The following is a 60,948-nucleotide window of genomic DNA, read 5'->3' as shown; positions in this document are numbered from 1 at the left end:
AATTAATTGGTCTGGAAAATTGGGTCAGAATTACTCATAAAGCTCCTCATCCTTTCCCACAAGAAAATGTGATAGTATGTCTTTTATATGGAAATTTCTTTGTATATATGTATAAACTTGGTATGGCCTTAATGCTGCAGTTAAGGATCTGTTTGGCTACCACCTTAAGCAGCGTGTTAAGCAATTGCTTCCTTAATGTAACATTTTTACTTCTTACTGGACTCTTCACCTGAAGCAACCAATTCCCTTGTACCCCTTACTCTTCCCCCTCTTTTGCATGAAATCATAAAAGTTATGGCAGTTATTTTTTGGCTTATTAAAAAAAATCTATTTCCGCAGTTTGAAGATGTAATGTAAAATTTCTGTGATACATGTATATAAATATATATTTATTGAACCATCCATATACACATATCCATGCTGATTCCAATGGAAAAAAATTAAAGTTTTCTGAAATTTTCTCTGTGGTTAACTCATAGTTGTTACTGTTTAACCAACTCTGTATGTGAAAAGAACTTCTGAAGTACTGTGACTACCTCAGAGAAGAACCTACGTTTAATCTGGAAAACATCATTTCACTTAAGACAAGGCTTTATGTTGGTTCATTCAAGAAATATTTATTGATAGGTACTATGGGAGATACAAAGATGACTCCGACATAGATCCTGCCCATTAGGAGCTTACAGTCTAGTAGGGGAGATAGAACACATACATGGGATACATGGTCAGAGCTATGTTTCAGTAAGATGAATCTAATATTGTGTTTAAGGTAGGGTGGGGGTCAGAACAGGTAAAGGAAGTTGAGAGGCCGTTGAGATTATCTGAGTGAGGAGGAAAAAGACATGAAAGACTTGAGGTAGCACTGACAGGACTTAGCTGGAGTAAGGAAAAAAAAAAACAGCAGAGGACTTAGACTTGTGGCATGGTGATGACATGAACTGAGAGAACAGTGGACTTGGTTTGCGAAAAGAAAGTTGGCACATAAAATTCTTCTGCATGGAACAAAGTGTCTGGATATAATGGGCACAGAAAGAAATGGCCTATCACCCAGACCAAAGATGGAAGTACCTCGGAATGACCAGTGACTTCCTCCCTCCTCTGCCCACCCCTCCAAACTCCCCCCAACAAATCCCTCCACTACGAATTGTCATAGCACCTACCATTTATTAAGTCCTATCTCTAGACATGCCTCACTTGTGAGAACGAAAACAGAAATACATTTATTCAACCTAAAGAGTCATGTTTGAAGGACTCTTTCATGGAAGTCACTGTACCTTCTGGTGAAATAGAGGGATAATCCCCCAGTCCTTTTCCTCTAGGACCTTATGGTCTAATAAGGTAGTAAAACAGATACAGGTCATTCTAGTTGTAGGTTGAAGGGGTAAACGATGAGCTAGAAGAAGGTATAAGGTGCTCTATGAACACACACTTTAAAAAATGAAGGTTGGGACAGAATCTCAAACAGGAAGGGACAATGTAGAAGGGGAAGCAGACAAGAATGAATTTGCTCCCCACTTCAAATTCTGGCCAAATCAACCCCAAAAAGGGGGCTCTCCACTCCTGCTGCAAATCTTTTCTCTTAGGAAAAGAAAAATGCTCTTGAACTGGGTCTTGAAAAAAGTAACTTTGATGGCAAGAGATCTGGGGAAGGGGGGACATAGATGCAAGTCTATCTTCAGGGAAGAAAGAAGGCACTTGAAGCCACAAAAATCAGCAAAGCCAGGCTTATTAGAAAAACTCTAAGTAGTTTAGCATGGCTGGAGCATCACACCTCCATGAAGAATGGGAGAAATCACTGGGAAGGAAGACCAGGACCCTGGCGCAGACACGGGCGCCGCCAGGCACTGAGAGGTGCGCGCCTGAGACCAAACTGCCGCCCCTTAGGAGCTTACGGTTACGACAATACAGGTGGGGAAGCACCACAATGTACAGAATGCAAAATGCCGACGGATTTAGGAGAAAATTACAGCTGAGTTTCAGCTATTAACACATTAGGATACCCAATAGCTTTCGGACAGCTAGTAGTAAACCCATCCCTGAGGGGAGCACAACATCATGTCCTTAGACAAGAGGCCCTGGTGGAACTAGGCATTAAGATAGTTCTAAGAAAACAGAGAAAAACTGGGTATGAAAACTGAGCGATAGAAGCAACTGAATAAGCATATAAAATGTGGCTCCTTCCCTTTTCTCCCACATCCTGACCTGGCTTCCTACGGTGAACCTAGGGCAGAGTAGTGCCCCTGAAAGGTGCTTTATGTTACTTCTACAAGCCAATTTGGGACTCTGTGCTAATAAGCCATTCTCTGAGCCATCGATCTTTTGAAAAATGAAGGGCATGTACAAATTCTTTATTCCTTTCCAGCATTAACATTCTAGGATTCGAAGAATTCTAGGAGTCTCTCCTGCCTCTTATGGTTAATAATCAAAATGGGAAGAAAAACTTTAAATATCTGATGTTTCTCACTTAGAATTATGATTTTTTCCATATGAATCACAAACGATTATTCCCCCATCAGCTAGGTTCCTCCTCCACCCATTCTTCAAAATCAAACATCTACCTATATAAACTTATTTGTAACATGATGCGTTCTACATAATCTACTTAAGCATACACTGAATCTTTAAAGAATCTTCTCCCCTAACTGCTTTATGCCAGTTTTTTAGTATACTGTCTTCATTTAAGAGCCAAATCAGTGTAAACACACTTCATAAAAACATTTAAGAATTTATACCAAATCCAAAGTCCAACAGGTGACATCAAAGCTTGGGGGGAAAATCAGTAACTAAGGTAGTTAATTATAGCAATAGTTAAAACTGCCTACATCCAGAATGAGAGATATAATCATCTCTCTAATTACTACCAAAAATATAGGCAAACATCCCATAAGCAGGTTTCTGAAAAATAAATACTTATTAAAGTCAATAGTGAATTTTTGGTAAACATTCCTTAATTTGCTTTTTAAAAGATGAAGACACACTAGATGGCTATAAATCCCTTAGGAATCTGACACTGGCCATATTCTGGAGTACTCAACATGTACAGATTTCTGTAACTGGCCAGGTCACATGGTCTATGGAAGTGTAACTGTGAAACTGATTTCCCATACTACTTTCCTCTTGTAGAGAATTTAAAAACAAAACAAAACAAAACAAACAATAGACTACCAGGTTCAAGTGGAAACTGGAGAAGCAGAGACTGTCCAAGGTTTTCAAGGCAAGTCATATGATCAGAAAGTGGACAAGCTTAATTCTAAGCCAATATATAAATATAACCAAAACCAAAACCATGGGTTTTTTAGACCACTGCTAATCAACTTTTTACTCATTCAGGCCATAATGAGAGAGTTTCATAAAGCATGAGCAAATCAGACTAATTTCAGCATTAACCTGAGCTACATATTCACTAAGTAAGTTTTCTCTCATATGTGCTACCATTTCTTCTTTAATATAGTCTTGTAAGAGTTCATAAGCCTACCTATGGTCCCCAGAACCTCGACATCACAGTCAACAAATACAAATCCCAAAGGTATTACTACCTTAAAACCAGAAATCTTTACTGATCTAGTGCCACATGGCCTTTACTTGATCAGCAACTTCCCACACAAAATGTTGCTAAATTTCTAACACATTCTTTAAGATTTCTAAAACATTTGTGGAAAACTCTAATCGTCCACCACCCATCTGTGGTATATTATTAGGCAGTTATCTGGAATCCCATATTCAAATAAATGTTGAAGTTATTTTTTTTTACAAGGTTCAAAATTACGAAGTCATCTCATTTGTATGCAGTTCCTGCAGAAATTCTTTTAAGTAGCATGAACATGAAACTTCAAGTTATCTGTAGATCAGTAGATTTGACAAATGCAACTATTTACTTAAAAGGAATAAGCCACTCAGCATAAACAATGGTCTATAAATTTAAACCTCATAGAAAGATTATTTCCATATAGATTCTGTTTTCTATAAAGTGCCACGTTTCCCACTAAACTATTAAACTCTACAAGGGTTTTCAAATAAAGGGATGAAGAAAAGTATCAAGGATGGCAGTTATAAGAACAAAACACAACTGCTATAAATCCACCTGGATTAAGATATTATAAAAATATTGTTACCTTCTACATCCAGATTTCAAGGTTGTACTACACGTATTAAAACACAAGATGAGAAAATAACCTAAGAACAAGTCATTGTTACTGTGTTACCACCATCTATACAAATCAAAAGGAGCCCTGCAAAATCCGTTGTTTCCTTATCTTGTTTACCTTAAAGGAAATGGAGAAGAGTAATATTAACCTGCCTCTGAATGTTTTACAGCCTCCGGTCTCTGTACTGTATTAACTTATTATTATCGTGTCCTATTCTTCAGTATTATCACTCAAACGTAAATAGGTACACATTAGGGTTCTAGAGAAAAAGCATCAATTTTGGAGACCAATCTGCTCCTTGCTACATGGATCACTTCAAGGCCTAAAATTTAACTGTTCCGATGCAATTTCCTCACCTATTACTTTGGGGAAAAAAACAGCACCTAATCCACAGGGTAACTGTGAAAATTAGTTTTCCAACCTAAAACCAAAGTGCAGTTCAACCAATACTGTGGTAGTAACCTACCCACCACCCAAAGCCAATCAGTGATTTTTGGATTACCCATTTCACTGTTCCCAGCAATAGCTCTAAAGTTAAGAACACAGGAATACACAAGTAAAGCCCAACCTCACCACAAAAGGAAACAAATGTATTTTATTAAGGCCCAAGATCTTAAAAGATGAAGACGCATTGACCCAAACTAATCTTACTTAGCTAAAATACTCACGGGTGAAGGGTGTAAAGCTCAGCAGAAAATAACTGCACATTGGGTCATTCTTACAGACAAAAAGTTGTATTTTAAAACCCTGAAAAGGTTGAATGTGATGAGCTGATGCTGCCTATAAAAAATCTTGCCCTAACCTGTTTTCACTTTCTCCATGTGTGAATACACAGTATCTAGGGTATCATGTTTATTCTATCAGCAATAATGTAAACAATGATACTGGGATTCTTCACAGTGTTAACCATGATGCTAAATCTGACATATCAAGTCCAATGCTATTTAAAACTCCACAAGCATCCCATGCTGATGGCTTGAAATTACGTGAAGCAACCCTTTGTTTTCTAAGCTTAGGCAACAAGTTACAAGAAGCATCTAGCATATTGTTACTACCTCTTCAAATATTTCTTTAAAAACCACACATGGGTACAAATAAAGGAAAATGAGATTATCAATTCCCTGCGGATGTTACTTTAATTCCTGAAAGAGATTTCTATTTGCTAATTCATTTATCTGAGGCTATTTTTCATAGAATTGAGTCTTTACTCCAGTTGTCCCCATCCATCGCTCCATCCTCCATGTATTATAGGGAATGAGGAATATCCATGATCTTAATGGAGTTTGGTTTATTTTTGTGAAACATTTGGCATTGCCGGCCCCACCCACTAAAAGCCAGATGTAGGACTCCTCTTCCCTCCTCCCCAAATCTCACCCATTTCTGAGTGTCCTCTAGGATGTATTAACAGCCTGGGTTGAGAATCACTGCATCCAGTTGGTGTCTTTTAACTACTCAGTGGGAAAAAATGCCTAGTGAAATGTATGGATTAACACTTACTTGTGAAAAATGATTTCTAGGTTATCCATAATTTATGACCCTTACAGTTACTAAAACTTAGTATTTTTTTTCAAACACAACTCCAGCTAAGTTTTTTTTTTTTGTTTTTTTTTTTTTTTATTTCCACCACAGGCTTAATATAAGCTACAAAAGTACAAGCTGAATGTCTTCCAATTATCACTGGCCTGGGCCGAATGAAGTGGTTACCAAATAGTTATTTAAGCTGACCCAAAAACAGCCATGTGACTCAGTTATAGAAGTTTCTTTATGAAGGAGATGTTGCCAATTTTCAAATATTTTAGGTACTGAGGACTGATAATATCAAACTTCATTTTAGTTTAAGACTACACCCTTCAGCAAACCTAGAGTTTCCCAGTAACAGCAAAAACAAACATTCCTATTCCTACTCATATACTATCCTCAAACAGTCCTAATGATGAACACTGTTAAGAAACTGTTAAGAAAATAAATAAGTTAAATTTGACAACCTCGTTGTCCTTCAATTAGTATGACAAGTTATCACACAAAGGCTTGCTTCACAAATGTGTAAACAAAACCTTCACCCACCTCACACACAGCACTCAAGAAATTAACATACTATGTAAAACGAATATTAGTCTATATTGCCAGGTTAAATTTTCTTCCAGAAATATTTTAATAAAAATTGGCCATTTCCAAGAAACACCCACTGCATGCCCATCAATAAAAGATAACCACTAACAAAATAGAAAATTTACCATATGGCTATGATTTAAAGAAAAAAAACGGGCACTCAAGCACAAAGTCCAATATTAAAGTCATATTCCTTTTTATGGGCTATGATTAGAATTCTGAATAGATACCGAAATAAAACTTAATACAAATGGTGGACTATTTAGGCCAAAGGACCTCTATAGAAGCATATCTGTCCTTTAAAGGCATTCCAGTTTGAAACTCAATTTTAAAAATAAGGCATAACAAATGAACAGAACACATACCAGGTCAAAGAGGGATTCTTCAATCCCCAACATACTCTACACCTGATAAAACAAATCTAGACTTTTTTTTTAATTTTTCTTTAAACAACTGCCAAGGCTGGAATCAAAGATAAAGAGAAGGCACAACAGTTTGCTCTGTTTTGTGTTATTTGGATTTTGGGGTTTCTTTTTTGTTTTTTGGGTTTTTTTTTTTTTTTTTACAAATACAAATTAAACATGAAAAACACTCTACTTCAAAAGAAATCTAAATCAGTTGCATTCTAGACATTTAAAACCTATCCCACAATTTAAATGGTAAAAACAGTAGGCTTATCATTGTTTTGTGATCACATATCAAAAGAAAAAAAAAATTCTACTAACACCTTTTATTCAGTTTTTAACCATACCAGCAAGAATCAAAACTGTCAATTTTTCTAATGGCAATTTCTACACACCAGAAGGTAGTTGTGACTCTCAAAGAAGAAACAATTTGGATTTTTCCTGCCTTCAAAATGTTTATCAAAACCTGTGTTTCTCACAGGCTTTTGAAACACATAGAAAATAAGAACTATTCCGATGAATGAAACATACCAAATGTCAGTAATAAGCCAGACACATTCCTTTGGGGAAACGGCTGTTAAAAAAAAAAATCCAGTCTGTATATGCAAAGTAAAGCGAGGAAATTCAGTCTTTTTCTCTTCTTTAAAAATCTGTTTTTCCTAAAATATCATTCCACAAAATTGGAAGTGAAGGACTAAAAGGTGAGGAAGAGGGAAGGGCAGGAGAGGGAGCACACATCATTAACACAAAAAGTAAAATTGTACAAACTTAAGCAGTTTATAATAGACTTGGGTCAAACTCCAGGATACCAAACGCTGGTGTAGTAAGAAATTCACCATTCTGCAGGAGCTAGTAGAAGATTTGTACTGCTGCGTGAAGATCAATGAAGAGCAATTCACTGCCTTGGAGCAATTCCCCTTCCCACTCCAAATCCTGGTTTCTGCACCATGCCTCCGCGGGGAGGGCCTCTCATTCCACCACCCAGCCCACCTCGAGGGCCTCCAGGTCCCCGCAGGCGGTTATCTCGACGGTCCCCTTCCCGGGCAGCTCGGGTCTTCTTCTCCTCGACATTCAGACGGACCTCACCTCTGAACATGATGGGCTGTTGGAATCAAGGTAAGCAGACTTACACAGGGCTTATGGGCTACCAACTACCAAATATAAAAGAAACAAAGCTATTACAAAGAACCAGCAGCTTACAATTCAGCTACAGTCTCAGTTGTTTCTATTTCCAACTCAGAACAGGTAATATGCAAGCTAGTTCGAAAGAAGACAATTTACAACATGGCAGGACAAGTAAGTCTCATTGCACTTTTTAGAGCAAATCTTATTTTCCCACAGAATGACATAAACAGAGTAATATAAACAAGAACTGCCACCTTCCCCACGGATTTGAGGGCTCAGAATAATCTTCCATCATCACCTAAGGTGAAGACTGCTGTACATGATTTATGGGAAGTACATATCCATCTGGAAACATCATTAATTTCATCTAAACAGAACTGTAACAAAATGCTATTTGCGTTTACAAAATTTTGGGAAATACTGAAGATTAAATAAAGATAACAGAGCTTAGCGAAGGTAAAAAAGATAAATCCACACTACGTCTTGGGCCTTCCTTTTAGCCAACCAGATATAAAGTAGAAAACAAACAGTTACTCGAGATTCCAATGAACTCAATTTATGCTCCTCACTGGCATGCACTGGTTTTCTAAGTGACATCTTTAAAGTATCTAACACTGCTTACTCTGCAAAGAAGTGTTCTGTATAGTTCACACCTACTATCTCGTTTAACACTCACAACCATCTGAGGGCTATCATTACATCTACTTGAGAGATGAGAAAACTAAGGGCCAGCAAGGTTAAGGAACTAACCCACAGGTCACAACATCATGAGCGATGGAAGCTGAATGTAAATGAAGGCATCCTGAGAGGCAAGTATACACTTTACACCACAACGCTACACTACAGCCTGTCAAACACCATGGTCATCAGTCTTAGAGAAGCTATTTCTGTACAAATACAAAATTACTGAAGAGAGTATGGTAGGAGTGCCAACACAGTGAGAAGGAGAGGGAAAGGCACGCTTCACCTGAAGCTCCCAAAGGACAAAGGAGTGATATGAAAGTACACATGAAGAAACCTGCATAATGGGAGGGAGGAGGAAGCCTTTTTTTTTTTTTTTAAGATTTTATTTATTTATTTGTCAGAGAAAGATCACAAGCAGGGGGAGCGGCAGGCAGAGAGGAGGAGGCTCCCTGCTGAGCAGAGACCCTGGAATCACAACCTGAAATGAAGGCAGATGTTCAAATGAGCCACCCAGGCACCCCAAAAAGGCCTTTTTAGAACTCTAAAAGTAACACATTTAAAATTTTGATTAGGGGTGCCTGCGTGGCTCAGTTAAGCAACTGCCTTCAGGTCAGGTCATGATCCCAGATCAAGCTCCATGTCGGGCTCCCTGCTCAGCGGGGAGTCTGCTTCTCCCTATGCCTCTCCCCGTGCTCATGCCCTCTCTCACACTCTCTCAAATAAAATCTTTTTAAAAAAATAAAATTCTGATGTATTTGTACTTGTACATTTATAAATATGTTAATACTACAATATTAAAAATATTTATCTAACTTTTTAATATTCACACTACATAAATCTCTTCACATATTAATCTGAAGCCCTGTTCCAGGCAGTATTCTATATACAATGAAAAAATAAAACCATATTAAAGTCTGAAAGATAAGGGGAGAGAGGTTGGGGCTGGATATGTTTCAAAAGGTTGTAACTGAAGACATTTCTGAGGTGTTATCAAAAGGACAGAAGCAATCTGAATGAGAAAAATGTACCAAACAACTCCTTTCTGAGTAAATTTTATTTCAAAATATTCTCATGCACAAAGATGCACGGGCTTATCTGGGTGCATTAAATGAAACAGACCCCTTACCTTGGACAACTAAGAGGCCAGTTACCAAGTCTGACCTCTTTTGGCCCACTGAGAATAACAGATCCTCTAAGGATGAATTCAAGCGTGCACCAAAAAGACTGGCCACTGGATCTTTTTTGCATGCTGAATAATGGATTTACGCACAAAGCCTATGAGACGTCTCCAAGTTCAGTATTCTGTGGCTATGCTAAGATAAGCCACCATTCTCTACTCAGGAGATGCTTCATAAAAACAGTGGTTGAACAGTTTGAAAGATAAAATACACAGTCACAGATTAAGGCTCACATAATGTTAGAACTACCACATTAAACCATATACCATATATAACCATTAACACTGTGAAGAACATCAGATTCTGTGGAACCTCTGGGAAATAATGATCTACATGGTTAATAAAATGTGTAGTTTTAATCTGCAGAGACTGAAAGATTAGTTTTTGCCGAGGGCTGGGGAGAGAGGATATGGGAAAGGACTGCTTAATGAATAAAGAGTTTACTTCTTACGAAAATGTTTTCTAGCAAGACAGGTTGCACAACAACGTGTAAAATTAAAAGCCCTAATTTTACACTTTAAAATGGTTGATTTTATATGTGAATTTCACCTCATTTTTTAATTTTTTTTTATTTTTTTTTTTAAAGATTTTATTTATTTATTTGTCATAGAGAGAGAAGCGAGAGTGAGCACAGGCAGACAGAGTGGCAGGCAGAGGCAGAGGGAGAAGCAGGCTCGCTGCCAAGCAAGGAGCCCGATGTGGGACTCGATCCCAGGACGCTGGGATCATGACCTGAGCGGAAGGCAGCTGCTTAACCAACTGAGCCACCCAGGCGTCCCATCACCTCATTTTTTAAAAAGATTTTTTATTTACTTATTTGACAGAGAGATCACAAGTACGAAGAGAGGCAGGCAGAGAGTGAGAGGGAAACAGGCTCCCCGCTGAGCAGGAAGCCCGTTGCAGGGCTCGATCCCAGGACCCTGAGATCATGGCCTGAGCCGAAGGCAGAGGCTTTAACCCACTGAGCCACCCAGGCACCCCATCACCTCATTTTTAAAAAGTGAGATTTTTAAACTCTCACACACCCATCTCAGTAAATAAATATTTACACTTTTGTTCTTCTCTACTACTACTACTACGACTAATACTAAAAAGTGATTTTTTGCTAATGAAAGATGTGGGGGAAGGGAAGGGCTCCTTAAGAACTACACAGTAATAAGATTCCAATTCTACAAAATCCCTCTTATTATTAGAAAGTGACTGATAAGAAGAGATCTGTTAATAAAAGTGGTTCCAGGCAGGCTGACTCCAACCTAGACAAGTCAGAGAATAAAAGGAGAAGCTCCTCATAGTTAGGCCCAGAAAACAGTCATATATCAAAATTGCCCAGAGGAAGCTGGCTCCTAAGTTACTGTATTTCATCTCCAAAATCAGAAACGCACTCAAGGAAAGAGATCTGCATAAATTTCAGTGCACTGGTAACTAATAGTTATTTCAATCTTTTCATTCGATGGCTCCAAAATTAAGTTACTGTAGACAGAAGTTTTGTTAAACTTTCAGGCAAGTCTTTTAAGAGTTATGGCCAATCATTATGGAATTTATTACCCAAACATGTGGGAACTAACTGTACTTTACTCCTAAGACACAGTTTGAAGGATGAATACATTCAAAGATCCAAGATACTCTTGTCAAAATAAAGAAAAAAATCAAGAAGAAAAACTGCTTACCCTGTTGCTAAGGACCTTCTGAACAGGCTCAGAGTCATCAAACACAACAAAACCAAAATTGGGTAATTTCCCGCCACTGTTAATGCGTAGCTCCACCACATTCCCATAACCTGCAAGAGAAACACAGATTCTCAAATAACTGATTAGAACACAATTCCAAATTCCAAAATAAGAAGTGCCATTAAGTATAATACACACTGGACTTCAAAGACTTAATAAAGTCTTTTATTATATATATTATATTATAATCTCTCATTTTCACATGTTGAAATGTTTTAGATACATTGGGTTAAATAAAATATTTAAATTCTCCAGTTTCTTTCTACTTTTTAAAATACAACCACTAGGGCACCTGGGTGGCTCAGTTGGTTAAGCGACTGCCTTCAGCTCATGATCCTAGAGTTTTCGGGACTGAGTCCCCCATAGGGCTCCCAGCTCCATGGAGAGTCTGCTTCTCCCTCTGACCTTCTCCCCTCTCAAGCTCTCTCTCACTCTCTCAAATAAGTTTTTTTTAAAAATCTTAAAAAAAAATAAAAAAGTAAAATATGTCCACTAAAAAACTTAGTATTATGTATGTGTCTTATGTACTTCTATCGGACAACATTGCATTAGATGAATCAAGTGTTTAAAACTCAACCTACTTAGGGCATCTGGGTGGCTCTATCAGTTAAGCGTCTGCCTTCAGCTGGGGTCATGATCCCCAGGGTCCTGGGATGGAGTCCCAGGTTGGGCTCCCTGTTCTGCTTCTCCCTTTGCCCCTCCCCCGACTTGTTCTCGGTCTCTTGTTCTCTATTAACAAAATCTTAAAAAAAAGAAAAATGTGTAAATCAAAAATAAATAAATAAAACTCAACCTACTTTGAAAAAAATCTTTAAGCTCCGATTTGTCCACTTCATGTGGCAGATTGCCAATGAAAAGTTGGTGACTATCAGGGTGTCTCACAATTCTTCGGGGCTCAACATCACCTTGCTCACCAGCTTCACGGACTTAACAAAAACAGCAATGAAAGACAGAGAAAGACATTTTTCAGCGACTATTTCATTCAATAATCTTTTTCTCCACCCCTAAACCCAGGTAATTCCATTAACTCCAAAATTTTTTAAAGTAGAAAATATCAACCACCCCTAAGAAACAAGCTCTCACCTCGTATTGCCCCCACCTAGAGAAGTCACCCTTCTGAGCGCTTACTTGGTCTAGGTCCCCTCTGGGGAGGAATATTTATTCGTTGTTCTCGCACTCTCTGATCCCTCTGAGGTCTCTGCGGTGGAATCTGAGATTCAGGCTTAGACTCCGGACGAGGCTGAAAAATGTAGAAGTCAACTTCTGTGTAAAAACAAAGCAAGCTGACCTTTTTTCTTATAAAGTTTCTTAGCTGACAATAAGGTTTAAAAGAGAAAATGACAGGGGCGCCTGGGTAGCTGTCAGCTGAGCATCCGACTCTGGGTTTCCATTCAGGTCATGATCCCAGGGTCCCAGGATGCAGCCCAATGCGGTGCTCCGAACTCAGTGCAGAGTGGGCTTGCCTGTCCCTTCCCTCGTGCACAAATGTACACTCATGCTTTCTCTCTCAAATAAATAAATCTAAAGGAAAAAATGACAATTCTCTCACAAAGTTACTAAAAAACCACCTCTTCTCTACTCTGTGTACCAGTTCCAACTTTCTCTAAACCTACAATGAAACCTGATGACATGAAATACAGGCAAATGTGCCTAATATACAAGCTTAGAAACTCACCTGTGAAGCTGGTACTTTAACAACATGAGGTGGTATCCCAGTAACTGGAACAGCTCCACTGGGTGGAAGGTTCTTACTGGTCACAGATGCCCAAGAAAATGTCTAAAGGAACAAAAACAGTAGTTGATTACCCATATCAAAAGAATATAAAAGCTGTTAGTTCTTCATTTCTTATATATAGTAATCACATTTTCACAGGTAGAATAGAGTAAGGATCTCAAGATTCCTTTTCTCCTCCTACTTACAAAATTTAGTACTAAAATTCCCTAGGACTAGTCATCAAGTACAGCAAAAAATGAAAGGTTTAGCATCTTAAGAAGCTCCTTTTAGGGCGCCTGGATGGCTCAGTCGGTTAAGCGTCTGCCTTTGGCTTGGGTCGTGATCCCAGGGTCCTGGGATTGAGCCCCACATCCAGCTCCCTGCTCAGTGGGAAGCCTACTTCTCCCTCTCCCACTCCCCCTGCGTGTGTTCCCTCTCTCGCTGTGTCTGTGTCAAATAAATAAAATCTTAAAAAAAAAAAAAAAAGCTCTTTTAACTCAATTTCAGGTTTGTGAATCAAAGAAAATTCTTCCCTCCAAAACCAGTTCTTCCTCCCATGATTCCCCCAACTGATGGTACAAGCATCAATTCAATGACATCAACTTTCGAATTACCTTAACACCTTTTCAATCCATATCAAATTTACCAAATCTTCCTATTTACCTTGTATCTTCACTGCCACAACCTTAACCCGAGGTTATCAGTATTTCTCACCAGGACTACAACAGCACCTTCCCATTCCAGCCTACTTTTCTACCTGCAAGTTGAAGTCATTTCACATTTCTCTTCCCTACTCCCCTAATCACTGCCAGAGAGAGACCAAGAATACTATGTTTTACCAATAGTTCCCATACCTAGAATAATGCCTATCACAGAAGCACTTGAATTAACTGATAAATGGCATAAGAACCCTGATCCCACATATAAAGCATTAAAACATATTCCTTCATAGAGCATCAAATGTAAAGGTTCTGTGCTTCCAGTTATCATCACCCTGAGGAGACTCAGGACTAACTGCAAAGTTTCTAATTTTTGAAATCAAGTATTCTAATTAGAAGAATAGCTACATTTCACAGTTTGTTTCTACTTCTACTGTAAAGTTATCCTCAATTAGATTTCAGGAAAAAAGCAGGAATAAGTCTATTGTGCCATGGTATTTTTCAAAAAGATACACTATCACTTACTGGTTTTAAGAAACAAGTTACGGTTTGAAACAAAATATTTAAAAAATAAGAGGTTAAGGATATGGTGATAAAAGAGCATCTGAGATTTCTGCTCTAATATAAAGTATTCAAGTTGCCTTGGGAGGGGAGGAAAGTTACTTACATAAAATGATATGCAACTTACTTCTTATCTGAGGTGTGGCTCAATATGTAAGAAATTTCCCTGAACCATAAAATGTGCCTACAAAAGCCAATGTAACAATAATAAAGGTAAAGAAAGATCTTTAAAAATAAACCAGAAAGAGAGTAAGAATAAAGACACACTGCATACCCTCAAGTCTTCCTGTACTGTCTGAGTTATGTCTGTAGGTGCTGGGGAAGAACTCTTCTGTGCATCCTCAGGAGCAGTTTCTTCCAGTACTGGCTCAGACTTTTCCTCCTGGATTTCAGACACAGGTTCCTGTTCTTGTTCTGGTTCAGGATCTGGCTCTGGTTCAGCAACAGGTTCCTCTAAATGTTCTTCTAAGTCATTGCTTTCATAGGAAAATTTGAGAAATATCATTCTGCCTCTACTGATTTAGCAAGAAATTCCCAAGTATTTATTAACTATAGAGACCTGAACCAAAAAATAGCTCCCTCTCTCCAAAAAAAATCTAGGAATTCCATATCTGAATATTAAAACAAGACAACTTTTTAGTAGAGCACTCAATGACCAAATCTTAACTGTAATCAGTTTGCTAAATTCTGATAAGCAAATACATCAACATAAATCGAAATGAACCAAATTATGATTTCTGTTACAACACAAAAACTCTCACAATTTACCTACTACACATAACAAAAGATTAATAGGCTGTAGGAAAGGGGAAAAGAGTTTTCCAATGGGTATAGTTGTAGTTTTTCGAGATGAAAAGTTCTAGAGATCTGTTGCACAATTATATGCATATAAACATTATTACACAATTCACTTAAAAATGGTTAAGAAGGTAAATTTTATATTATGCAATTTTTACCATCAAAAAAGCCTCTCATTATAAAGAAATTTTAGTTACGATTCAGAATACTAGCTCTTAAATCACAAGCAATGTTAATGTTGCAGTTTTCCCCCCTGAAATTCTAATTTGGCATGTTTGTGGTGGGACAATAGATTATTTTCAACCAGCAACCCAGGTGAGTAATGTGGTTATAGTTCATCACCACACCTTGAGAAATACATAAAAATATCCTTTAATCATGAAATACTAACACCAACAGTTTCACATCACATGGAATCTAGTAGATACTCATTTCTATTCCTATCAAACAAATTTCTGTTCTGGATACAGAGGAAAAAACACAGCTTAAGACAGTCACACATTTAGTGTCTGAGTTAATTAATGAAACTAACTGCTATTTAATTCATGTCTGAATTTTTATCAATTTATGCCTGATCTTTAAGTCCTTGAACAAATTTATGCCCCCCAAAGCACTTAATGCAATGCCTTCATGTATTAAATACTTGATAAGAAATCCCAAAACCTATTTTTCACTTACTGCCAAGCAAGTTATAGCATTTTTCTCAGCTCAGATAATCAAAAGCAAAACCTTTTTTCTAAGAAATTACTGTTCTATTCTGACATAATTCTGAGAGAATATGACTCCCCTCTAACAAAGGGGAAGACAAGACAACCAACTTCTCATGCAGCTCCTGACAGATGAACAAAGTTTTTCTTACCTGACAGTCTGATCATAGAAAGTTCCAGAATCATCGGGTACCACCTCAGGTGTCTGCTGTCTTTCTTCAGGTTCCTCTACCTCTTCCTCAGATTCTATGTAAGAAAACAAAATTCAAGTAATTAATGCTTATTTCATTCTCAAATAGAGATGACCCTTGCACAAGAGGGTCTGAGCTGTGCGGGTCCACTTACATGCAGATTTTTCTGGACAAATATATACACTACAATACTATAAATGTATTTTCTCTTTCTTATAAAGGTTTTTTAATTTTACTTATTTTACAGAGAGAGACAGAGACAGCTAGAGAGTGTACACAAGCAGGGGGAGTAGAAAAGAGAGAAGCAGACTCCCTGCTGAGCAGGGAGCCCGACTCAGGGCTAGATCCAGGAACCTGGTATCATGACCTGAGCCAAAGACAGACGCTTAATGACTGAGGCACCCAGGCACTCCCCCTTATAAAGATTTTAACAGTACTTCCTTTTCTTTACCTTAAGAATACAGTATATAATACATATACAAAATATGTGTTTATTGACTATTTCTTATCAGTAAAGTTTCCAGTCAACAATGGGCTATTAGCAGTTTAATTTTTGTAGAGTGAAAAGTTACACTGGGATTTTCAATTGTGGGGGGGTGGGGGCGTGGAGTGCTCCTAACCCCCATGTTGTTCAAAAGTCAGCTTTGTATTTACTTTCACAATGCTCATCATTATCAAAAAAGTAATGAGGTGGGTGGAAGAATGGGTTAAATATGTGTTGGGGATTAAGAGGTGTATATGTAATGAGCAATAGGATTATATGGAAGTATGGAATCACTTATCTTACATACGAAACTAAAATAAAAAGAAGTAATGAAATAAATAAAAAAAAGCAAATGCTGCAATTTGGTGGTATCATGGCAAAGGCTCTAAGGACAGAATTAAGGCTATTACAGTGTTTGGGTTACGAACATGGGAGTCTGAGGTCATACTGCCCATAATCCAATGCAGGCTCCACCACCTAACTAGCTATACAGTATCAAGCAAATTACTTCTCGGCATCTCAGTGCCCTAATCCATTAAATGAGAACAGTACTTAAAGTACTTACTTATAAGCCTATTGTATTACACAATAAATATAAAGCACTTAGACTCTTTTCAGCCATATAGAAAACACTAATATACTGACAATTATTAGTGTTTAGAGACAATTCGTCATGGCTTTCTCATGTATCTGCACATCTTACAACTAGGGCAATGTAACCCTTTGTTACGAACTATCTTTTAAGAACATTTATACAGCAAACAGCCTCAGAAAAATAATGTCTCCCTCCAGAGCACAGGGCAGGTATGTGTACTGCCCATTATAAAGATTTTGATTCCTTAAACTTAAGGTTCCACTCCTATAATGAACCCCACCCCAATGCAGGTATCATCTGGACTTCACGGTGTCCTGTGGAAATTGTGGCAAAAATGCTTAACACTGTTGCAGTGAGTAATTACCTATTACTAAGGAGTTTTAGGTCTTCCATGAAAAAAGCTAACCTATTAGTTCCACATAGGTTCAAAAACTCAGACCCTTCCTCCATCTTGACAATTAGAAGTTATTAATGAGGGCGCCTGGGTGGCTCAGTGGGTTAAGCCGCTGCCTTCGGCTCAGGTCATGATCTCAGGGTCCTGGGATTGAGTCCCGCATCGGGCTCTCTGCTCAGCAGGGAGCCTGCTTCCCTTCCTCTCTCTCTCTGCCTGCCTCTCTGCCTACTTGTGATCTCTCTCTCTCTGTCAAATTAAAAAAAAAAAAAAATCTTTAAAAAAAGAAGTTATTAATGAAGAATATAGAGTGTAATAAAAACATTCAAGAAACCCATACTCTCTTCAAGTCAAACTCATGCCATCAAAAAAAAAAATAATTATTATTTAGACAATTAACTTACCCTCCTGAGGCTCAGTTACAAAGCCACCAAAGACCTCATCTTGGTATCTGAAGATATCATTGTGAACGTAGAATTTATTTGCAACAGAGCCCTGCAATGCCAACAAAAACTTTTCATTTATTCAGCAGACTTTCAAAAAGCCAAACCACTCTACACCAGTGATTCTCAGCTACGGAAAATATGCACCAACAGAAGACATTCTCGACAGTGTTTGGAGATATTTTAGTTTTCACATGGGGAGTGCGACTGAAGCTTGAGAAGAGAGCAAGGGTGCTGCTAAACATCGCACAATGCACAGAACAGCCAGCCACAAGGAAATTATTCGCCCAAAATGTTAATAACACCATGAAAAACCCTGCTCTACATTATAGCCATTAAAAACCACAGTCAAATATATTGCTTCCTTAAAATACCACCAGACGAATATCCAAACATTAGTAAAACTCTAAGTATATAAGATGCCACACACCTCAAATCATTTTTTGAACAATAAATACATACTACCAACCGCAGCAGGTATTTAAAATTCCCTTAATCTGTATCCAACAATATTGATATTAGCACTCAATGATGGTATAGCTGAAAGGTTTGCCCACGCTAGGCAGAAGACACATCAGAGTATAAATCCAACTATGTTATAACTAGTTACTCAGTGTCTAACACGGTCTCATTTGTTCAAAAAAAAAAAAAGATACCATCTTACAGCTTTGAGTATTAGTATTTGCTTTGAGACAGTTCATGTAACAATGCATCATACTAAGATAATGTTAGATTCTTCCTCTTTAACAGGAGAAGGAACTTTAACTGGAAATAATTGGTAATCATATCCCACATGATTCTTTGTATAGTTAGAAGTCCATCAAGTTTCACTCTACAGGTAATCTAAGCCATCCTCTAAAATTCATGACTAAAAACCTGTAATTTTTCAAAAAGATAGTAAGTATATTCTAACAGTAAAAAGACTGGAGCTTTAGATTCATCATTCCAGAGAGAAAATTATCTTAAGGATAATGCTAGAGAAAACATCTAATCACTACTGAGCCACTTCCACATGCTTATGGAGATAGGTACCCTGACTCTATTCAGTCTGCACCAGTCAGAAAGACAGTACAAATGTAAGTACTCAAATAAACGTGTGGCCCTTTCGTGACAAGCATGGTTAACTAAAAAGAACCAGGACTCCTTGAAGAAATAGCAGATGCCAAACAGGAGCTGGGGCTGGAGCAGGGAGAGTCCAAGATGAGACTGAAACATCTTGTTTCACAAAAGTTATGAAGTGGTCCCTTTGCCAAAACAAATAACAGAAGCCAGCTTGAAGGAGCTCAGACTTAATAGACCTGGGGTATTTTAGACATTAACTAGTGGTTCACAGACATTAATTAGTGGTTTAAATCCATGAAATAAACAAAGACTCCACAAATAACAGCAGACAGAAGACAGAGTACTGTAAAATGCCAACTAATTAATACCAAATGATAGAAATAGATAATCACCATTTATTACCATCAGAGTAGCAGCTGACTCCAGCAACAATGATGCTAAAACTAGCAAAGTCTGATGAAGAACAAGATAGTCTCAAAGACAGCAACCACAATTTACTAGTAAGAAAAATAAAAATGCTACCTTCACAGTGGCAAAACGTGGTGACCATCACCTTAACTTAGTCATTAATTATTAACATCACTGATAGGACTAAATGACATCCAGTGCCTTCCTAATGTGAGGCACTAAAAGACTAATGTGTGTATAACCTAAATCTAATCATAAAGAAATAGACAATTCAAAGTGAGGTAGTCTACAAAGTACTTTGCGCTCTTTAAAAATGTCAATGCCATAAAAAACAGAAAATTAAAGAATTATTGCACGTTAAAGGAGACTGAAGAGACATGACAGCCATATTATGTGTAATTTTGGATTGAATCTTGGACCAGGAAAAAAAAAAATACATTGGATATTCCTGGAACAAACACCAAAATTTAAATATGGGCTACAGAATCCTAATTGTATTAACATCAGTACTTCCTAAATTGGTAACTGTACTGTGGTTATGAAAGAGTATACCTTACACTTAGGAAATGCTCACTGAATTATCTAAGGATGACTAGGCTCGATGCCTCCAACCTATTTTCAAATGATTTTGAATTAAAATGACAGGTAAACAGAAAAAGAATTACAAACATATAGGCAAGTGCTGGCAGTGGTTCTAGGTAAGGAGTATGAATTATTATACTATTACTATAACTTTTCTCTAAGTTTGAAATTCAAAATGAATAGTTTCTTAAAAGATATGCACAAACTTTCATTGTCTCTTTTTTCATACCTCAGGAGCAAGGACAAAAGTCTGCATGAATCTCCTCAAAGCCTGGTTGTTATTAGAGAGCAACCCCATCACCTGGACCACTACACCATCATTCAGAGTGGCATGAGCATCAACATGGCGAATCTTAGTGTGGCAATTGGTAAAGTTTTGTGACATCACTTTCCTATGGATCTCCTAAGGAATCAAAGCAAGAGTTAATGACTTAGGTAACATTTACACAAATTTCCAACAAAGAACTTCCTGATACAACACAAGTAGAGTTAATTTGCATACTTAAATTACAAACTACACAGCCCATACTCTAAATTTGCCTTAGAACAGTTCATTCCCAGTGACCACCTTGAACTTTTTAAAACTGTTAAACTGAATTGACATACCTAAAAAATGTTTAAATGAATGATCCTCATGCTAAAATAAAATACCTAAACAAAAAACCTTCACACTACTGGATTCAAAATGAACAAATATGACACTCTAAGCTTTCCAATGGCTATATTTACCAAATCATTACGAATACCAAAATTTCTAAAAAAGAAATTTGGAAATTTGATCTTTAAGTATCAGTAAATCTACCAAATACTTATCTGCCTCAATTGTATGGGTTATTTTCTAGTTGCGTTAACAAGCTGCAGAAAGCCTGGGATGCTTACCTTCTGTCCATAGACAGCATCTGCTGGCTTTCCATTTGAATCCAATCCCCCATGGACATAAGAAGAGTTCTTTCCATAAAACCTGAAAAACAGAGAGACAATTTTCTCGTCAGTTTCAAGTAGCCAAAACTAGATACTTATTTTTTGTTTGGTACCCACTTGCCTCAATGGCAGACTCCTAAAAGCAAGATGTGTTTTCTTTTTCATCTCTGTATAGAATCATAGATCTACCCCCTTCCTTCATGTCACTCAAGATTTGCTGAACAGAAACAGATTTGGTCAATGAGGCAGAACACTTATTTTACAAGATGTAAGCTCCAGATTTCAGAGTAGGATGACTGTACTGGCAAAGATCTTTTAGTTCATATCAGGAAGGCTACTTACTTAGAATGAAACAGAAGTTTCTGTTTTCACTCTAGAAGCCAACAGGCAGTTTGGATACAGGTAAGGCCATCTATACCCTCTCATAGGCTTGGAGAGTCCAATCCTTCTATAGATCTGAGAATGTACGTGAGGGGTTTCCATGAAAAACCAGTTACTAGACAGCTGCGTGGCTCAGTCATTTAAGTGCAACTCTTGATCTCGGCTGAGACCTTGATCTCAGGGTTCTGAGAGTTCAAGCCCCACGTTGGGCTCCATGATGGGCACAGAGCCTACTTAATGTGAAATAAAATAAAAACCCAGTAACTCATGCAGTTGAGGTTTAAAAGTAATTTAACAATTCTGCTGATGCATTAAGAACTTCAAACTTTAAGTTCCCATAGCTTTAATTCATCTATATCCTCAACTGTTTTGTTTTCATTTTAATACTGGATCAGGAAAACCTGACACAGACATAACCAAAAGTGCCACAATGCAGAGATAACTGCTATTAGAATTTCTATAGCTACACTACAGGTATACAACTTTTCACAAATGAACCCATACATGTCATTCGACATCCTGATTCTGCCTGCCCTCCCAAAAAGAAAACAGATTTGGGCCCAGTTACCCCAAGTATACCCTGCAAATTTTAAAGTTATAAAAGTCTGTGAGTCAGCCAGTGAATCAGTTCACTGATGGCTAATCCACTTTTCCCTGTCAGAGAGGGCACACACAAGTAGGGGGAGAGACGGGCAGAGGGAGAGGCAGACCCCCTCCTGAGCAAGGAGCCCAACGCAAGACCTGATTCCAGGACCCTGGGACCATGACCTGAGCCGAAGGCAAACACCTAACCCACTGAGCCCCCTAGGCGTCCCTGGCTAATCCACTTTTCATTACAGGCATTATCTCACAGACATTTCAAATTCGGTTCCAGACCACAAGGAAGAGAATATTGCAATAAATAGAGTTGAAAAACTTTTTTGGTTTTCCAGTGCATACAGAGTTATGTCTACACTATAGTCTATCAAGTGTGCAACAGTAATTCTATAAAAACAGTGCACATACATTAAAAAACACTATATTGCTAAAAATTGCTAACCATCACCTGTGCTTTCAGTGAGTCCCAATCTTTTTGCTCGTGGACACTCTTACCTCAATGTGGATGGCTGCTGACTCATCAGGGTAGAACATGAAGAAGGCTGGGCGGCCATGCCAATTTCTTAAAGACAACAATGAAGTTTTCCCCATCAATTGACTCATCCTTTCACTAACAATTTCTCTACAGTGTGTGATGCTGTTTGAAGCATATTACTCACAGAACTTCTTTCAAAACTGGGAGTTAATCCTTTCAGTTAATCCTGACATTGCCTTAACAACTCAGTCTATGTAATAACCTATCATGTTGTCATTTCAACAATCTTCAGAGCGTCTTCACCGGTAGATCCCATTCAAGAAATCACTTTCTTTGCTCATCCATAAGCAGTTCCTCATCGGTTCAAGTCTTAAAAGTTACCGCAGCAATTCAGTTCCATCTTCAGGCTCCACTTCTCATTCTCATTCTCTTGCTATTTCCACCCCATCTGCAGTTACTTCCGCCACTAAAGTTGTGAACCCATGAAAATCATCTATGAGGGCTGGAATCAACTTCTTCACTCCTGTTCATCTTGATATTTTGACATCTTCCCATGAATCACTTCCAGTAATATAAGGCTGTTTCATCTACCCTGAAAATCTGTTGTGTGGTGTAGCCACCTTCATTAATTCCCTTAGCTAGATCTGAAGAACTCGCTGCGGCTTCCACGTCAGCACTTGCTGCTTCGCCTTGCACTTTCATTTTATGGAAAGAGCTTCTTCCCTTAAACCTCATGAACCAATCAATGCCTGCCAGCTTCAAACTCTACCGCAGCAGCTGTGTCATGGGTCCGCCTTCACAGAACTGAAGAGTAAGGGCCTTGCTCTGGATTAGGCTTTGGCTTAATTTCCATTAAGATAAATTTCCATTATGTTGTGGCTTGTTCAATCTTCAAACTACTCAAACTTTCTCCATATCCACAATAAGGCTGTTCTGCTTTCTTATTACTTGTGTGTTCATTCCAGTAGCACTTTTAATTTCAAAAACTTCTGCTCTGCACTCAGAACTTAGCTAACTGGCCCAAGAGGTCTAGCTTTTGGCCTGTCCTAGCTTTCAGCATCCCCTCCTCATTAAGCTTACTTGTAGCTTTTAAGGAAGAAACATGGGACTCTTCCTTTCACTTAACAGTAAAAAGCAATTGTAGTAAGGTTAAATAACTGGCCTAATTTCAATATTGTTGTGTCTCAGGGAATAGGGAGAGAGATGGGGTACAGCCATCGGTGGAGGAGTCAGAAGACACAAAACATTTATTGAACATTAAGTTCATGGTCTTATATGGATGGGCATGAACCCCAATATAACTATAATAATAACAAAGATCAGTGATCATAGATTACCATTAACAAATATAATAATGAAAAAATTTGAAAAATATTTGCAAAATATCTGCAAAGCACCATAAAGCAAAACACAATAAAATGAGATATGCCTGTGTATCTAAGCTGTACCTCAGAGATAAAATGTGAAAAAAGAGGTGCTGGCGTCAATATATATCAATATTGACAAGAAACATATTGACTCATTTAATTATCTTTCAACTCCTGCTTCTTTTCAAATTTCCAAACTTATCTAACCTGAGGGCACAGAATCAAATTCTGACATAAAACATAAAAAGAAAAAAGGAAAAAGCTTTAAAACCTGTTCAATCAGTTAACAGTCATGTCAACACCAGCAAATTTTTAACCCCTTACCATCTTTTTTTTTTTAACACTTGAACCAAAGGCAATCTTTATTTACTCTTCTTTTTAAAGCAGTCTAGTTTAAAAACAAGAGATCAAGAGAGAAGAACAGGAAAACTTCCACAGACAGGCAGACAGAAAGACAGAAAGCGCGCGCGCATGCACACACACACACACACACACACACACACACACACGGGGCAGGGTTGTGTCAGATCTTCTCCATCTTGGAGATGAAGTCATCACAGATCCCGGTCAGTTCCTCGTTTTCTTTAGTCTTTTGCTCCACTGTCTTCTCCAGCGAGTGGATGCGCATCTGCTCCTTCCTCAGGCTGGCCTGGAAGGCCAAGGTTTCCGCTTGGGCCTTGCTGTGCACCTGGGCAATCTCCTTGCTGGCTAGTTGGAGCTTCTCCTCCGCATGGGCCTTCAGGGCCTGGTACCGCTGGCCCTCCTTCTCTATCCTCACAATGTAACCCTCCACACACTTCTTCAGCGACTCTTCAATCTTTTTTTTTTTTTTTTTTTAAAGATTTTATTTATTTATTTGTCAGAAAGAGAGAGAGAAAGAAAGCACACAGGCAGAGAGGCAGGCAGAGGCGGAGTGAGAGGCAGGCTCCCTGCTGAGCAAGGAGCCCGATACTCGATCCCAGGACCCTAGGATCATGACCTGAGCCGAAGGCAGCGGCTTAACCCACTGAGCCACCCAGGCGTCCTGCAACTCTTCATTCTTGCGGTAACCCTCGATCACCTTCTGTTTCCTTCTGCAAAATAAAGCTATCCTAACAATGCTTTACTAAAGGTTTTTGTAAAGACCTGTAAGAAACACGTAAAACTGGAAAACTATAAAGCCTTAAAAGAATATGAGGTATTTTCCATTTTCAGAGCAAAATTCAAAACAAATTTATAAATTTCCTTTTGCACCCAATAAGTATAGAGGAAAATAGTCTGGTCCAGCAAATACACATTTTAGGAACTCTAAGAAATATTCTAGGAGCGCCTCAGTGGCACAGTTAGTAAATGTCCAACTGCTGGTTTCAGGTCAGGTCTTGATCTCAGGGTCATGAAATTGAACCCCACATCCAGCTCCACACTCAGTAAGAAGTCTGCTTAGGACTCTCTCCCTCTCCCTCTGTCCCTGCCAAGCACATGCACACTCTTGCTCTAATAAATCTTTAAAAAAAAAAAAAGAAGAAAAGAAACAAGAAATCATTCTAACAAGTCCACGTAAGTAGACATATTTATAGTCCTGTATAATGCAAGACTGTTTGTAAGAGGAAATAATGGAAGCAACCAAGAAAAATTCATCAGTAGGGATTAAAGCATGCTACATCTCTATAAGATAAGATGCTAAAATTAATGTTAATACATGCAGTACCCTTAAGGAGGACCCCAGATTATCAAGTAGAAAAGCTAAAAGACAGTATGTAAAAAATATGCATATAGAGAAAAAAATTGCAAACATGGTTTTTACTAAACTTTCCATGTTTACTTCATAAACTTAATTTACAAGCCTATACCATTTCCACTGAAGTTTCCCCAATTTTCAAAAGCACATAAACACAAAAGTATTATTACAGGAACAGTCTTCAACACATTCACTAAATATTCAAGATTCATCAAAAACAGCACAAAAAAACAAACAAAAGCATAAATATACCTTTATATTCTCAGACACTGTTTTTCTGATAATGGGTAAGTTTAGGTAACTTAGTCTAACTTCTTTCTACTTGTATATTCTATTTAAAATTATGATTTTAGGGATACCTGGGGAGCTCACTCAATTAAGCATCTGACTCTCGATTTCAGCTCAGGTCATGGTCTCAGGGTCGTGGGACAGTCCTACCATGGACTGCACGCTCAGCAAGGGAGTCTGCTTGGGATTCTCTCCCTCACCTTTGCCCCTCCCCCTGCTAGCACCTGTGCAGGCTCACGCTCTCAAATAAATAAATAAATCTTTTAAAATCTTTTTAAAAAATAATTTTAACAGAAATTATTTACTGGTTCTTATGTACCAAGCACTATTATGCAACAGCCCTACAAGGCGCACGATGCATTAAGAGACTCTAGTAGTATTAAGTACCCACAGGGTAAAAAATAATGTCTTACCTGTGTAGCATGTCTGGGGCCTGGTTCAGCAGCGTGTAATACTGTCTCACAAATTCCCGCCCGACCAGCAGGGGACTAGGCTTCTCCATAACCATTGCTTTGGTCAATTCAACCTGGGGGGAAAAAATGTCAAGTATGTTCAAAGTGAAATATCAAGTACAAGGAGGAAAGTGGCAGGGGAGGAAATATAATCATTTAAATAAAACTCGGGGTGCCTGGGTGGCTCAGTGGGTTAAAGCCTCTGCCTTTGGCTCAGGTCATGATCCCAGGGTCCTGGGATCGAGCCCCACATCGGGCTCTCTGCTCAGTGGGGAGCCTGCTTCCTCCTCTCTCTCCGCCTGCCTCTCTGCCTACTTGTGATCTCTGTCTGTCAAATAAATAAATAAAATCTTTAAAAAAAAAAACCAACTCAAAGTACAACATGGCACAACAATAGCTCTTGGTTTTAAAAAATAAAAACCATAAGAACAAATAAAACCCACACAGACAAGATTTTTAGTCAGATTTATTGCAATGAGATGAATAGTGAGGGGAAGGGGACGATTCATGATAAAGAATTCATTATTCCCAACAGTCAATTTCTTCAAAATGAATATAAGAAAATCAAAGGTACATATTTCTAGCATGCACCCTATCGTTAACTTCTCCGTATTTTTAAACCCAATTAAGAGTGTTCTAGTTCTAAGATTCCAAACACATTCTTTTTTTTTTTTTTTAGGTTTTATTTATTTATTTGTCAGAGAGAGAGAAAGAGCAAGTGAGCACAGGTAGGGAGAACAGCAGGCAGAGGGAGAAGCAGGTTCCCCACAGAGCCGGCAGCCCTACGTGGGACTCGATCCCAGGATGCTGGGATCATGACCTGAGTGGAAGGCAGCTGCTTAACCGACTGAGCCACCCAGGCGTCCCATCCAAACACCTTATTTGTGGCAGTATTAGATTCAAGAGTGATAAATTTTGACACAGAGGCACATATGATCACATTTTTAGTCTAACTAAATCAGAAAATTTTTTAGTATCTTTAATCAAGAACCACAAAATCTAAAAATTCTGAGCTTACTTCATGATGACACCAAATATAATCTGAAAATGGGTGAGTTAAACAAAATGTTATTACTCAACAAAATAATCTCAACACCTCAAAATCATGATGATTTAAAGTTAGTATCCTTATTATCTGTGAGTATTAAGAGAGGCAGCTGGCACACACACAGTAAGTCCTCAATTACTGTCAGTCATTTTCAAAACAAAACTTTCTGGAAAAAATATCTGGCATGAGATAAAATCCAATTTTTCATTTGATGAGATAAAATCATCCTGAAGTTAAACACACAAGTAAACAGAGAGACATGTACAGATCAATTTCAGTATAAAAAAGAGGCAAGAAATTTTACTTCAGTTTTCTCAAAGGACGGGCAGAACAGACTGATTGGTCAATCCTGAACAATTTGTGGAGATCTGTTTATCCTTATCTAGTGCATTGTATTATTCTTCACCAAAATCTAAGCAATTAGTTCAAGGCCAGTCTGTATTTTCTCCAGATTACAGGCACTAGATCAATACAAAATACCTTCCCAGTCATACTGGAAAGCAGTTTACCTGTAAGCATAGTTAAGAGAATATCAATAACAAGAATCTGGATCTTAGGTCTTAAACTAATGTACTTAGACTAAGGCAGAATGAGAAATTGTTATATTTCTTGTGTGGCTCAGAGTCCCAAAGGAAAAAAAAAAGGCAATTTCAGATGTTCTTACTGATCCTTAATTTTTCAGAACTTCAAAGCTACGGATGGACAGTAGAAGATACTAACAGTCATCTAAGCCTATGGTTTTCAAGTTTTAATATTTCCCATTACTTCATATAAACCAGAGCAACTGCGCTTTTTAAAAATATTTTTACAGTTCCCATATAAATTTTCCTTTCTTAAAAGGGTTTGGCTACTCTGAAAATCACTAACATCTGACCCAACCTCAAATAAAAGGAAAAATCCAATGTGATTCCATCACACTCCCAGATCCCACTAGTTTCACAAATGGAAGATAGCTCTCCCAATTCCTCAGAAACTGGTAGTATCATTTTCCTTCCCTTAAGTTGTGCTTGCATATTTTCTAATACATAAAGAGGCTGAACAGAAAGTTTTGCTTCCCTCTATTATCCAAAATACATAATACATCCACAATATAAAAAGCAATTTAAAGGGAACCTTCATAAGACAGACAAATCAAAGAATACAGTACACATTAAGCAAACCCCTATTTTTCTATTCCAGTTGCACTTACTTCTCTTGAGCACCATCTGCTCTTGAATTCCAGTCAGTATTACAAATGTCATTACCAGACCAGTAATATCAACCTAACTGCATCCTTAGACACTGCCAAGCAGTCTCATTGTAAGATAAATTACTAAAAGACATTTTACCAAATATTACTTTCTCACCCAGTATTACTATACAATATAATAAAAATCCTCCAGAGTATGTATCAAACAGAAAAAAAATTATAATCTGTAGACCACCTCTAAAACTTCTCTTTTCCCCTCCTTCAAGATTACCTATGTAATACAAATTAAAGGAATAAAGAAAGCTTATTGGCTTGATTATACCATTACAAATATTTTATTTCTGGTTATCCCCCTAAAGCTAAGAAAAAAGTAAAGCTAAAAATTTATATGCTAAATTGATCTCCATCTCATTTGCAGATTTTTCTTAACAGTTATTAAACTGAAGACAATACTAAAATCCCTATCATTTACCAAGTTTCCAACATTTCCTTTATTATCTTAATGGTTTAACATAATTGAGTATTTGGAGACATACATTAGAGAAATGTATGTAAAGTTGACCTCAAATACCCACCCTCCCAGTTAGGGGCAGACACCCACCCCACCCACAGTTGAAATTCCGTAACTTTTGACACCCCAAAAACTTAACCAATAGCCTACCGCTGACCAGAAACCTTAATCAGTAACAGTCCAATTATGCATATTTTCTGTTATATGTATTATATACTGTGTTTGTACAATAAAGCTAGAGAAATGAAAATATTAAGAAAATCATAAAGAGAGAATACATTTCCAACACCATTCTGTATTATTAAAAAAAAAAAAAAATCCATGTACAAGTGGACTCCAGAATTTAAACTCATCTTGTTCCAGGGTCAACTGTTTCAGGGTGATGATTATAAATACACAATAGAAAAACTATTCAAGCTGAATCCTGAAATTTCATAATTACATCATTTGTAAATTACACCTCAAAAATTCTACATAGAAAGTGCTTTCAGGAGTGCCTGGGAGGCTCAGTCAGTTAAGCGTGTGCAATTCTTGAATTTGGCTCACATCCTGATCTCAGGGTGATGAGACTGAGGCCTGCCGTCAGGCTCCCCACTCAGTGCAGGGTCTGCCTGAGATTCTCTCCCTCTGCCCTTTCCCTCCCCCTGCTTACAGGTACGTGTGCACACCGTCCTTAAATAAATAAAATTTAAAAAAGGAAAAGAAATCCTTGAGGGAAAGATACTAAACATGAACCATCCAAGTCTAAGGAAAATCTGAGTGCTCTAGTTTAGAATAGTGAAAAAATATTGAGATACAATAAAAAGAACCCCCCTAAATTTCTTTAACCAAGTTTCACTGTGAAAAATTCTCCAGCATCATTCACTTGCTTTGCTCCTGGGCTAGAAGTTAATCTCTGCGCCCCCAGTTCTTTCATCTGAAACTGGAACTGGAACAGCAAGAACTGTCTATTCAATAGTAAGCACTGAGTGTTACCTATTAATATAAAATTCACTAACTCTAATTAAGGAAAGCTTTTCCACATTCCACCCTTTTCTGCCCCCGGAAGACTATTTAGGTATTCTGCTAGCAGTACTAAAATACAGGATTCCTGTGAGAATAAGAATTTTTGTACAGAGTACCTTAGATGCCCAAGCACTTAATGTAACAATAACTTTTCAGAGAATTTCCAAGTTGACTTGATGATTTTTTTCAAAGATTTTATTTGTTTGACAGAGAAGAGAGAGCATGCACAAGCAGGGGAAGGAGCGAGGGAGAGGAAGAAGGAGGCTCCCTGCTGGGCTGAGAGCCCAACCTGGGTCTCAATCCCAGGACCCTGGGATCATGACCTGAGCCAAAAGCAGAGGCTTAACCTGCTGAGCCACCCAGGCGCCCCTATTTTCCTTTTAAACCACACTATTTTATTCTAATGCTAGGTAAACAAGTTGCTGAACTAAAAAGATTTCTGAAACAATCTTTACTCATCAAAGCCATGAGGAGTATTTCCCTTGAGAAAAGCTACTAGAAAGTAAGTCAAAATGTTCATCTCACTTTAATCCCAACACTAGCAAACTAAAAATAGAGCACTAACCACATCTGGGGTGGGGGAGGGTTAATTTTATCTTACGGAACTACCCATGCATAAACTGTATTAAAAAATTAAAAAATAGCAAGACGTAAAAAAATTTTTTTTTAAATATTTTATTTATTTATTTGACAGACAGAGATTACAAGTAGACAGAGAGGCAGACAGAGAGAGAGAGGGAGGGGGAAGCAGGCTCTCCGCTGAGCAGAGAGCCCGATGCGGGGCTTGATCCCAGAACGCTGAGATCATGACCTAAGCCGAAGGCAGAGGCTTTAACCCACTGAGCCACCCAGGCGCCCCCCAAAATTTTTTTTAATTTAAAAATTAAAAAATAAACAAACATAGCAAGGTGTAAATATGCAAAACAAACAAATATAAAAACATACATAAATGAAAGGAATAAGAAGTACTCACCTTTGTAATGTTATGGGAAGTTACATTCTATATAATGTATGTAATGGAGTGCTATGGTAAAAACAATAAAATTGGGGCGCCTGAGTGGCTCAGGTCATGATCCCAGGGTCCTGGGATGGAGCCCGGCATCACCGCGGCATCCCCGATCAGCAGGGAGCCTGCTTCCCCTCCTCTCTCTCTGCCTACTTGTGATCTCTGTCAAATAAATAAAATCTTTAAACACACACACACACACTAAAATTCATACACCTCTGTACTGCTGGAATGTCCTGGGGAGAACATGCATCATTTTTAAAGTAAGAAGAAAAATGCGACAAAAGGTAACAACATCCAGTAACTAGTGGCACGTTAGTTACCTTAGTTACCTTACCTATTTTAGCTCTCTTGAACAGATCTTTAAAATCAGTTAGAACTGTAATTTCATAAACTAACTCCATTCTGTGATTTTTAATTAGTATGAGTGGGCTACTTCACAAATCTGAGGACCATACAACATCTCCCTCTATTTACTAGCAGGCAATATGGATGATCCAATTTCAACTTTTTCATGTGCAGGGAGTTTTACCGGGTTACTTTCTCAGAACTTCAGGGCTAATGTCTAAGAGCTAAGCATTCTCCTAAAAAGTTCTTAGCTTCACCTCCAAATTGGTCTTAGATCTATTTACTTTGTTGTTGTTTTTTTTTTTTTGAAGATTTTATTTATTTGATAGATCACAAGTAGGCAGAGAGAGAGGGGGAAGCAGGTTCCCCGCTAAGCAGAGAGCCCAATGTGGGGCTCGATCCCAGGACTCTGGGATCATGACCTGAGCCGAAGGCAGAGGCCTTAACCCACTGAGCCACCCAGGTGCCCCAATTTACTTTGCTTTTTTAAGGGACTGTATCAGGGGCACCTGGGTGGCTCAATCGTTAAGAGTCTGTCTTCAGCTCAGGCCACGATCCCGGGGTCCTGGCATCAAGCCCCCCTGTTGGGCTCCCTGCTCACCAGGAAGCCTGCTTCTCCATCTCCCTCTGCCCCTGCTTGTGTTCCCTCTCTCACTGTATCTATCTCTGTCAAATAAATAAATAAAATATTTTAAAGAAAAGATGTCAAAGATTCTATTTAAAAAAAATAACAGGGGTGTCTGGGTGGCTCAGTCAGTTGAGCGACTGCCTTCACCTCAGGTCATGGTCCCGGAGTCCCGGGATCGGGTCCTACATCGGGCCCCCATCTGCCTGGTGAGTGTGCTTCTCTCTCTGACCTCCCCTCTCATGCTCTCTCTCACTCACTCTCAAATAAATAAATAAAATCCTTTAATTAATAAATAAATAAATAAATAAAGGATTGTATCAGAAAACTTTCTGTTGAAGTTTTCCAATTTTAGGAAAGAATTCACTTTTGGCTTGTAACACTATCATTTTTCCAACAACACCATTTGGTGTTGGCATTCAGATTCCTCAGAGCAAACAATGAAAGCTTGATTATGGTACAGTACAGAAAAAAAAAGTTCTTAAGGTAACAGAATTATTAGTTACCTACATGGAATGAAAAGTTCAATTTTCATCCTTTTCTTACCTGATCCAAAAAGCACATAACACCATTGATAAATGTTACAGTAAAGTATCATTTAATGGAAATGTCAATGATCTCTCAGATTAACATAATCACTGATGAATTTTTTTGTGGATTGACCCTGATTGCTGAATTACTCTTAAATTTCAAAATGTCTACTTAATCCCAAGTTACCAAATTGCATGACAACTTTAAAGAAATTTCTATCAATAATTTTGCTAAAGTTCACAAAGAATGTCAAGTGTGCTTCCTTTAACCAAGTCTAAAAAGCTGTGAGCATTTATGTTCTAAGAGCAGAGAAGCATGAAGACCAACCATAATCCACTTCGATTAATAGTACAGCTTACTCTGGCAAAAATCAATGATCTCAGGGTCACAGGATCCAGCCCAGAGTTGGTCTCCCACTAGGTGTAGAGTCTGCTTGAGATTTTCTCCCTCTCCTTTTGCCCCTCCCATGCACTGGCACCTGCTCTAAATAAATAATCTTTAAAAATAAATTTTAAAAATTAAAAATTAAAAGATAAAATTTATCACTTCACACGGAAGATCCCCAAAGTATTAAAGTATCAGTGGGTGGGCTCAGTGGGTTAAAGCCTCTTCAGCTCAGGTCATGATCTCAGGCTCCTGGGATCTCAAGCCCCTCACGGAGCTCTCTGCTCAGCAGGGAACCTGCTTCCCCCTCTCTCTCTCTGCCTGCCTCTCTGCCTACTTGTGATCTCTCTGTCAAATAAATAAATAAAATCTTTAAAAATAAAATAAAATATCAATTAAGAAGACATGGGCCTCCTGGGCGACTCAGTTGGTTAAGCGTCTGCCTTCAGCTCAGGTTATCTAAGTCAAGGTCCTGATATTGAGCCCTGCTCAGTGGGGAGCCGGATTCTCCCTCTCCTCCCAGCGAGGGTTCTCTCTCGCTATCTCTGTCTCTCTCCCAAATAAATTAATAAAATCTTAAAAAACATGTATCAATCAATATCGAACACTGGCAAGAAGTCGGGAAAAGAGAACCTGTGAAACTGAAGGGAGCGTCAACTGCTCCCACCACAGGGAAGAACAATTTTGCAGTTATCTTATAAAATCCAAAAGTTCAATGAATCTAGCAATTCTCTTCTAGATTTGTACACGAGAAACTCACCCGTATACATAAGACATCAACCTGAGAAATAATTTCTCAAATAATTAGCCACCTTATCTCTAAAACATAAGACAACCTATGTGTCTGTCAAACAGATAATGGATTAAGGTGCAGTTTATCCCTAACATTCAAACCTCTCTATCTAACATAATCATATGGGGCACTTAAAAGATTAAAAGGCAGTACTATTTATAATTACTCCAGGTTAACTAGAGTGAATTAGGGCTGTCCCTGGGAAACCAAGACATAAAGTCATCCTATTTATAGCAGTCAAAGTCAGCATGAAATAGATCTCAAAAATATTACATTAAAAAGATAGTTACCAAATACGTACTGTATGCTTCTGAACATGTTTAGAAGTGTTTTTAGTATACACAAAAACATCAGATATTGTTTACTGGTACAATTATTTTTAAAATAGTCTAGATGTAAAAACAGACAAATAGAACCACATAACAGAATAGTTATGAAATATACAAACACATATATGGACAACTAGGATTTTCAACGTTAAGTGCAGATAATCCAATAGAAAAAGGATATTCTGTTCAACAAATGGTGGAACAATTACACATCCATAGCTACAGAAAAAAACGAGCCTTACATCATGCATCACATCATATTAAAATTTAACGAGGTGCCTGGGTGGCTCAGTAGCTTAAGTGTCTAACTCAGCTCAGGTCATAATCTCAGGGTCCTGGTATCAGAGCCCCCAAGACCTCAGGAGTCAGGCTCTCTGCTCAGCAGGGCGTCTGCTTGTTCTCTGTCCTTCCCCCTTGTCATGCGCTCGCTTGTATCATCGTCACTGGATCTACTGTTCAATCTCTTCTCTAAACTCTTCACATTTACCACCTGTCACTTCCCTTCAAAATTCTTCACGGTAGATCTTTGGAGAAACGGTTGACTCTAGGACTGGCAAAGGCAAAATACAAGTGAGCCTTAACTGATAAAGAAAATGCTAAAAACAACCACAACAACAAAATAAGAACAGGGAACATGAAAGGACACAAGGGCCAAAACGGGAACAGTGTGAGCAACAGAATTAGTAAAAAAGCAAAATAAGTTAGATACCCCTGGATTGCAACCCAAAGAATAAAGTAAGCATGACTCACTCCATATATGGACGAGGCAGTACCATGCAAGCCAGAGAGTCCACACACAGGGTATACTTGAGACACAGCCTAACAAAGCGTGGAAAGTTAAGTAGTTGTCACACTCGTATCTTCCAGATTCTAAATCTTTCAAACTTTTCTGAATAAGGAAATAGCTAGCTAGCAAATACAGCCCCCTACTACATACATAAGCTTTACAAAACAGTTTAGACAACTACTTGGGTTTCAGAGCTTCAATTCTCTTTATAAGCGAAAACAGAAGATTACTAAGCTATGTAAGAGCACTTTTAGAACATTAAAGAACTATACAAATACACAATGATGCTGTTACACAGCCACTCAAATTAAAAGCCACAAGGATGACAACCCTACAAAGTAGAAGTCTGTCCCATCTAGGAAGCCCCTTTCTCTGAAGCTTCTCTTAAAATCTACTTTAATAATTATTAAATACCTGGGGCACCTGGGTGGCTCAGTCAGTTAAGCGGCTGACTCTGGGGTTTTGGCTCAGGTCCTGATTTCAGGGTGTGAGACACCAAGCCTGAGTGGGGCTCCACTCAACTGTGGAGTCTGCTTGTGACTCTCTTTCTCTCCCTCTGCCCCTCTCCTCCGCCTCCAGGCCCCCAGCTCACTCACACTCTCTAAAATAAATAAGTCTCTAAAAATAATTATTATAAAACAACTGAAATACAGCTGAACAGCTAAACAATATTACAACATGACTAACTACCAGAGGACAAAACAAGAAATCTATCAAAGTCCTCTAAAGACATTTACTAAAGCCACAACGTGTGAAAATTTTTAAATTATTTTCTGTCTTATAAAGCCTCCTCTTCATGCACAGATTATTCCTAGCTCTTTACCACCTGGCTTGCAATTCAGCTTTCCCCACCAAGGCCAAATACAAGGTCCAAGAATACTTAAAAAAAGGAATAAGGTGACTTTTGAGATTTAAAAATATATAAACCTAACTAACCACCAGTGTGATCACCAACTACAAGTGAGATTACAATTGCTGAGTTTAAATTTAACTCCATGGCTAGAAGGACAGTGTTGCAACTAAAGGTTTTTCCCACTAGCTGTTGGTAAGTAATTTTACTAAACTGGCAAAAAAAAAAAAAAATGATTCATCAGGAATTCAGGTTTTATATTAAATTTCATCTTTTATTTAGCATTGCTCCATCGATCCTTTGAACCGTATACAATTCACAAACATATAAAAACTTAAACTGGGCGCCTGTGTGGCTCAATGGGTTAAGCCTCTGCCTTTGGCCCAGGCCATGATCTTAGGTCCTTGGATAGAGGGCATCCTCCTCATCCCCCCCCCATCGGGTTCTCTGCTCAGCAGGGAGCCTGCTTCCCCCTCTCTCCCTCTGCCTGCCTCTCTGCCTACTTTTGATCTGTCAAATAAATAAATAAATAAATAAATAACACACCTTAAACTAACCTCTACCCTTTACTTTCAAGGCAAAGTACTAAGATAACTAAAATCAAATTACAAGAAAAAGAACTACTGCGAAATAGATCAGCAACAAACATTACCAAATCTTCTGATGCACCCTTAGCAGACTGTCAGCTGAGAACAGCAAATAATGTGAGTTACATAAAGAACAAAGAACTGCCTACTTTTCTATCTGTTTGAAGTACAAAAACTTAGAAAGGATTTAATAACAAAAGTAACCTAACTTGGCTAGGCAGAAGGAAGGCACACCAGTCTTACATTATTACAGTCTGCTTCATTTGTCCTTAATAAATGCGTGCAAAGGAGATATGCCAGGCTACCAACTGTAAAGTACCACAGTTTTCATATTCCTACCCAACTGATAACCATTCACCTGAGGGAAAGAACATGCTAAGAAATATCTGAAAAGGAATCAAAACTCTATTATTGCACAAGGAAATTTCATTCTGATGTATTTTACTTTCTGACATATTTTACTCCAAGCAGTAACACCATTAGTGGACACCAAGTTAACAGTTTAAACCTATGTCATTATGTTTTAAAAGTTGAAGCCTAAAATGCTAAGTCAATAAGGTAATCCATCTAAATAAACATAACTAGAATTGCTACATGAAGGCCACGTAAAACAATGTTATATTCTAAACCAAACTGTTATTTACGGCAACACCAACTGAAGAACTTGGGCCACTGAATATTCTGATCCCTAATCTATTGCTACTTTCTGTTAAGAAACATGGAAACTACTGGGTAAATGGAAACACTTACAGATATCAAGCTTCCTTGTAGTTTTTTAACTTACTTGCAAGGATGGAAATTTTGTGTTCCCTCTGACTACAAAAACTTCTTAAAAAACTAATCCTAGGGGCGCCTGGGTGGCTCAGTGGGTTAAGCCGCTGCCTTCGGCTCAGGTCATGATCTCAGGGTCCTGGGATCGAGTCCCACATCGGGCTCTCTGCTCAGCAAGAAGCCTGCTTCCCTCTCTCTCTCTCTCTGCCTTCCTCTCCGTCTACTTGTGATCTCTGTCAAATAAATAAATAAAATCTTAAAAAAAAAAAAAAAAAAAAAAAAAAAAAAAAAAAAAAACTAATCCTAAAGGCTCTAAAAAGAAAAAAAAAAAAAAAAAGGTTGAAAGCCAAACTAATTCAGAAGAGCTAGTGCCAAAACTTCTTAGTTTTATCTCAAGTAGAGACATTTGTGATATTAAGTAATGTCCTGGACCTGCAACGATTTTCCAAAGCCAGGGAATATACTGGCTTTTAAAAATCGCAAATATATGCTTATCTTTGAAGGTATCTTCCATACTCGTATATACAGAGGAGCCCAACAGTAGACTCGAAATAACTGAACTGAATTGAATGTGGAGAGGCTTTCATCCACAGAAGATCCCAAATGCCCTAAGGGAAAGACTTCCAACACACCTCAATCACCATTAATTCACCTAGCATAAGCTCCAGAGCTTAAAATTTATATTGTAACTGGGCACCATCCTTTCCGTCCCAACTTCACATCTCAACCCACACATGCCGGCGAGATCTGAAACTCATCGCTCTAACCCGCTTTTTCTCCAACTGCAAAACGAGGAAGTTAAACTATCCTCCCAAAGGTCTTTCTCAAATCTGCCCCGTAAAGGAAAGACGGGAGAAGGTTTCAAGGTGTAAGAGCAGAGCCTAACTTGCGGCTGCCGAATATTTCCCACCATCGCGCCGAGCATCAAACCGGAGAAGGAACATCGTCCACGTTCATCTGCACTTATTCGTCTTTCTCTCTACTTTTTCCGGAAGCTCTGAGGGCGGCACATCCATCAGCTTCCCGTGCGCACACTCGTAAAAAGGAAGCCCAAAGCCCTTCGTGTCCTTTGTCACAATCCCACTTTCAAGCCGCGTCTCCCTGGAAGCCCACAAGTGGCTCAAGCCAAATGCCGCCGCACTCCGCCCAGCAGCTGGCCTCTTCGGGCTGATGCCACTACCCCCGGGGACCCGTGCTCCGGGGGCCACGGCGCCCTGGGACCGCGCACGGCGCCGGTCCAAGGACGGAAACAGGCTGGGGGCCTAGCAGCCACACCACCCGATACCTGCCCCTTACCGTCGCCGTGCCTCTGACCCCGTTTCCCCACCTCTGGACGTCCGCAACCACTGCAAAAAGCAAAGTCGCCGCACCTACCTCCCCGGACCGTTGGGGGGGCACGGGAGAGCCACGCAAGTTGCTCTGCACGGCGCCTGGCACACAGCGTGGGCTCAGGACAAACAGCAATTATTACTTCCACTCATCATCCGTGCCTTGGCTGCTCCCCCTTTACTCCCTGTAAAACCGGGAACAGCACCTCTGCTTCCCGAACCCAAAACCTCCTCGGGTTTTCGTGTCGCCCCCGCCGCTAAATAAAGCCTCCTCCCGGCCGGACCTAGCTGGAACCCGTCGCCGGGGCAGGAAAGGATCTGCGGGCGCGCGCGGGGAGGAAGACGAGCGGGAAAGTCCGGCGGGCGGGCAGCGCGGGGCCCCGGGATCCCGCGATCGCCCTGGGGCCCGGGCGGCGGCCGCGGCTCGATCTCGCCCCGCGCGGCCGTTGGGTGTGGCACGCGCACGCGGGGGACGCGGACACGGCCACGCGCGCCGGCCGGTGGGAGCGCGGCGAGGAGGGGGCGGGGAAACTCCGCGCGCCCGTGCGCCCGCCTGCGGCCGTTGGGGGGGGGGGGGTACACGCCTAGCGCGGCGGCCACCGCCACGACCGCCGCGACTTCTCTAGCTCACACGCGTCCCAGCTCCTCTTGGTCCCTGGGCCGCCCCGCCCCGCCCACAACCCGGCATACCTGCGCGGCTGAGCGGGAGAGGAACAAGCTTTGCTCCACGGCACGGCAGAAGGAAAGATCACCTCACGCAACTGCGTCCGCACACACGCGTGCTCCGTCGCCGGTCTATATAACCGCGACTCAGCCTAACTTGGTGCGGCCAGGTCGAGCAGGCTGGCGACCAATCCCGACTGCGTCCTCTGGGCTCTTCGAGCAGTAATTGGGTAGGGACTCAGGATGAAGGCGTGGCTCTTGATTGGCTTTGACTCATGCCTATGAGACTGTGAGGATCTCGTTTCCCTAGTAACGGATTGGCACTGAGAGCGACCAATTACTTAAAGGGACGTCGGAAAAGAGGGTAGGAAGTTCTTTGACCGATATTCATGGTAGCCAATAACCGTGCGAGGCGGCTCCCATTCGTTAAAATGTGTTCCCTTGGGCGGAGATCCGTTTTCCATACAGGAGCGGTTGCTCCACAAGGTGGGGCCCGTGTACTTTGGGGAAGTAAACCCCAAGCAACTAGGAGGTGGGCACCAGGGAGGCCAAGGGAGCCCCCGGCCAATGGCAAAGCGGGAAGGATCTGATTGACGCGGGGGTTGGACTGCGCCAAGGAGACCGAGCCCCAGGGCCGCCGTGCCCTCTGGGGATGTTCAGTGTCTCTTCTGGCCCAGGCTTCCGTCCTCTTTCCTTTCTTTCCCTCACTTGTTAGGTCTAGGCCCTGAGGCCTTTCTCGCACCTTTTCTGCAGCTCGGTACCCGGGAAACCAAGGGCGAAAGTTCCCGTTTTGTTTTGTTTTGTTTTGTTTTTTCTTTCTGTAGCAACTTTTTTATTTCCATGCGGCCACCTAAGAGCACTTGCTGGCTCTCACCATTAGTCAGCACTATTGTTGGACGACAGTTTAAGAGCAAGCGAGAGGGGAGAGTAGCGCCCGTCGTGTACCTGCGATCGTGTAAAAAGGCCGCACGGGGAAGGTGCGGTTGAGTTTGAGAATACGGAACTCGACCCTGCTGTTCGCGGCCGAGGGCCGGCTGGTGGGAGCCCGCTGAGTTCTTTCCCTTCTGTTGCTGCCAAGGAACCATAGCCTGTAAGGTCTCCGCTCCGGTTGGTCCTTAATGCAACATCCTGTGCGTCTCCACCATTGCCATTCAGTGTTCGAGTGGCTCGGGGTGTGGGGGCTGCTTTCGCGCCGTTACGTCTTTAAAAGGTTAATTTGTCAAACTCCTACACGCACGCCCCAGAGGTTTCCCGGAGCACTTCAGGGGTTGAGTGGCGCTCCAGCCCGGTCCTGTCCACGTCTCTCGGTGTTTTACTGGGCCCTCTGTTGGTCACCACGAGCATTTTGGAAGGAAATGGTCGGTTCTCATTCCAGGCATGTGATCTCCCGTTAAGTTTTGCAGAGAATTGGGGAGGGAGCACCTGGAGCGTCTGTCGGGGGAGAAGGGGCACCGGCAGCAGCCTTCTGGGATCCGGGCGCGTCCCCTCTCATTCCCTGCGCGGGGTCTGGCCCCAGATGAGACTCGCGGCCGCCCCCAGGAACCTAGTGAGAGCGTCCTTCTGGCCCCCCAGGTCCCACTGCCCCAGCTCATTCAGCATTTATGAAACTCCTATTAAGGGCTGGAATCAGAGATGATCTGGACGCCGTCTCTGCTCCCCGTCACCAATTCAACAGACTGGGGCACTTTGCTGGGCCAGGAGCCCCGCAAAGAGGCGAACAGGCGTCAGGGACTGTGAAGGCACCAGATGGAACTCAGCCCAGAGGAGAGAGTCCGCTAAAGTTTTCTGGGAGTAAAAACACTCCCCCCACCACCACCCCAAACCCCGCGCAAGGATCGGGTCAGCTTTGCTAAGGAATTGGAAGCTTATTCTGACGGCAGAGAACGGCCCCTGGAAGGCTTCTTAAAGGGTGGACTCGCAGATTTCCTTTTATAAGACAGCTCTCCAAATTGAAACGCTAAGGAGAGCAGATTTTCAAAACTTTAAATTTACAGATTGGTAATTTAACCCAGATGGCCCGTGATAAGAGTCAAGGCTATTCTTAATCACATTTGGAGAGAATTTTAAGTGATAACAGTTCTTTGGTGAGGCTGTTTGGCAGTCACTATTAAAAATTGTGTGTATAGGGGCGCCTGGGTGGCTCAGTGGGCTAAAGCCTCTGCCTTCGGCTCAGGTCATGATCCCAGGGCTCTCTGCTCGGTGGGGAGCCTGCTCCTCTCTCTCTCTCTGCCTGCCCCTCTGCCTACTTGTGTTCTCTGTCTGTCAAATAAATAAATAAATAATATTTTTAAAAAAAAATTGTGTGTATCATTCAAAACAATAATAGTACTTCTTGGTTTATAGCCACACTTTTTCACCTTTTTTTTTTTTTTTAAACAAAGAAGCATATACCAGCCTGTGCAACTGCAGCATTGTCAGCTTTGTTAGAATACTAAAAAACTGGGGCGCCTGGGTGGCTCAGATGGTTAAGCGTCTGCCTTCTGCTTAGGTCCTGATCTCCACGTCCTGGGGTGCAGCCCCATATCCAGCTCTCAGCCGGGAGTCTGCTTCTCCCTCTGCCTTCCCCCCCTGCTTGTGCTCTCTCTCTCTCTCTCAAATGCATAAATAAAATCTTAAAAAAAAAAAAAAAGAATACTTAGAACCTGAAAATGTAATTGCTCATCAGTTGGCAAACTGACTAACCAGTCGTGTGCATATAATATAGGATACCATGCAGCAGCTTAAAAAAGAATGAGGTAGAATTATGCAGATATTGATGGGTCCCCATTTGTTATTTGGATTGTTAATTGAAAAAACATAAAGTTCAACAAAATGCACAGTGAAATCCCATTTAGGATAAAAAAAGCAAAAAACAAAACTCCTGATTTCTGTATGTTAAAATCAGTATCTAAGTGCATGGGAAGAATTCTAAATTTAAAACAATAGTTATTCCCCCTAGAAAATCCCCTAGGTTGGGAGTGAAGAGGATAATGTATTATTTGAAAGCTGTGCAATGAGACTGTGTTCATATGCACTGTGTTGCGTAATGGGAAATAGGAAGAAAGAAAGGAAGGAAGGGGAATTGGGATTACCAGAGGGAGAATGAGGACAAGAACCCTCACGTGGCCATTCTTCCATTCTTCCACGGGAGACAGCAAGCACTGGTTCTAAGGCAGGGGAGTCAGGGGAGATTTTCCCCCAGGAGACTTATAGCGTCAGTCACAACTGAGTAGAGGGACTACAGAGTGGGCAGAGACCCTGGATGCACAGACTCACAGGAGAGACACCCTCCACCCTCCCCACACCACACCCCAGCCATGACAAAGGTTTTCTGGCCAAAAGCTTAACAGTGCCAAGGCTGAGAGACCCTGATCTGCTTCCTGCGTCACAGAGGAGAGAGTCCCTCGCCTCCTGCTGGTCTTCCTCTCCACTGGCAAGCAAAGGCTGCATACCCCTCCTATATACTACTTTACCCCCTTCTCCTTCTGCCAATTCTTCCCAAAGCTACGAGAATCAGAGTAGGAAGAAACCATGGCCAAGACCCCAGAAAACACACTTTAGTTGGGGGGTGGGGGGTGGCGGGGAATATTAGGTAAGGAATGATCCTAAGACTATCAACTTGATCAGTGTTTCCCAAACGCAGCTAATCATTTATGCAGGTTGCTTAAAAATATGTGCCTGTATGCGTCTTTAACCATTAAACTCTCACCAGTGAACAAAGATCTAGTGTAATATTCATGACAGCACGACTTGTACTAGAAAGACAGGAAATGACCCAGGTATGGAGCTGTATGGATCTGCTCTCACAGCGGACTGTCGAGCAACCGTAGAGAAAATGAGGTGGATCTATGCGTAGCTACAGAGTGATCTGCAAAGGGCAGAATCATGGAAAGAGTAAAAAGCGGGGAGTGATGCCATGGGGCAATTATTTCTTTAAGGTGTACCGAGTTGCCGTCGTTGTCTCTGCACATTCCTGGATGGTTTTGCTGTGCAGGCACAGGTTATGTCTGGAAGGAGTCACAAGAAACTGTTAATGATTGCTAATGGGGAGGTGAAGTTGGCCAGGGTAGAACAGCTTAGTTTTCATTCATCCAAAGTATACTTTGGTACTGATAATTTCTTTAACACGTGCATGTACTGTTTTTCAAAAGAAATTCAATGTTAAGTGTATATGTGAAGTGTAGGAACTACAAATGTGGAAACTTTGATCTTTAAAAAACAAATTGGATAGGGATTAAGAGTATACTTACCTTCTTTAAAAAAAAAAAAAAAAGGGACGCCTGGGTGGCTCAGTTGGTTGGACGACTGCCTTCGGCTCAGGTCATGATCCCAGAGTCCCGGGATCGAGTCCCGCATCGGGCTCCCAGCTCCATGGGGAGTCTGCTTCTCCCTCTGACCTTCTCCTTGCTCATGCTCTCTCTCACTGCCCCTCTCTCAAATAAATAAATAAAATCTTTAAAAAAAAAAGAGTATACTTACCTTGATGAGCACCAAGTAATATATAGATTTGTTGAATCACTATATTGTACACCTGAAACTTATATAACACTGTTTGTTAATGACATGGGAATTGAAGTAAAATAGGGGTCCCTGGCTGGCTCAGTTGGTGGAGCATGTGACTCTAGATCTCAGGGTTGTGAGTTAGAGCCCCGCACTGGATGTAGAGATTACTTAAAAATAAAATCTTTAATAAAAATAAAGTAAATTTCAAAAAGAATTCCCTTTAGGTATATGAAGGATTTTGGAAATGAAGCATCAAAGTTTTAATCAGCCTGCCTGCCAGACTACTAACATCTTTTCCTTTTGCTCCTTACCATACAAAAATCTAAAGAGACCCTTTACTGGCTTAGAAACACATGCCTAATTGGAGTCCTTCATTTTTGGCATTGACTGTCTGCAAGCATATCACCTTCCTGAAACGCTATGGAATGCTGGCTATGAGCTAGATAACCTGAATGTTCTCTATAAAGACAATCTCATTTAATGTTGACCACAACCATAGTTCTCATTTCTCAGAAACAGGCTCAGAGAGGGTAGGCAGCTAGCCCAAAGTCACACAGCTGGGGCTGGAAACTAGGACTCTCTGACTTCAAGCCCGTGTTCATTTACCTACTTGTCAATATTACCCAGGGAAGAAGAATATAGCCCCGAGTAAGAAAAGGGGTTTGGCCTCCTCAGAAATCCCTGAAAGGCTGGAATAGTCCTGCATGTCCTCAAACATGCCATCAGGTGATGCTACAGAGACAGTTTTCCAGGTGATCTGAGAATTCTGGGATCCATGGCAAATCCTAGTAAGCAGGATTTAAAAATTTTTAAAATATGTATTACAATAGTACCCATATATAACATAAAACCCCAGAGGATGTAGTTTATTGAAAAGAACATCTTAAGAATTATGACAGTATGTCATGCATGCTTAAAAAATACCAAAAACTTGGGGTGCCTGGATGGCTCAGTGGGTTAAAGCCTCTGCCTTTGGCTCAGGTCAAGATCCCAGGGTCCTGGAATCAAGCCCCGCATCATGCTCTCTGCTCAGCAGGGAGCCTGCTTCCCTTCCTCTCTCTGCCTGTCTCTCTGCCTACTTGTGATCTCTGCCTGTCAAATAAATAAAATCTTAAAAAAAAAAAAAAAAGCAAAAACAATATACGCATATGTGTTTACCAGTGTTTGTGAAACCACAGACCAAGGTCTCAAAAGAATGTATAGCAGTTGGGGCACTGGGGTGGCTCAGTCAGTTGAGTGTCTGCCCTCTGTTCAGGTCATGATCCCAGGGTCCTGGGATTGAGCCCCAAAGTCAAGCTCCCTGCTCAGCAGGGAACTTGCTTCTCCCTCTCCCTCTCCCTCTCCCTCTGCCTCTCTTCCTGGCTTGTGTGCTTGCTCTCTCTCTCTCTCTCTCTCTTAAATAAATAGAATCTTAAATAATAAAAATTTAAAAAAGAATGTACAGTAATCTGACAGTACTTCTCTTTGGAAGACATGGATAATGAGGGTTTGAAGGAAACTTTCACTTTATCTGAATTGTTGAAAATTTATTAAGAAACTTTCCATGTAGGGGTGCCTGGGTGGCTCAGTTGGTTAAGCCTCTCCCTTCAGCTCAGGTCATGATCTCAGGGCCCTGGGATTGAGCCCCACATCGGGCTCCCTGCTCAGCGGGGAGCCTACTTCTCCCTCTGCCTCTACATTTGCTCATGCCCCACCCCCAAATAAATAAATAAATAAAATCTTAAAAAAAAAACTTTCCATGTATTATATAATTTAAAAAGTAATGAGGGGGGGCACCTGGGTGGCTCAATGGGTTAAAGCCTCTGCTTTCAGCTCTGGTCATGATCCCAGGGTCCTGGGATCAAGCCCCACATTGGGTTCTCTGCTCAGCGGGGAGCCTGCTTCCCCCTCTCTCTCTGCCTCTCTCTCTGCCTGCCTCTCTGCCTACTTGTGATCTCTGTCAAATAAATAAATAAAATCTTAAAAAAAAAAAAGTAATGAGGGGAGCGCAACAGGGTGACTCCGTTGGTTAAGCATCAGACTCTTGATCTCAGCTCAGGTCATGATCTTAGGATTCTGAGACTGACCCTGTATTGGGCTCCTTGCTCAATGCAGAGTCTACTTGAGATTCTCTCTCTCCCTCTCCCTCTGCTCCTCCCCCCTGCTTTTTATCTCTCTCTCACTCTCAAATAAAATATTAAAAGAAAAGTAACTTGGCACAACCCTAAGAGTGGCTTCTGCGTACTTATTATATACCACGCACTGAACTCAACATTTTATGAACATTGTCTTATTTCTCACAATAATGCTAATTATTGAGATAGGTCTAATTATTGTCTTTCTCTTCCAGGGAAAGAAACTGAGGTTCAGAGAGGTTTATTGCCCAGAACAGCCAGGAACTGAACACAGTTTTGTCTAGTATCTCTCATTAAATAGAAAGAGCTTTAAGTCCCTGACACCTAAGAAGTCTGACAGAGAATAAAGGAGTCAGGGGACAGCGTGACACATGTCCTCTGATCTTTGGGTGTGGTGCTCAGAGCACCCTAAGGTGCTAGCAAGATTTCATGCCTTATCTGAAGAGGCTTGGGTGGTCGTTTGTATATATATATATTTTTTTAATTGAAGTATAATTGACAATTGGCAATGTCATATTGATTTCAGGCACACCACATAGGGCTTCAACAATTCGATACGTTACTCAATGCTCACCGTGATAAATGTCACCATCTGTCACCATACGATATTACAATATTATTGACTGAATTCCCTCTGCTGTTCTTTTCATTTTTATGACTTATTGTATTGTTTTCTAACATAGCTTGTTTCCACTCCTTGCAGGTGCCTGGCAAGATTATTCTGTCCTGCCCCCTTAGAGACAGACATGACCACATGCCCTACTTTGGCCAACACAACGTGAGCAGAAGTGACCCATATCTTTTCCAGGAAGAAAGGTCTTTGGAGCCAGTGATTATTTGCTGAGGTCTTCCCTCTCCACACTAGCCCCCATATTCAATATCATTCCGTTCAGAGAATCTCCCTCAACCTGGGTCCCTGAGGAAAAATCATTTGCACAGAACCAATCCTCCAAACTGCCCAACCGGCAATGGTCATATGCCATAAACAAGGAGGAGAAATCTGTTGTTTTAAGCCTTTGAGGTTTTCTGATGGTTTGTTGCCATAGCCTTAACTGGTCTTTCTTGCCAGTTACAGATAAATTTCCAGATCTACCAGTGTTTCAGCAGACACTCAAAATCTGGATTACTCACTATTCTTTCTTAACATTTTATTAATGGTATAAAAGTGTTTGGTCCTCACTTTTTTTTTTTTTTTAATTTATTGATTTATTGGGCGCCTGGGTGGCTCAGTGCGTTAAAGCCTCTGCCTTCGGCCCAGGTCGTGATCCCAGGGTCCTGGGATCAAGCCCCACATCGGGCTCTCTGCTCAGCGGGGAGCCTGCTTCCCCCTCTCTCTCTGCCTGCCTCTCTGCCTACTTGTGATCTCTGTCAAATAAATAAATAAAATCTTAAAAAATAGATTTATTGATTTATTTATCTGAGAGAGATAGAGCATGCACACGCGTGGAGGGAGGAGCAGAGGGAGAGACTCTCAAGCAGACTCCATGCCCAGCATGGAGCCTGATGCGGGGCTCAGTCTCACCACCCTGAGATCATGACCTGAGCCAAAACCAACAATGGCTGTTCAACCGACTGAGCCACCCCAATGCCCTTTGGCTCTCAATTTTAAATTTTTTATAATGAAAATATTCTAAGAGGACTATAGTTGGACACCTGGGTAGCTAAGTTAGTTAAGTGTCTGCCTTCAGCTCAGGTCATGACCCCAGGGTCCTGGGATAGAGCCCCAGCATAGGGCTTCCTGCTCAGCAGAGAACCTGCTTCTTCCTCTCCCCTCGGTTGCTCCCCCTGCTTGTGCACACTCTCTATCCAATCAATAACTAAAATCTTTAAAAAATAATAAACAAGAGGACTACAGTTGAATTTATTTTTTTAACTTTATTTGGAATTTTTCATAAAAATGCTTTTATTAAAAAATGTGTTTCTTGGTCTTATAGGCACAACTACATTTACATGTCAGTCTACAAATAGATTTTAAATTGTAGTAAAATATACAGAACATAAAATTTACCATTTTAACCACTTTTGAGTGTACAGTTCCCTGGCTTTAAAAGTACATTCACGTTGTTGTGCAACCAAACTCCATGTTTGTAAATGTTGTCAACTAATCAAAATATATTTTGAGCACTTGAGGAACTAAATAAAATAAGTCTTCAGGTCAGCATCACACTGTCTGCAATGATGCCTCATGCCAGGCTGCCTGTGCCAAGCCTGCACCCCACATCCCCTGCGCTTTGTAGCCCACGCTCTTCCCTTACATGTGCTTCTCCAAGGGCCCTTTCAGCTCAGAACCTTTGATCCCAAGCTGAGGGTTCCTTGGTGGAGAAAGCAGTGAGGCAGCTAGCTTGCGCCTGTGTTATAACACGACAGACAGATCCTTGGCATTCTGGAGGGAGTAGACAACAGCTAACAAAGGCCTTTCTTTGCAGAGCTTGACCCCAGCATCTGCAGAAGGGCCTCTCCAGTAGGTGAGGTCCAGGGAGAAGGCACCACCCCGTCGTCTGTGAGCCTGTCATCTACACATGATTCCTGTCCTCACAATAACACTGCCTGCCAGAAAGGGCCCATTTCCCAGCCCCATGGTTTAGTGATAAACTGACTTATCCAAGTTTACAAGGCTACTAGGAGACTGCTGGGTGGTCTGGAGCTCGGAATTCCTGAATCCTGCTCCTTAAGAATATTTTTTTCTGTGATTCCTAATACATATTTAATATAGAAAATATGGCAAAGAGAAGTAGAAAAACAAATAAAAACCACCTATAATATATATTGGAATGGGTCAGGGTAGTACACATAGATCTGAAGATATGAAAACATAGTTCATCCGTCTTTGAGAGGCAAATTGACTCTATCAAAATTGAAAATGAATAGCCATTCCACAGAAGGAATTCATTCTATGTAAACTTATAAGCAAAGATCTCTATAGATGGACTGTCATTACATCATCATTATTAGCATGAAAAGATAGGAAGCCACCTATATGTCTATCAGTAGGGGACTGTATCAGGAATGCGTCAGGGGCAAGTACCAGGAAGTCTGAGTAGCTGTCGCTGAAATGAACATGGACTTACATTTCTCACCTAACAAGTCTGTAGCTGGCATCGGCTGGTGAGCTCACCGACCGGCATCTCTGTGATTCTCCTGGCATTTCCCTCATGGTTGTACTCTAGATATCATGTCAGTATTCTCAGCAAGAAGGGGAAAGGAGTGGTATCTGTTCCCCTGGTGAAGAAAGCACGAACTTTCCAGAAACCTTGTAACAGATTTCTGCTTCTGACTCTTTGGCCAGAGCCACATCACATGGGCACACTTGGCTGAAAGGAAGATGGGAAAGCAAATACTGACGGTACTTAGGGATCTGGCCTCTACAGTAGCAAGAGTAAAAAGGCTGGGACTGAGTGTTGGATTAGCCAACCAATGGTATCTGCCACAGGGCCTGGTGAAATAAACTATGGTACAACTGGAAAATGTCGAATTATGTACCACTGAGAAGAATGAAGGGGGGGGGGGCGCCTGGGTGGCTCAGTGGGTTAAGCCGCTGCCTTCGGCTCAGGTCATGATCCCAGGTCCTGGGTTCGAGCCCCACATCGGGCTTTCTGCTCAGCAGGGAGCCTGCTTCCTCCTCTCTCTCTGCCTGCCTCTCTGCCTACTTGTGATCTCTCTCTGTCAAATAAATAAATAAAATCTTAAAAAAAAAAGATTAAAAAAAAAAAAGAATGAAGGGGATGTGTATAAGTAAAGAAGAAGCTCCACAATATTTTATAAAGCGAGGAAAGCAAGGTGCAAAATTCCATATAGATGCCTTTGGTTGGAAAAGGGGTAGTCAGGGTGGAAGGGAGACTGGCTTTTCCCTCTACACCCTTTTGTGCTATTAGACATTTTTTAAAAAGTATGTACCTAGGGAGCCTGTAAGCCTGCATCCGTTCCAGATAACCTCTGTGTTAACACTTGCTGTAGTTCCTTTCAGGCTTATTTGTATGTAAATAACAGGAATTTATACAGACATTTGCATACAGGAACTATAACCCTGCACATTTTCCTCTTTCCATTTGTCATATCTAATGAGCTTCCATAACGCTGCCTGTCTCTGCTTCACCTCCCCTCCTCCCCCATTCTCTAGTCTCTCTTCCTCACCCTTTCCTTTAATGCCCCCCACCCCTTACGCCCCTGCAGCAATCTTGCTTTCCTAATCCCAGTACACACTTGCACCCAGTGCTACCTGAAGGTTGAACCTTGCCTTCACTTCACCTAAGGAAATGCCTGGCAGGTGGGAAAGAGGTGTGAAGGGTTAAGGGGTGAGCATTTTGCCTGTAGGGGAGGAGTCAGTGGCAGGGAAGCCAGGAGTGATTCCAGCAATTAGAAGAGTTCTCATATTTTTTGATGCCTATCTTGTGCCAAGCAATGTTTTTAGGGAGTTTGCCTACAGTATAATATATATTCTTCCCAATAATACCACAAAGTAGGTTTCTTTGAGGAACCCCTATGTCCTGGTTCGCCTGTAACAGTCATGCTGTATGCCTACTGTCCTGGCGTCCCCTCCCACTCTCAGGAGGTTTGGATAAAAAAATCATATAGTCACCTTAACTATCCCTGTTCTCTAAGTGAGAACAGGGATATTAAGGCTTAGAGAGGTAATTGGCAAATGAGAGGGCTAAAATTCAACTCTGCTCTATATGGTTCTATATGTTGTATATGGATTGAACTGTTGAGACCCTAACCTCCAACGTGACTGTGTTTGGAGATGGGCCTTTGAGGAGTTAACAAAGGTTAAATGGGATCTTAAGAGTGGGGCCCTAATCCAATAGGGCTGGTGCCCTTATAAAAGGAGGAAGAGATGCCCGAGTTAGCTCTCTCTGCTATGTGGACACAATAAGGATGCAGCCATCTGCAAGCCAGGAAGAGGAACCTCACCAAGAACCGAATAGCCCGCACTTTGACCTGGACTTTCCGGCCTCCAGAACTGTGAGAACTGTGAGAAATGTGATTTATTTCTCCCAGTCTGTGATATTTTGTTATAGCAGTCAGAGCAGACTAAGATAGGCTCTCATGCCCATCCTCCTTCCGCTCCCCATGCTGGACGTGGGCCTCTTCATTCAGGGCCAGTGTGAGTCAGCGACTGGTCCTGGCCTAGATTTATCCCTTCCATTTTGTGTTCCTTGAGCCTAGGCCAAGGGTGGATCCATCAGCCTTTTCCCTAAACTGAGGTAGACAGCTTGTGGTCACTCTCTGTATCAGTGTGAGTCTAATCAGGAGAGGGAAACCACACCATAAGTTGAACAAGGAGAGTTTAAAGGTTATAATGAGTCTGTGATAATGAGGCAACAGCTAGTAACAAGAGAGCTCTAAAGACTATAGAAACAGTAGAGATACAGGAGGAGCCACTGCTGGTAGGGCCAAGATAGTCCATAGAGCATTCAAGGAAGACTCTCCCAACCCCCACGCTAGGCTGGGCTCCAGGCCTCGTGGCCCACTGAATGGCAGAGAAGTGGCTGTGATGCCATGCTTGTGGAACTTGCTAGAAATCCACCCTCTGGGCTGGAAAATTTCCCTCTAGGGTGCTGGAAAAAGCTAGCCACAGGGGCACCTCACTGAAGTCAGTCTGCTATGAAAGTACACGAGGGAGGACAGACGCTGGAGGAAGCTGCTGGCTGGTAGGTGCTGCCAGTCCCTGTGAACAGCAGGAGCCTGGTGCTGAGGAAGCCATCCTCAGAAGATGGGCATGGGGCAACGGCCCACATGGCAAGGACCTGGAGAGTGAGCACACTAGAACCAGGAAGGAAAACCTTTCCCCCTCCAGTGTGTCTCCAGGACCTCTACTGACAAATAAGGTTCAACATCCTGCCAGTGGGCAAAGGAAAAAGAAAATATTGAAAGGGTCCAGATTGGGGCACCTGGGTGGCTCAGTTGATTAAGCTTTGGCCTTTGGCCCAGGTCATGATTTCAAGGTCCTGGGATCCAGCCCCACCATCAGGCTCCTTGCTCAGCAGAGTCTGCTTCTCTCTCTCTCTCTGCAGCTCCCCCTGCTTGTGCACGCTCTCTGTCAAGTAAAAATCTTTTTTAAAAAATTCAAAAGGGTCTAGATCCATTTTCATAGAGCAAACGTAAAGGGTGAATTGGAAGTGAAACAATGAATAATGAGCACACTTTCTCAAAAAGCTTTCATGTATTAAAACTACAGTTTTCCTCAACCAGTGGTTCCCCAAACCAAGCAGAGGAGGGGTACTAAAAGTATACCTTGAGAGTAAGGGGCAGTGAAGCGAGGGCGAAGCCTAGAAATCTGGGTTATTAATAAGCTGTCCAAGCAGTTCTGTTGATTCGAGCTCTCTGAAACTACTGACTCTGACGGGCAGGTTCCTTGGACTTTCCAAGGAGAGCGTACCGCCCCGATGTAGGGAGATGCGGGTGTGTGTGACTGCAGGCCTGTTTCTCTGTTAGTGTCTTAGAGCACCTCCGCCTTCATTGTCTTCCCCCATGGCTGTGGATCTCATATCCTTGTCTCTTCATTTCTCCACCTCTCTTTGTGCCTGCCTCTCAAGCCCACTCTTGTCTCCCCACTCGTGCTCTTGCTGTTCCCTCTGCCTCCCTCCTTCCCAAATAGCTCCTCTTCCTTCTTCCTAAGAACGTGTACTCTCCACCCTTGACTCAAATTACCTCCGCCCGGAACCGCCTCCTCTGGAACACTGTCTCCCGCCCCCAACACACTCCAGTCTGAGTTAGAGATCCTTTCTCTGCTCCCAGGATACAGCCCTTCTAACACTGCCTTTTCACCGCCTGCTTCCTCGTCTCCCGACTGGGCGACGTCTTTTTCACGAGGGCACCTAGGATACTCAGCTCCGCGCTGGCTCAGGGTTGGGACTCATTTACCCGAGTAAATGTGATTGTCCCTTTAGGGAGGGGCGGAGTCTGTCGTCTTCCCTGCGGGGCCCTTGTATTCCCAGCAGGTAAGACGCACCTGACACGGAGCACGTGGTCTAAAAACGACCAGTAGGTGTTGGAGGCTGGCCGAGAGGGCGGTGCGCGAGGGGGGAGTTTCCGCCCCCCCCGCCCCCACGCAAGGGCGGCCAACGGCTGCCCAGCGGCTCCCCGCGCGCGGGGCCAGGGCGCAGGGCCTAACTGCCGGCCGGCCGGTGGGGGCGGGGCCTGGCGGGAGGGGCGGGTCCTCCCGGAGCCCAGCCCCGGAAGCATGGCAGCGCCAGCACCCGGAGCCCGCAGCAGTGACGCTCCCGCAGCCGCCACCGCCACCACCCCTGCCACCACCCCCGCCACCACCCCTTCCACGGCCATGCCGGTGAGTGCCTCCTCGCTCCCGCCCCGCGCAGACCCGGGCCGCCGCCGATCGGCCACACGTCGTCCTTCAAGGGCTTGGGCCGGAGCTGGGGCTTTTGCCTGTCCCTCTTCTCACTCTCTCCCCATCTACTGCAAGCTTCTGCGACCCTCCAGAAAATCCGATCCGAAAGGGGTTTTATGTAGGAGTCAGGCCTCAGAACATTGTAGCTGCAAGGCCTCCAGGGGTTATAGTCCCAATTCTTCCCTGCATAGACGGGGAAACAGACCCAGGGAAGGGCAGAGTCGCAGACATCACCCAGTGAGCGGGTGGCGAGCTGGAACTGGGACGTCTAGTCCCCGCGCCTTCCCGGTTTGCTCCTGTCTGCGGTAATGGCTTGAAAGGGAGAATGGGGGAGGGGCGGGTGGCTGTTGCCTCCTGGACGGGGCAGGTTTCCAGAGGTCCAGGTTTTCAGAGGTCCGTGGTTTTCCTTCCTTCCCCCTGCCCACTCTGGCCCATTTCCGTTCAGCCCTGGGCGACGCTGAACTTTTCCTACAGATCACTTTCTGAACCTGAACCCATGAACCTAGGAGACTCTAAGGGACCTGCTCAAAAGTTGCCAGTTGCTCAAAGAGAGTTTGAGGAGGAATGAGCAGGTCTTAGGTGCCTTTGCCACTCACTCAGTCTTAATGCACATACGTGGTTGCTCAGGGTCTCGTTTTGTAGATAGGAAACTAAGGACTTCGGCAGATAAAAAGAGAAGCCAGTAACTTAAGACCTAAGGAGGTCTCCTTTAGGCGTTGGGTGGAGTCAGAATTAAGCCCCTTATCTTCAGGCTCCCATCTCTCCAGGCCTGACCACTTGGGAAATAAATGCCAGACAAAAGTAGTTCTACCGGATTGAGAGTAAGCTGTGTTGCCAAGTACATCTTGTAGATCTCGGTTGGGGTCATGTGGTGTTAAGCAGTTTCCCCCAGGGTGCCTAGTTTATGGCTCTGCTTCACATGGATACCCAGAGGTGTCCCTCAGATGCCCTGTGTCTTAGCAGCCTAGCTTTCGGGAGCTGGCAGGTAACCCAGAGGCCCCCTGGGCTGAGTCACAAATATCTCAGGTGTCATTTCTCTTGGGCCTTGCCAGGTGCCTTGAGACAAATCCTCAGACAGCACAAAGTTTGGACAAAGAAGCTGACATTATCAGCCCTCCTACTTGAGCAAAGCTGCCTGTGGCAATGTTAGGAGGACAGCATTAACCGGCCTGCGACTGGGATAGTTGAGGTCACAAGTTTTTCAGAGAGGGTGGCAGTGAGAGAAAGGCCAGCTTCAGGATCACTCTATTCTGTGTTCACTTCTGGAGATTTGGACAAGTGACCCTCCAGAGCAGATGGTCAGAATGAAGAGGGCACTTGGCACCGTATCACAAGATGAGCAACTGCAGAAAGGAGGCTATTAGTCAAGGGGCTGTGGTCAAAACTGGTCAGAGTGTCACCTGAGAGTTACTCAGACAAAAATTTGGAATCTCAGAAGCCTCTTTGAAAAACCTGTGCCCTTGCTTCTCATCCCGGTGACCTTGGGCAAGCCGCTTTACTTCTCTGTGCCTTTGTTTCCTCATCTGTAAAATGGGGGGGGGGGGTAAAATCTGACCTCAAAGGACTCTTAGTATTACCTGGAAAAACACCAGTAAAATACGTAGCATAGCCACTAACCTAGCTCGTCCCCAAGAACTGGTAGCTCTGGTGTCGACCTAGGACAAGTGGGGTGGAACTAGAGGTGGGCAGGTGCTAACCCCCTTTTAACAAGGACCGCATTTTTAACAAGTGGTTAAAAGTTTAGGCTCTGAAGACATTTTCAGTCTCGACTTGGTTCCCTCACTACCTGTGTCACCCCCAAGCAAGTGACCTAACCTCTGAATCTCAGCTCCCTTGTCTGTCAAGAAAGGATAATAATGGTCATCTCATGGGAACTTTGTGATGATTAAACAAAGTAATGTGTGCAGAGTGTTTGGAACAATGCCTGGCACGCAGTCCACATTCAAATATTAATATTAGTAAACTCCTAATCGACTTTGTATTCAAAGACTCAATATCCTGGATATTTGAGAAAGACTTCCTTCTCTGGGAGGGAGCCAGGCAAGGTGACTCCACTGCATTTCGTCCTTCTAGTTCTGAGATTCTGTTAAAGAATTGCACAGTTCACTGAACTTTTTCATTGCTTTAAAGAACCTTACAGGTGACAGCCCTGTCTGAGGGGCTGAGGCAGTAGGGGGCTGGCTTGGGATTCTCTGTAAAGAATGGATTACTCTGTCCTTAAGTAGATTTTCTGCCACCCCCAAATTGACTTGAGCAACCCCGAGTCTAGGGGAAGAGCATGGAATTGGAACATTTGTCCCCCAGAAGCCGCCTCCTGGCTTCTGACCTCTACTGTGGAGGATGAAAGGAGACCTGCGCTCTGTAGGCCGCAGCAGAAGGCTTCACGGAAATGTTGACATTAGATTCTTGGGCGCCTATCCCTGTGCCTGTTCACGAGGTGTCCCGCTGCCCGAGCTCCTGCTGAGAGTCAGGGTCACAGGGTGGCCCCTGGCAGTGCTGTCGGTTGCTCCATGGCTCACAAAATGTCCCTGGAGCCAGGAAGGCCTGGGTTCACATCCCTGCCTCGGCACAGACTCACCCGTGACTGTGGGGAGCTCCGTGAACCCCTGGGAACTTCAGTTTCCTCTGGAGTAAAACAGGGTCTCTAGCTCCCTTTCCAAGCCAAGGGAGAACTGAGATTTTGTGTACAGAGCATTTGGCGCACAGCAGCACTCAGTATTTAGGTCTCATGTAGGTCTTGCAAGCCCTTTAAGTCTTTGGGTGGGCATCCAGGTGCAAACCATTGACAAATCTGGATTGTCTACTGGTTATTATAGAGCAGGAGTCAGCGCACTTTTTCTTAAAGGGCCAGGCAAATTTTTTAATTTTTATTTTATTTTTTAAAGATTTTATTTAATTTATTTGACAGAGAGAGACAGGGAGAGCAGGAACACAAGCAAGGTCAGTGGGAGAGGGAGAAGCAGGCTTCCCGCTGAGCAGGGAGATCCCGTTGTGGGGCTGGATCCCAGAACCCTGGGATCATGACCTGAGCCGAAGGCGGAGGCTTTGAGCTACCCAGCTGCTCCCAGGTGAATACTTTAAATGCTGTAGGCTTGAGGAACCACGTGGTCCCTTTATAACTACTCAGCTCTGCCATTCCATTGTGAAAGTAAGCCAGTGGTCTTAGCAGTGTTCCAATAAAACTTTATTAAAACCGGCTCATGGGGCACCTGGGTGGCTCACTGGGTTAAGCCTCTGCCTTGTTGTAGTCATAGAATAAGCTAAAGGAATAAGAGGTATTTAACATAGAAGAAAAGAAAAACTAACCATTTTCTTTAAGGCACGTTTTGCAGATTTGGCCTCAGTAAAAGAGTGAAAAAACCAAACTCTTAGCTTTTGGTCTTAGTTTCCCCTGGACAGCATGATAATTAGCCAGACCCAAACATGTTCTGAGACTTGGAAAGAGCTTGAGAAGCCATTAGTCCAGTTTTTCTCAGGTGTGTGGCCTTGCCTCCCTGTGTCTCCCCAGTGGGTTAAAACTGGAGAGAGCCCCAGGGCCTAGCCCAGAGCCTCAGAGCTGATAGAGGCAGCTGTTTGCTGAGTTCCATGTCCTCAAGTCCCCAAGGGATACTTCTGTGCACTGAAGTTGAGAGAACTTGAGTTGGCTAATACTTTTTTTGTAAGATAAGGTGACTGGGGCCCTTAAGGCAGAGGGATTGCTTTTTTTCTTTTTTTCTTAAAGCATGGGGATTTTTGCCTGAGGTCTTTCCAGCAAGAAACATTGCTATGTCCAGAATTCCAGTTGAGGTAACAAATCTGGAATATTTTGGAATGCTTGGGCACCTGGGTGGCTTCATCAGTTAAGCATCTGCCTTTGGCTCAGGTCATGATCCCAGGGTCCTGGAATCAAGCCCTGCCCAGTGGGAAGTCTGCTTCTTCTTCTCCCTCTGCCCCCTTTCCCACTCATGCTCACACACTCTCTCTGTCTCTGTTTCTCTCAAATAAGTAAGTAAAATCTTAAAAAACAAAACAAAACAAAAACCACTTTGGAATGCTCCATGAAACATGTAGCCATTGTGGTTTGAAGTGAGAGAAAAGAGGGGTGTGAAACAGGTTAATAATGACCTAATGGAGAGTACTACCAGGCTCCAAGCTCTCAGAGTTTGTTATCTGTTGCTCCTGAGTAATGACCCCAAACCTCGGTGGTTGGAAAGGTAAACATTTATTAATTCTTAGTTTCTGAGAGCCGGGAATCTGGGGGCAGCTCTGTGGGGTGTCCCGCACGGGGTCTCTGATGAAGCTACATGAAAATGTCTGCCGGCTGTGAAGGAGCATCTGCTTCCACAATGGCTCCCTCTCAGGGGCTCACCATGAGCCTCTCTCCGTAGGATTGCTTGAGGTCTTTAGGATGTCTTAGCCAGCCTCCTCCAGAGAGAGAGCAAGGAAGAAGCCCAAGTCACATAACATCCCTTCAGCCATATTCTGCCAGACACAACCCAGAGCTCCTCAGCCAGCTGTGTCAATCATTTGCTCACGCAAAAAAAAATGTAGTAAGCACCTACTGTATGCCAGCCACTGCTCAAGGCTCGGGTTGCAGCAGTGAACTGAACAACGCTTGCCATTAGGCCCTTGAAGACTGTAGGATGTTGAGCCCAGAGGAAGAGTCGAGGAGTCTGGTGCATTTACTGGCCCAGCCTCCAACCCACTGGGAGCCTAGGCAGATCCCTTCTTTCCCAGGACTTAAGGTGCTGCCCCTGACCATGAGGCACATGGTTGAGAGCAGTGATCTCCATGTATCAGAATACCAGAGACACTTATTAGCCGTGACAGATGCCCCAGCCCACACTTGTTGATGAGAATTTGTAGTTTTTCCTGGGTGGTTCTAATGCAGAAGATGATCTTTTGATGCATGAATAAGAGCAGATCAGCATGGCTCAGAGTCCACGGGCCCACCCATGTCAGAGTTACCAGTGGTCTTGAGACCACACTGTAGCTCAAGAATCAAGATTTTGAAGGTAAGACTAGAAATAGCATTTTTCTAAACTAGCTTCCCAGGTGACTTTACTCATCATGTGCTAGACACTGCTGAAGGCCTTATAGGGGTTATCTCCTTCAATACAACAATGTATAAGATGGAGAAACCCTTACTTAACTCCACTTTGTAACAGAGTGGGGCTTAAAAACAGGCTAGTGGTGAGCCTGATGACAGCTGGATCTTGCCCTGTCTTGCTGCGCTCTGTCTTGGCCCCTGGGTGGGCCTGTGGTGTGTGGATCATGCCGCAGGACTGGCTCATGGTCCCCTTTGTTCGTTTCAGAAGCACGAGTTCTCCGTGGACATGACCTGTGAAGGCTGCTCCAATGCGGTCAGCCGGGTACTCAACAAGCTGGGAGGTGAGTGAGGGGCCCTTCGTTAGGGCTTATGTGGGAGAGGCCAGTACGTGCAGCCACGGAGCCGGAGAAGCTTGAGTTGGAGCTGATAATAACAGGAAAACTAACATGTATCAAGTACATACTTAGCATGTGCCCAGTACTCTGCTTGGTGGCTCTGTGGACCGCATCATCTGTTCCTCACCAGAGCCATTTAGGTGGCTCCTTGGACTGTCTCCATTATAAGTGGGGGGGAACTGAAGTTCAGAGAGGTTGAGCGACTTTGCTGCAATCACACGGTCAGTAAGCGGCAGAGCTGGGATTTGGCCGCACGGTCCTGGCAGCACCGGTTAATATGTTGGTGATCTTCGGTGATCATTTTGGATACGATACATTGGAGTGTCATTTTTCTGCTAACGTTTAGAAAATTGTGGTAGTTTTAAAAAATGAACTTTGACTCAAGTCGTGTGCAGAAGTCCTAAAGTGCTTCTTCTGGACATATTTAGAAAACAGTTATTCTCATCCAGCCCCCTCAGTTCCCAGCTGGGGAAACTGAGGCCCAAAGAGGGCTGGGGTCTGGCCCTGGGGCTCTTTGAGGTAATGACAGCTGTGATCAGAGTTCTGGGAGTGCTGGGCAGTCAGTCTTCTAAGGTTTTTCACATTTAAAGCCCTAGATAATACCCAGATTTCCGAGGGCTTCCACGTGGATGTGATCCCATTAGCACTCGGAGCATTCCTCTGAGCTGGCCTTTCCATCTGTGGGATGGGGGCGTTGACACCAGAGCTTGGGAGGGAAGGGACTTTCCCAAAGTGAGTCAGTGGTGGCTTCTAGTCCTGGAAACTGGAATCTTAATTTGAAAGCATCTGAAGCAGTAGGAAAATCCTGGCTGCTGACATGCCATGTGACTGTGGCCTCATCTCCCTGGGGCCAGAGTCTCCCTCGCTGCATGTAGGCATGTCAGCGTACGTCAGCTTCTGCTGTGACACTCTTCTCAGAAGCCCCTCCAAGTATGACATGACATGTTCTGGATGAAGTGAGGGGTGATGGCCAGCCTGCTTTCGCTCTTGATGGCTTGAGGACACCCAACCGGGAATCTGGGCTCAAGGAGCACAGTTTGAAACCCACTGGGTTAGATGATCCCAGACTTTCTTGCAGCTGTATGATGCCACCAAAATATATATCCTAAAGAAGAAGGAGATACTTCGAACCAAAAGACAAAAATCCAGTGTGTGGCGAGGACACGATACGTTTTTTTTTCCCTCAGTTTCTGTCAGATAGAAATTCAGACATTATGACTAAATCTGTGCCATGGGCTTTTGAAGGCTCTTTGATGTTTGGGGATCTCCCTTTGAACTTGGACGGTTTCTCCCCATCTTTCACAACTGTCCCCACTTGGGTGGCCTTTTAAGTTGTGTTGAGAGGATTAGTTGGAGACTTAGATGAGCAGTGCTGGGCCTGAGGAATCCCAGCTAATGGCATATGTGAACTGGAGAGACCATAGGGGCTGGCCACCCCCAATTCTGTCATGTACAGATGGGGAAACTGAGGCCTAGAATGGGCAGGATCCGCCTGTAGTCATCCAAGTCGGTGGTGAAGCCAGGCCTAGAACCTGTAAGGGCTTTCCCTCCGCATTCCATTGTCTCAACCAGACACGTTCTAGGTATTTCCATGGAGTGCTCTGGGGGGGGAGGGAGGGTGCCTTGAAGTTGGCACACCCCTTTAGGAGGGTGGTTTTACAATATCAGCATTTAAAATGTGCCAGTCCATTGCTCACCAATTTCCATTCTGTAAATTCATGGTATAGAAATATTTTCACAAGTTTTATATGTTCTGGTATATTTACTGTACCATTGCAGCAGGGGACCAAGTGGATGTACAGGGTGTCCACACTTTGGAATGTAGTATAGCTGTTAAAGAGAGAATGCTGTAAGTCTGTATGTACTGAGATGGCAAGATTCCCCTGGACGCTGGAAAGTGAAATATAGCAAGACCGGCGTATGTAGTACGATGCCATTCGGGGGAATTACTTTTTACTTGTCTGTCTGGAAGAAGAACTGGGTAGATGCCATGCTGTTTTAGTGACTTCTGGAGGCCTTCTACTTTCTGGTTTTATTCAGAAATATTTCCTTTTTTTTTTTTTTAATGGTGTGTCTGTATTAATTATTATTTTTTAAAAGACTTTATTTATTTATTTGACAGAGAGAGATCACAAGTAGGCAGAGAGGCAGGCAGAGAGAGAGGAGGAAGCAGGCTCCCTGCCGAGCAGAGAGCCCAATGCGGGGCTCGATCCCAGGACCCTGGGATCATGACCCGAGCCAGAGGCAGAGGCTTTAACCCACTGAGCCACCCAGATGCCCCTGTATTAATTATTTTTGAAATAAAAAGAAAAGAAAACTTAAAAGAAGCCCCAGTGTTGAGCAGGGATTGGCAAACTGTAGTCTATAGGTCAAATCTAGCTCACAGGCTATTTTTGTACAGCTGAGAATAGTTTTTACATTTTTAAAGGGGCATAAAAGCAATACACAGAGAGAGAAGACCATGCAGCTGAGTCCATGTGGCCCCAGATGCCTAAAACATGACTCTGGTTCTTTATAGGAAGAGTTTGTTGATCCCTGGCATGGAGGAAAGGGGAAGGTGGTTGTGAGTCCAAACTCTGGAGCCTGAACTCTCTGGCTCTGACTGGGAAGATCTCTGCTTCCTCCCCACATACCCCACTTCCCTTTTCCTGCAGGAGTTGAGT

The 60,948-nt window shown here is 42.2% G+C and overlaps 2 protein-coding genes and 1 long non-coding RNA gene across 5 annotated transcripts in view; 2 read left to right on the top strand and 1 right to left on the bottom strand.

Annotated features, from left to right (window-relative positions):
• Positions 1 to 591: 591 nt before the first annotated feature.
• G3BP1 (G3BP stress granule assembly factor 1) lies at positions 592 to 39,079 on the bottom strand. Of its 2 annotated transcripts, XM_047728984.1 has the most exons (14): positions 38,948 to 39,037; positions 37,233 to 37,241; positions 36,943 to 37,001; positions 26,127 to 26,239; positions 20,847 to 20,928; positions 20,197 to 20,370; positions 17,877 to 17,967; positions 15,964 to 16,057; positions 14,581 to 14,782; positions 13,048 to 13,149; positions 12,501 to 12,612; positions 12,170 to 12,298; positions 11,313 to 11,422; positions 592 to 7,760 (listed from the first exon to the last, which is right to left on the bottom strand). In XM_047728984.1, the coding sequence occupies exons 4-14, from the start codon at positions 26,219 to 26,221 to the stop codon at positions 7,554 to 7,556; spliced, it is 1,398 nt and encodes a 465-aa protein (XP_047584940.1). In that variant the 5' UTR covers positions 26,222 to 26,239; positions 36,943 to 37,001; positions 37,233 to 37,241; positions 38,948 to 39,037; the 3' UTR covers positions 592 to 7,553. The 2 variants fall into 2 exon arrangements, with proteins under 2 accessions (XP_047584940.1, XP_047584941.1); XM_047728985.1 differs by lacking the exons at positions 36,943 to 37,001; positions 37,233 to 37,241 and having other exon boundaries at positions 38,948 to 39,079.
• A 337-nt stretch (positions 39,080 to 39,416) lies between these two features.
• LOC125099694 (uncharacterized) lies at positions 39,417 to 42,805 on the top strand. The gene is made up of 2 exons (XR_007127322.1): positions 39,417 to 40,050; positions 42,663 to 42,805. It is a non-coding gene; the product is annotated as an uncharacterized LOC125099694 (long non-coding RNA).
• A 9,834-nt stretch (positions 42,806 to 52,639) lies between these two features.
• The window catches only part of ATOX1 (antioxidant 1 copper chaperone), an 11,442-nt gene continuing 3,133 nt past the window's right edge, over positions 52,640 to 60,948 (top strand). The window contains exons 1-3 of one of the 2 annotated variants that reach the window (XM_047730725.1): positions 52,640 to 52,801; positions 58,156 to 58,231; positions 60,940 to 60,948. The exon at positions 60,940 to 60,948 is cut by the window's right edge and continues 160 nt beyond it. In XM_047730725.1, the coding sequence (XP_047586681.1) occupies positions 52,697 to 52,801; positions 58,156 to 58,231; positions 60,940 to 60,948 (190 nt within the window). In that variant the 5' untranslated portion in view covers positions 52,640 to 52,696. Of the gene's footprint in view, positions 52,802 to 57,716; positions 57,856 to 58,155; positions 58,232 to 60,939 lie in introns of those variants that run through there. The other variant, XM_047730726.1, reaches the window with a different exon arrangement.

The sequence above is a fragment of the Lutra lutra genome, chromosome 5 (genome assembly GCF_902655055.1).
Source record: "Lutra lutra chromosome 5, mLutLut1.2, whole genome shotgun sequence".
Taxonomy (NCBI): Eukaryota; Metazoa; Chordata; class Mammalia; order Carnivora; family Mustelidae; genus Lutra; species Lutra lutra.
This window is presented reverse-complemented; position numbering and strand designations above follow the sequence as displayed.

Coding starts and splice junctions, on each gene's coding strand:
- G3BP1 (XM_047728985.1), bottom strand. CDS start 26,221: ATGGTTATGGAGAAGCCTAGTCCCCTGCTGGTCGGGCGGGAATTTGTG. Junction 20,371..20,846: donor ATGCTGTCTATGGACAGAAG/GTAAGCATCCCA, acceptor TTGATTCCTTAG/GAGATCCATAGGAAAGTGAT. Junction 7,761..11,312: donor AGAAGGTCCTTAGCAACAGG/GTAAGCAGTTTT, acceptor TGATTCCAACAG/CCCATCATGTTCAGAGGTGA.